This window comes from Lampris incognitus, chromosome 18 (assembly GCF_029633865.1).
Source record: "Lampris incognitus isolate fLamInc1 chromosome 18, fLamInc1.hap2, whole genome shotgun sequence".
NCBI lineage: Eukaryota > Metazoa > Chordata > Actinopteri > Lampriformes > Lampridae > Lampris > Lampris incognitus.
Genome location: NC_079228.1, coordinates 26,108,771 through 26,161,019, shown reverse-complemented (window position 1 = coordinate 26,161,019; position 52,249 = coordinate 26,108,771). Strand labels below are relative to the sequence as shown.

General features: G+C 46.3%; 2 protein-coding genes across 2 annotated transcripts; both read right to left on the bottom strand.

Moving 5' to 3' along the window:
- Nucleotides 1-9,390: 9,390 nt before the first annotated feature.
- On the bottom strand, nt 9,391-16,068 carry LOC130128386 (uncharacterized). Its single transcript, XM_056298005.1, has 4 exons — nt 15,989-16,068; nt 15,364-15,414; nt 10,583-10,745; nt 9,391-9,717 (listed from the first exon to the last, which is right to left on the bottom strand). Exons 1-4 carry the CDS (start codon nt 16,066-16,068, stop codon nt 9,391-9,393), a joined length of 621 nt encoding a protein of 206 aa, XP_056153980.1.
- Nucleotides 16,069-23,544: 7,476 nt separating this feature from the next.
- Nucleotides 23,545-34,926, bottom strand: tmem170b (transmembrane protein 170B). Its single transcript, XM_056298955.1, has 3 exons — nt 34,755-34,926; nt 25,822-25,992; nt 23,545-23,675 (listed from the first exon to the last, which is right to left on the bottom strand). Exons 1-3 carry the CDS (start codon nt 34,924-34,926, stop codon nt 23,545-23,547), a joined length of 474 nt encoding a protein of 157 aa, XP_056154930.1.
- Nucleotides 34,927-52,249: the final 17,323 nt, after the last annotated feature.

The following is a 52,249-nucleotide window of genomic DNA, read 5'->3' as shown; positions in this document are numbered from 1 at the left end:
CATCTTGACTGCCCACTGACATCTGTAAGGATCCTGTTTGTGGACTTCAGCTCGGCATTCAACACCATCATTCCAGAAGTCCTCTCTTCCAAACTCTCCCAGCTCACTGTATCCCCTGCCAACTGTCAGTAGATCACCAGCTTCCTGACAGGCAGGAAACAGCAGGTGTGGCTGGGGGAAGTCACTTCTGGTATAACGGACAGTCAGCACTGGTGCCCCCCAGGGATATGTCCTCTCCCCACTGCTCTTCTTCCTCTATACCAACGACTGCACCTCCAAGGACCCAGCTGTTGAACTACTGAAGTTTGCAGATGACATTACAGTCATCGGACTCATCCAGGATGATGATGAGTCGGCATATCGGCAGGAGATTGAGCAGCTGGTGCTTTAGTGTAGTCAGAACAACTTGGAGCTGAACATGCTTAAGACTGTGGAGATGAAAGCGGACTTTAGGAGACAACTGCTCCCCCTCACAATATCCAACAGCCCTGTGTCAACCGTGGAGACCTTCAAGTTTCTGGGAACTACCATTTCCAAAGACCTGAATTGGGAGACCAACATCAACTCCATCCTCAAAAAGGCCCAGCAGCGGATGTTCTTTCTGTGGCAGTTGAGGAAATTTGGTCTGCCACAGGAGCTGTTGAGCCAGTTCTACACCACAGTCATTGAATCTGTCCTGTGTACATCCATCATGGTCTGGTTCGGAGTGGCAACAAAACAGGATAGGAATAGACTGCAGAGAACAGTAAAGTCAGGAGAAGAAAAAAAATCATTGGTGCTCCCCTGCCCACCCTACAGGACTTGTACACCTCTAGAGAATGGAAACAGGCAGGCAGAATCAGTAGACCCCCCCCCCACACACACACACACACACACACACAGGACACAGTCTGTTTGAACTCCTACCCTTTGGCAAGCACTACAGAGCAATATGCACCAAAACCACCAGACATAAGAACAGTTGTTTTCCCACAGGCCATCCCTCTCATGAACACTTAACAGTATGGTGCAGGAATAGACACTTATTATGTAAATATGACACTTTGTAAATAGCCCCCTCTGATCAAAATGTCTCACCTACATATCTATGATGTGCACTACCTCTTTAAACCAGATGTGCAATAAAAGTATTTGTGCAATACAAATGTACAATTGTAAACACACTGGTTACAATGATTGCTGTTATTGTTGTGGTTGTAACATAGGTATATAATATAGTTGTGAGGTGGATGGTCGGTGAATATATAGTGTATACTTCTGGTACATAAGCTAATATAGTGTAATATAGTGGGAATATATAGCATTGTATATGGGTATGTTGGGTTGTGGAGTGGTGGTATGGTATATGGCATAGTGTATGGGCAATATAGTATATATAAGCAATGTTGCATAATATATGGACGTAGGTTATTGATTACTCAACCATAAGTAGACTCTGTATAGTAGCAGCATACCTGTTGTGCATACATGCTTGCCTCCAATGTCCTGTTGTTGTTCCATTTATTTCCTCTGTTTTGTTTTTTGTTTTTTTTTTGTTTTTTGTTGTTGTTTTTTATTTGTTTCTTTTTTTGTTTCTTTTTCTGTGTGAGTGATGTCTGCCAGTGCTAGAAGCTGCTGTGAAACGGAGTCAAATTCCTCCTCCGTGGCCAATAAAGTTGATTCTGATTCTGAATTATGAGGCTGTAATGCCCGCTGCAGTTTGCCATCAAAGGACAGCCTTTTATCATGAGTGCAACAATGGTCTACAAAGACGGGCTGCTGTTTTAATTGCGACTGTGTCATTTGAACAAAACGTTTGCGCTGTTTCCATATACGCTCTACAGCGTTGAAAGGAGGGAGGGCAGCAAGGGAGGTTTGTTTACACCACACCGTATGATGTTACATAACTGAGACTGTCTACCCAGCAACACTCCGACTCCACGTCCGGCCCGCTCAGACAGGAGGACAGTGTTTGGCCACATGGCCGGACAGCTTGATGTAATGCCCACCGATATATGTTGTTAATGAGATGATTTCCCTCTGGTGTCTGTTAGCGTCATTCCTGGAGCATGCTTCAGTAATGGTGCAACAAGGAGAAATGTCTATGTTGTGATGGCTCACATCTCATTATATAGGGCTACCAAACCTGACACGTGGGTGCACCTTGTAAATACCACTCTGCGTTATCACGGAGAAAAAAGAGCGACGAGTATGCTGAGGGCTCTTGCAATGCAATGCAATGTCACACCGTAAAACTCTTGTCAATCCCTGAATGGCAATGGTATCAGCCTATTTTCATGACTTGGTATGAGCGGTCCCATCCTCGAGATGAATTAAGGTCAGACAGGCATTCCTGTCAGTGCTGAGTCACTCGGTAACAACACCAGGCATTCAGGGGTGCAGCAACAAGTGTACCCTCAGCTTTCAACGCTGTCTCTGAGCTCCATCCTTAAGCCGTGTGACCGTCTATCCAACCCATCTGCTAGCCCGGGCACAAATAAAACCCACTGTGTTTTCAATAGCCAAGCTTTCTCTGTCGGCCTATCAGTCAATGGAATAATCAATTAAAAGCCTTTTTACCCGGGCAATTTTTCTCCCATCTCGAGTTTCAAAGAGAGCAATCAGCTGTTCACTCGGGGAAAAATATTCAGCCTGTGCTCCACTTAATCGTCGCTGGAAAATATAACAACGTCGCCATTCTCTGGCTACTTTGTCAAACTGTCTTTATCATACCACAAATTTATAGTAACCGTAACCCGAGCCCTGACCCCAACCCACACACACATAATGATACTCGATAGGACAGCTCAAAAGGTTGGATGAAATGTTAGCACGCTAACAGGTTGGCTGCCGCAAATCAGTTAATGCAAAAAGAAAAAAGAAACGTACAGGGTTGAGATTAAACTTGGTGAAAGACAACTCTTTTATTTCCTAATCTGGCCTCCGCTTCTACGGTTGCTTATTCATGTGCATTTACTTCAACAGATTAGTTTGCTAGTGCTCCTGAACGTATTGGCTGAATAGAAGAAGCTCATGATCGTACCTCTGAATAATGTGTCATGTGCAAAAAAACACACACTTGCATAATGAGGTTTTTTCCCCCCTCTGTGGGTTGTATTGCATTGCCATCTGCAATGCCATCGATTCTTGAGGGATTTTTTTTTTTGAATGGCAGCAAGGCTGTGTGTGCCACAAACCAAGTCTTCCAGGCCCAGATCCAATGACTGTTTACAAGAGGAGACAGGAGAAGATGGCGTGTGAAGGCCTGACTCCTGGCCAGTTTATTTCCAACGCGCCTCTGCACAAGGTCCAACACGGTTGTGAAGACTATCTTACACATAGCTGTGCATTAAAATACATGCTAACAGGTCAGTTAGGAATGCGTGCCTCCGATCATTCTCCCACCCTTCCTCTCTTATTAGCTATAGGTTCATATTCTGAGGGGCTTTTCCAGAGCTCATCTAGTCAATGCAACAGCCCATCTCCATCAACCATTCAGTCACACTGAAGCTAGCTGAGGGGGCGTCCGGGTAGCGTAGTGGTCTATTCCGTTGCCTGTCAAGGCAATTTTATCTGCGTAGCCCAATATACGAACATGGGGATCGCTGGTTCGAATCCTCGTGTTACCTCCGGCTTGGTCGGACACCCCTACAGACACAATTAGCGTGTCTGCGGGTGGGAAGCCGGATGTGGGTATGTGTCCTGGTCGCTGCACTAGCCCCTCCTCTGGTCGGTCAGGGCGCCTGTTCGGGGGGGAGGTACGTCCCCCTGGTGAAACTCCTCACTGTCAGGTGAAAAGAAGTGGCTGGCGACTCCACAATGTATCGAAGGAGGAGGCATGTGGTAGTCTGCAGCCCTCCCCGGATCGACAGAGGGGGTGGAGCAGCGACCGGGGCAGCTTGGAAGAGTGGGGTAATTACCCAGATACAACTGGGGAGAAAAAGGGGTAAGGGGGCTAACAGGTCAGTTAGGAATATGTGCCTCTGACCACTCTCCCACTCTTTCTCTCTCATTATCTTATCATGATCTTATTATTCATTGTCTGGGGGGGGGGGGGGGGGTTTGTCTGCGTGCTGTTAAGGAGAGTGGTTTTTCTGTAGCTCATCTAGTCAATGCAACAGCCTGTCTCCATCAACCAATTAGACATCCAGTCAAAGTGAAGATAGCTTTAGGAGCTACCTCTGTGTAAGGTTAACCCTAGTTTTAATCAGTGTGCTATATCCCACATGCAAAGAAATCATCAATTCTTGTGCCCTGGTATGGGTAATGAGAAACTCACGTTGCCCAGCGTCAGCTCTAAACGCGGCTTTTCTGGGAAAATAAAGCCATGGTAAATTGTGCGTCGGTGCCCTGTTCAACCCCAGCAGCCCATCCAAGTCCCAATATCCCATAAAATTAGCCTTTGGGGAAAATAAATCTTTTTCCCTGTCCCCATATGACCCACATATAGTCAGAAAAAAAACATCAAGAGGGGGGAAAGGAATTTTTAAAAGCAACCCTTTTGAGTGTGGCCAGCTTTTTAAGGAATTGCCCTACTTCTCTCTAGGATGCCGTCCCCTCACCATAAAGAGTCAGCGACACAGACGTGCTGCCAGTGGATTTATTATATTCATTATTTTATCCATATCCATGCCTCCGTCCACTTGCCTGTGTCCCGCTGTAGCGCAGGCAGACCAGGGTATGATACCGAACTGAGGCCATGATGATACCCAAACCTGCTGAGAAGAATATGGGATCAAGGGGAGATTATCGCTCAGCAGGGCCGGCCCTAGCCTTTTAGGAACCCCAGGGAGAATTTGATTTGCCCCCCCCCCCTGAGGGCAGAGAGAGGAAGCTGAAATCCTAAATGCTCAAGTTGTGTGCTTCAGACAAAAAGGCCGATGATGTGTTAATATTTCCACTGACAAAGACAATATTAAACGTACTTCTAAATGGAGCAGTTTATACTTTGTTGTTGTTTGTTTGTTTGTTTGTGTGTGTGGGTGTGGGGGGGTTTAATAAAGGGGGATTTTCCATCCTAATAAGCGAAAATAGGCCAACCTACCTGCTATGGAGAGAGGTTATTTCCAATTAACCTCCTATAGAGAAACTAGGAAAGGTGCTGAATGAAGAGGCGATAACGACAATAACAGCTTGTAACGAGCATCATTATATCGTTACAGTCGCCATATGTCTGCATTCTTCACATTATCCACACCTACCGTCCCCTTGGCTGTTGATGAGAAATGACTGCATTCGCATTAGAGACATAGGTGAGTACAGTTTGCACTTTATCGCCTCTTATTTCACCTGTATAAAGTTGATCCATGTGTATATATCTGAAGATTGGTGTGTTGTAGTGTTGTTATTCTACGTTAAGTACACCGAGAGAGCCACGAAACCGGAGTCAAAGTCCATGTGTGTGCAAACCTACATGGCCAATAAACATGATTCTGATTCTGATTCTGATTCTGATACAGGTGCTTTATAGATTCATAGAGTCAAGCACGTCCAATGTCAGGTTGGATAACAAACTACGAATATGGTTAAACCTTATTTTTGTTAAGTGTTATTTGTGAAATATAAGCACATGTGCACTTGTCACTAAATCCATCCCTTGTCACTGACAGCTACAAATTTGGAGTCCCACTAAGTACACGGTTGTTGTTGCTTTTGGGGTTTTTTTGTTTAAATGAACGTTGTTATTGTTTGTAACCGGATATTTGGATGATCTTCTCGTCGAGCTGCTTTGTGATCCTGCTCTGCACAGGAAGTGGTGGGAATTTTCCTGGTTTTCCGACAGCTTGGCTAAATAAAGACAAGAGGGGCGGGGGGGGAACACAGAGATACAGTCTTTTCTGACTGGGGGGGTGGTGGTGAACCGTGGTGTTTTGAAGGAAGACATGAAAGTTGACCAACACTTCTCATGAATGGCTTGTTATATAAAAATAAAACGCTGCCGCCTCACAGCGGACAACACTGTGAAGCGTTCTGGCGCCCTCTGTGGATGAATGAGGAAAATGATCCAATTCCAGAATCCGGAACAGGTGGGAAAAAAAGAAAAAGAAAAAGAGGTTTCTGCGATACTTGAGCAGATTATTTTCCCCTCAATTAAAAAGATTTAAAAGTGTACTTCTAAATTCTGCTTTAATCGGTTTTAAATTGACGTGTTAAAAAAAAATATTGATCCCCCCACGTGTCATTGACCTCCCCCCAACCACCCACCCACCCACATGTCAGTGGCCAAGATTTGATTTGAGATATTGACGTGGTGGGATAGCAATCTGACCTTTATAGCAAACCTGTCCGGGCTTTATCCGTCATCGAGCGTATAAAGAGCCTCTCAGTCTTTAGGGTTGAGAAAAATCCACCCGATCCTTTGCAAGGATGGCACATTTTACTGTGGGGTCCATTTTAGAACAACAGCCAAAATATTAAAGATTGTTATTCAGAAGCCAAATACAAGCCAAGTTACTTTTTAATGGGCAACTTACCTTTTTACGTGACTCCTCTCCGAGATAATCAGTCAGGAAATGAAATAAACCAGCATAGCGACAGCACAGTGATGCAGTTCGGCCTCCACCTTGGAGACCCCATGGCGGGGCAGTTTCTGTCTCAATGAATTCACCAACCACTGTTCTGCCGACAGGAGTATAGGGTATAGATTATGACTAACTGATGACTTAGTTGATTATGACTAATGACTGTTGCAAACTGTTCTCTTCTCTCACATGTCTTTTCTCTCTCTCTCTCTGAATGACGTCTTTTCCTTTCTCTTTGGCTGCGTGTGAACGGTGTCATGTGAGTCTCCCTGGTGTGTAATTTGTCGGTCCTCCTCCCAGGTCTCTGTGGTGACGGTGGTCGCCACTTGGACGCTGCTTGGCATTCCCCCTCATCACATTTTCTTTTTATATATCTTACACATATCTTTTTTATACAGTGATGCTGGTCATGGGGTCCTGGGCTGGGTCCTGGGCTGGGTCCTGGGCTGGGTCTTCATACATTTTATAAGCCCATTATAATTCTGTTATCCTCTTTCAATGTTGTATTGTGTAAATTGTGTGAACACAACATCCACTGCATGTTGTCCATCTTGGGAGAGAGATCCCTCCTCTGTTGCTCTCCCTGAGGTTTCTCCCTGTTTTTTCTCCCCGTTAAAGGGATTTTTTAGGAAGTTGTTCCTTATCGGATGCGAGGGTCTACGGACAGGATGTTGTGCTGCTGTAAAGCCGACTGGGGCAAATTTGTAATTTGTGATATTGGGCTACACAAATAAAATTGACTTGACTTGACCTTTTGTTATATTCATATGTTGTTGATGGCTCAGTAGGATGTGTCTGCACCATATTTTCGTTTACAATTGATACAAATAGTAAACTATAAGACAGACAAGATGGCGAGGTACACATATATCATCCATCAGTAGGATATATATATATATATATATATATATATATATATATATATATATACACTACCGTTCAAAAGTTTGGGATCACCCAAACAATTTTGTGTTTTCCATGAAAAGTCACACTTATTCACCACCATATGTTGTGAAATGAATAGAAAATAGAGTCAAGACATTGACAAGGTTAGAAATAATGATTTGTATTTGAAATAAGATTTTTTTTACATCAAACTTTGCTTTCGTCAAAGAATCCTCCATTTGCAGCAATTACAGCATTGCAGACCTTTGGCATTCTAGCTGTTAATTTGTTGAGGTAATCTGGAGAAATTGCACCCCACGCTTCCAGAAGCAGCTCCCACAAGTTGGATTGGTTGGATGGGCACTTCTTTGAGCAGATTGAGTTTCTGGAGCATCACATTTGTGGGGTCAATTAAACGCTCAAAATGGCCAGAAAAAGAGAACTTTCATCTGAAACTCGACAGTCTATTCTTGTTCTTAGAAATGAAGGCTATTCCATGCAAGAAATTGCTAAGAAATTGAAGATTTCCTACACCGGTGTGTACTACTCCCTTCAGAGGACAGCACAAACAGGCTCTAACCAGAGTAGAAAAAGAAGTGGGAGGCCGCGTTGCACAACTGAGCAAGAAGATAAGTACATTAGAGTCTCTAGTTTGAGAAACAGACGCCTCACAGGTCCCCAACTGGCATCTTCATTAAATAGTACCTGTTAGAGCCTGTTTGTGCTGTCCTCTGAAGGGAGTAGTACACACCGGTGTAGGAAATCTTCAATTTCTTAGCAGTTTCTCGCATGGAATAGCCTTCATTTCTAAGAACAAGAATAGACTGTCGAGTTTCAGATGAAAGTTCTCTTTTTCTGGCCATTTTGAGCGTTTAATTGACCCCACAAATGTGATGCTCCAGAAACTCAATCTGCTCAAAGAAGTGCCCATCCAACCAATCCAACTTGTGGGAGCTGCTTCTGGAAGCGTGGGGTGCAATTTCTCCAGATTACCTCAACAAATTAACAGCTAGAATGCCAAAGGTCTGCAATGCTGTAATTGCTGCAAATGGAGGATTCTTTGACGAAAGCAAAGTTTGATGTAAAAAAAATCTTATTTCAAATACAAATCATTATTTCTAACCTTGTCAATGTCTTGACTCTATTTTCTATTCATTTCACAACATATGGTGGTGAATAAGTATGACTTTTCATGGAAAACACAAAATTGTTTGGGTGATCCCAAACTTTTGAACGGTAGTGTATATATATATATATATATATATATATATATATATATATATATATATATATATATATATATATATATATAATACCTGCCATTACTGTTACAGTACATAAAGTGTGATAGAGGAGTATGTTTCCATCAGATCATTGATCCAAATGGGGATGTGTTGGGGGTTTGGGTGGGGCTTGGTAGGGGGGCTCTCGCCTTCTCATGGATGGAGCTCCTCAATTCTATCCCACACTGATGAATTATACATGCCTCGCATCACGCCTCCCACGCCTCGGCTTACGTAATGTCAGCCACGCGTGGAAAAGCGTGTGTGTGTGTGTGTGTGTGTGTGTTTGTGTGTGTGTGTGTGTTGTATTTATACCCGGACTGGGATTGAGAGAACGGTGACTCACTCTCTTTGCTCTTTATTTTTACCCACCCAATCCATCCACCTACCCTTTACTTCTGAGAGAGAAAAATGGCGAATTATTAGTTTAGACATTTCCCAAATGTACAATGTCGTCATAACGTAACATCTATCTTTAGCTTGGCGAGATACTGTAGTATCCAAATTTCATTTGAGAAAGGTTGATGGAGGCCGAAAATTGAATCGCATAAGGTTGTTTGGCTTCAAGCACAAACAGTCTTGCACCCTCAACAAGTGATTACCCCCCAAAAAAAAAAAACACACACACACACACACACACATACCCCCCAGAAGGCCTGGTGATCATCACACACATGGTGAATGGTTTACAGTGAATGGGTATATTGATCATGTTGTGAACTTCAGACCTCCAGCTGCCACTTGGCTGGAGGGCTGGAGGGCTGGAGGGTCGGAGGATTGGAGGGTCGGAGGGTCGGAGGGTTGGAGGTTTGGAGGGCTGGAGGGTCGGAGGGTTGGAGGGCCGAAGGGTCGGAGGGTTGGAGCGCTGGAGGGTCGGAGGGTCGGAGGGTCGGAGGGTCGGAGCGCTGGAGGGTCGGAGGGTTGGAGGGCCGAAGGGTCGGAGGGTTGGAGCGCTGGAGGGTCGGAGGGTTGGAGGGTTGGAGGGCCGAAGGGTTGGAGGGTTGGAGCGCTGGAGGGTCGGAGGGTTGGAGAGCTGGAGGGTCGGAGAGCTAGAGGGTTGGAGGGCTGGAGGGCTGGAGGGCTGGAGGGTTGGAGGGTTGGTGTTCAGCCATGTGCTGTCAAGCAAACATCATTCAAGCAAACAATGACACCAACTGCGTTTCCTTTCTAGCTGACTTTTAAGCAGGGGCAGACATTTATTTGGTCAAATCAGCTATTTTAGTGTGCGAGTTCACCGAAAACCTTGATATGCATGTCACTCAACGGTGTGTCTCTAAAGCCCGCAGACTCACACAAGCGGCCACCGCGTGGCCATTTGGGTCGTGCCCTTTGATGCTGATGACTGACCGCGTGTCATCAAGACTCAGGCGTGTGCAGGTTTCCGCTCCAAGACACACAACACCGGTTGATTTAGTTAGTGAAGTCGTCTGCTGGAGTGTTTGGCTGGGACATGGCTCTCGGGAGCACATAGTTGGACGCCACTCCTGTGTAATGTCTCATAGCGGAGAATAATAATGGCTGGCCCACAGTACCCGGGTCTTAACCAGGATTTGGAAATAATCATCAGAATGATTGCATGGTAACTATTCGAAGAGACTGCAGTCAGGTCAATTTAGCATTTCGTATTATTACATAATACTACACCTGGCTGCAAAGCTCTGCTCCGGTGTACAGCAACCTGCTGGCTCAGCTCGCAGCCGCCAGCCACTGCCCCCTCACATTCCAGCTAGGCACAACAATGCTAATTGGCATTTACTTCTCAACAAGCAGCGGTGGAAAGGTCAGCGTCCCAGCTAGTGGACTGAGAGTAATGCTCGAGATAGAAGTGGCCTCCCCTTTTTTTTTTTTTGTGAAAGTCACAGGACGGCAGCCGCGGCCGAAATCAGCTGTGGCATCACAGCGGTGGCTTGTTACCAAGGCCCCGGAGCGCTCCATCAAAATGTCAGGGCCCGGGTCGGGCAGGAAACCAGGGGGCCAGGTGAGCAGGTCTGGGGGGACCTGATAGGGATCCTCGATTGTCGCACAATCTTTCAGAAGGCCATCTTGCCCGGCTGTGGCATTTATTTCCCTACCAGCACTGAGTTATATAACCGACCAAGTAGGACACAGGGGTAGACGGGGGTGATTCTGAAGAACAGGGAAGGCAAACTTGTTCGTGGTGGGCATCCATTATTGATGAGGGCGATGCATGTTTACAGCACAACTCCTTTGGATGAAGAAGCCACTAGACACTTTTTTCTATTATGTGAGCTGTGATTGGATTACATAATGGAGCACTGAAGCGGATGAAAGCAGGAAATCCTTTGGTCTGGTGTTTAAAAAAAGCATTCAGCACTCGTCACAGCTTGATGCTATCTCAGCTGTGAGACATGTCTTGTCTTATCGCGCTGTGTAAAGCGGATGTCTCCGTGATCCCAAAGGACCCGGATCCCAGCTAATACAGATTCTTATCGTGGTGTGAAATAACTTCTGTCGAACCGAAAAGAAGGGAACATTTACAGTGCAGGGGATTAAGTGCACCCAATAGATTGATAGTCTGCACTGTGCCTTACACACTCATGGACTCAATATCATTTCATCCATTTATGGGGTGGAATGGTCTAGTGCAGGCATAGGCAACCATGTGCCAAGAGTATTCAGGCTCTCTCGTTTGAGTAAATCCCTACACCTTCAGCCAAAGATGACGGACTAGTCAGTGAAATCATTTGGTGTGGCGCCTGATTAGAACAACAACAAAAAAAACCCTGCATGCCACATGGTTACCCATATGTGGCCTAGAGCTTAGAGAGGAGGACATTCATGACCAGAAAGTAGAAGATTTGAATACCTGGACCTACTGGGGCACTTTTAATGAGGGAAATAATGAGAAGAAAGTGAAGCCCTGAACATGCACAGAGAACACACACACACACACACACACACACACACAATGCCACTGAGCAAGGTGTACAGAGTAGCTCCACCCTGAATTTATCATCATCATCGGCGGTCATTCGGGGTCGAGTATGACCATCCTCCCTCTGGGCCCCTCTGGGTGTTCAGGTGGGCGTAGAGGCCGACCCTGGAGCCGCATAATGGGAGGACGCCTGCAGGTGACAGCGTTTTACGTGGAGAGGCTGATGCGACCGCACCCACCACATGGTCCTTGGCAGGGGGTGGCAAGGCCAGAGTCCAACGGCATGGAGAACCAAGACGATTGGGGACCACCCTCTGTTGCAGCCTTCATCCGCCTTCACTGCCTTTGTGACCTGGAGACATCTTCTGCCAGTTCCGCTGTTGAGGTCTTTGTTGGATCGCGCTTCGTCTGGAACCTCCCCTTTGACCTATCCACCTTGGGTGACCCTCCCAGGAGCCAAGCTCCGGACAGCATAGCTCTTGGGATCATTGGTATATGCAAGCTTCTCCACCATGGCAATGTGGTGATCCGGGAGAAGGCCACCCTGAACTACTGGTGATGGAGCTGCCCATTGTCTTAGAGGCCATTAGTTGTGGTTATGGATATAGTTGACAGTCCTGAGGTGTGTGGGAATTTGAACCGTGACATTTCTGAACGAAGCATGTATGCTTTATCCTTAGATAAAGGTTAAAAAATTGTAACCACTGTGCCATCAGTAGTCAGTTCTACCATTTATTTTCACCATAACTCCACCAGTTTATTGTACACACTGTGTGTGCATGAGAGGGGTGCGCTGGAGGAGCCCAGGGGTCGGGACAGTCCATCATCCCCACCGTGTGCATGTCACAGGTGAATATGGTGCTAATGCTTCAACTCACACCAGATCATCACTGTGTGGATTGGCTATCGACTGAGTGAATGAGTGATGGACTGCTTTGTCTCGGTCATCAGTCCCCATGGCTCTCAAGATGAATCACTATGGCAATCCCGCTGGATCGCTACTGGCGAACCAAGAACCATAAAATGAGCAGAGCGATGCTGCCCCCTTGTGGTTTATTTTTAAAGAACAGCAGTTGGCTCGCCAACGTCAAGTTTGTTGGGTGGCAGACATGGACCGTAAAGCGTTGTCGTAATTTACATCTGATTCATCATTTTATGAGCGTTTTTGGCTTATTTTCTATAATGAATCCCAGTATGACGCTGGCAAGTTACAGTCTAGTAACTAGATAGAGCAGTGGTTCTTAATCTGGTCCTCGAAGACCCCCTGCTCTGCAAGATTTTCATTGTAGCCCTGCATAGGTCTGCTTGTACCAATCATATTATGGCCCTTGATAATGTCAGATCTGGCCCACCTGACATAATTAAGTGCCTTAATGTGGTTGGTTGGGTAACTTATAAGCAGGACTATGCAGGGTTGCAATGAAAATCTACAGGACAGGGGGGCCCTTGAGGTCAGGATTGGGAAACACCGATGCAGCTGATTTTATCACCGTTACATTCTGACATGTGTCTTTGTCGGCTGACCGTATTGTAACCCATGCTGACTGATAACACATCTGGCTGGTTACCCTGATAACACATCTGGCTGGTTACCCTGATAACACATCTGGCTGGTTACCCTGACCGAACGGTGCGCCCATCGCCCTGTCTGCAGTTGGAGCCCGGGCCTGGATCGAGGGTGTTGGCCCGGCGTCTGCTTCACTGTCCCTTGCACGCGACTGCTGCTGGTTCAGACAATAGTCGCTCATTATCAACAAAGAAAGGACCCCCCCTTCCCCCCCCTCCCTAGAGGAGGAAGCTTTGCAAGGGCCAGAATCCCTCATTGTTTTTACCCAGAGAGAGACGCGGAGGAGCAGAGGAGAGAGGCCAAAAACAACAGACGGCTGAAGGGAGGCCATTTGTCATACCCACTATTAATAGGACAACAAGACAGACCCTGTCAGGCTGTCCCAGGGTCAGGACTGAGAAGGCCGCATTCAACCAGAAGTCCTCAAAGTACAAGAACATCAAGTGAAACATTTTAATCACCCTGTACAGACAGAGCTCGTTTACAATTGACTTATTTTGCCTGACAAAACTCAACGACGAGAAAGTGAAGCCGGCAGTTTATGTTGCACGGCGTTTTATCTGCAAGAGTTTATAAACCCTTACTTCCAGATGTGCAGGATGAGCCTATTTGCACAATCAAAATAAATTACATTTTAAAGAAGCATGAGGAGTAGTTTTGCTTTCCTTGTACATTTGGTGGGTTTTTATTAACCAGACCGAGGTCCGGATATTGATTGATTGATTGATTGATTGATTGATTGATTGATTGATTGATTGATTGATTGATTGATTCGGTCGGTCGGTCGGTCGGTCGGTTGGTTGATTGATTTTTTTTATTTACATATATGAAAAAGTAAAAAAAGATACACTGTATAATTGGAAACAGAATGTGAACTGCCTAAAAACCCTCAAGGGGCTTGAAAAGCGGCGTTTTCCAGGCAGCAAACGACAGGAAACAATTCTGGCGATGCAGTTTGTATGTATCTATCAATAATTCCAGATATAGCAGAAGACGGAGACACAGCTCATACGGTTCCTTTGTAAACACACCAACAAAGCTAATAACATCACTTGTTCCGAGTTAATCATAAAAAACTGCGTCAAAGCTCTGCATTTGTATTCCATTGTATTCAGTGTGATGCGATCTCATCACTGCACGCCCTACCTTTCCCCGGTCAGAGGGCTTGATCCGTACAGGATGCTGAAGCAGAGGAGGCCGGGGAGGATCTGTCTGCAGCTACAGCCAGTCCGACATCCCAGCTCGGCCCCGCCCAAGGTGACACATGCAGCCGGCAGACGCTGGGATGACAGGCGGCCCGGTGGAGACGCTGCCTTCATGGACTGACAGTCTGCCGTCTGCAGCTTATACAGTACATTATGAACCACTGCGGTGGAACACGCAGGCAAGGTCAATAATGTGAAGCAATCCACCGGGGCTGCAAAAGACTTGGTCGGACTCCAGCTATTGTTGGATGGGTGTTTTTTTTTTTCAAAGCAAGTATGCAATCCCCTTCGTCTGCACCCGTGCTCACCCCCTGAGTATTTCCTGAGGGGGAGACAATAAGACAATAGCAGCGGGCGGCTCGGTGGTCAGCGTGAAGACAAGGCTGCACAAAAGGAGCCGGGAACCTTTGCTTTTAATAAGACCAGCACTGTTCGGATCAGCGAGAGCTGTGTGCCGCATGTCAGGGCTGAGCGGGACCTTGGAGATATTGGGAAGCGGTGATACCCAGAGCACCGGGGGGAGCCTCGTGTTTAGACAGCCGCGTTATGTAATCATAACTGTATTTGGACAACACACTGTGAAAATGAAAGACTGACGGTGCTCCGCAGTCAACACAAACAAAAAGACCCAAGAGACACATCTGAATATGAGAAGGAAAACAGAAACCGCAGGACTGCGGGTATGTGTTGGGGATACCAACCCAACCCTGGTACAGGTGATGGGCTTGTATGAGGGGACTTGCAGGTGAGAACGTTTTCCATCGTGTGTGTGTGTGTGTGGGGGGGGGGGGGTAATGTCTGTGTGTGTGTGTGTGTGTGTGTGTGTGTGTGTGTGCTACATCTATGAACACGGTCCTGCCGAGCGAGCTGGTCGATAACATTGAGGGGAATGAACAAAATGTGCGTTTTGTGAAACACAAGCTGCCTGTTTTTCCAAGTGAATCACAGAGGGAAAGAGCCACAACTCCGGATCAAACATGGCGTCCCTCGTCACAAACTGATAAAGGGTGTTGAGACTCTAACTTACGAGAAATGCTGAAATACAAAGGCTCGTTCCAGAGTCAGCAACTCGTCAGATCTAAAAGATATAACGAGAGGAATTGCATAAAGACAAACTCACACAGACACACACAGACACTCACACACACGTCACCCTATACTTGTGGGGACCCCTAATTGACTACATTCATTCCCTTGCCCTTAACCCTAACCTTAACCATCACAATTTACATGCCTAACCGTAACCCTTACCTTAACCTTAACCCTTACCCTAACCTTAACCCTTACCCTTACCCTAACCTTAACCCTTACCCTAACCTTAACCCAATCCTGATTCTAACCTTAACCTTAAACCCAAGCCCTAACCCCAAAATGAACCATTTTCCTCATGGGGACCCCTAAAATGTCCCCACAGGGTAGGTGGTTTCAGGTGTTTCTATCCTAATGAGGACATTTGGTCCTCATTAAGAAAGAAAAACCTGGCACACACACACACACACACACACACACACACACACACACACTATGAGTGCCACAGTCTCTGGGCTCTTATGAAACACTTCCTGCCTGCGGCGCTCCAGTTAAAGCCCACACCAGCTGCTGGCATCTTATCAGCTCTGCTCAGCCACTGTCTTACTGTCTTACTGTCTTACTGGTTACAGAACCGCCGCTCACGCAGGCAGACCCTCGCTGGAAACCAGTGGCCCGCAGTCGGCACGTCGGCCTCAGCCATTAAGGATAAAATAACAAAAAACACACCAGAACACTGTGATAACAGCTTGAGACCTTTGCCGTTTTCATTTCACAAACACCTGATTAAATTCCATTGTTGTGAGATCATAGTACCCCCCCACACGTACAGACACACACACACACACACACGTATACACACACACACACACGTACACACACACACACACACACACACACACGTACACACACAGGCTGTAATCTCCTGGCGCTTCCCATCATTAGATGACTCTGGACATACTGTAATGAAGTATGGAAACGTGTCTGCAGCCTCTTGAAACTCGGCCGGTCACCGGGTCCTCCCACGGCACGGCACGGGGAGAGGCACGCCGCACGGCTCAAAACAGCAGCCAAATGTCAAACCCGGGAGTATGAATACCCAATTGTGTCTAAATCTGAGCTGTCTTTTGTGTTGTCCTGGGCATTATCTGAAAACGTTAAGAATGCCCCGGCCGGGGGCATTACGGCGATGAAACACCCCGTACAGAATGCCCTTCCTGGACATTACACCACCTTATCAACACGCTCCCCTTCCTAGCAACCCATACTTAGACACAGCCCGCCTTTCGATTCTTTAAAACCTGCAGGAACGCACATATTCAGGCAGGTTTTTTGTACTTTTTTTTTCCATCCCAAATTTAGTGCAATGAATGGCTCGCTGCTGTGCCCACTATTATGAAGCCTCCACAGAGAAACCCCCACCCACCCACCCAGAGCTTAGGGTGCAGCAGCAGGGCTCATTCTGTCCATGTGCAGGAGACCAGCCTTGAATGGAGATGACAGATCTGACCCTGACGACAAGGCCACGGACACAGAGGATAATGGTGGACAAAGGCTCCGCGGGCCAGACCGGTGCTGCCTGTCCACGGGCAGAGACTGCAGGCGGCCTTCCCAAAAATAGAAAGCAGCCACACAAGACTCCGATAGTTTTTACCCGCTTTTCAACGTGAGTTAATATATCGGTAACGAGCTCGGGCTTTGGGAACACAGTTGAACTGGACCTCACCTCTCATTCTGATCTTTACTCAACTCACGTCGGTTTTATTTATGTAACCCAAATATCACAAATCACACGTTTGCCTCAGGGGGGCTTTACAGCAACACAAGATCCTGTCCTTAGACCCTCGCATCGGATAAGCAACAACTCCCTAAAAAAGACAACCTTTAACGGGGAGAAAAAAGAGGAAGAAAGCTCAGGGAGAGCAACGGAGGAGGGCTCTCTCTCCCAAGATGGACAACACGCAATGGATGTTGTGTGTACACAACTTACAGAACACAACATTGAAAGAGGATAACACAATTATAATGGACTTATAAAATATATGAAGAATATGATGAGGAGGATGCCAAGCAGTGTCCAGATGCCACCAGAACAGCCCAGCACCTGAGCCACCCGACCGCCGTCACCATGGACACCTGACAGGAGGACAGACTACACACGCACACAGGGGACACCCACATCACACCATTCACATACACAGAAGAAAACATATTAGTCACACATCGGGGAGAGAGAAGGATGCAACACTGGAACAGCATAACAAAATGATCTGGATTTACAAGCTATATTATACAATTGACGAGGGGGATGCCAAGCAGTGTCCAGGTGGCGACCACCATCACCATGGAGACCTGGGAGGAGGACAGACAACACAGGGGAGACTCACGTCACGCCATTCACATACACGGAGGGAGACAGGGAAAGATATTCACACAGGAGCGAGAGAAAGACGTGAGAGAGAACAGCAACTAATTGTAGGTTTAAGGAGAGAAAAAAAAGAGTTTTAAGTTTGGGTTTAAAGGACTCAACAGACTCTGGTGATCTGACGGCAGCAGGCAGGTTGTTCCACAAGTACAGGGCCCGATGGGAAAAGACCCTGTCACCGAGCCCTGTATTTTGAGAGTGGAGAGCTCGAGGTGGAATACATGGTTTAAGGAGATCAGACGGGTAGGATGGGGTAAGCCCATTCAGGACTTTGTAAGTCAGCAGAAGCACCCTGAAGTCTGATCTAACATGGATAGGGAGCCAGTGAAGGGAGGCAAGAATCGGTGTAACATGGTCAGATTTTCTAGCTTAGCTGCAGCATTCTGAACCACCTGAAGACTTTTAGCGCTAGCATGTGGCAGACCTGACAACAGAATATTACAGTAATCAAGTCTGGATGAAACAAATCCATGTGTTGAGTCTCTCCGTCAGCCATGGACAGGAAAGACCGAGTTTTAGTTATGTTAGTCCATCCATCCATCCATTAGCTGAACCGCTTATCCTACTCTCAGGGATGCTGGAGCCTATTCCAGCAGTCATTGGGCGGCAGGTGGGGAGACACCCTGGACAGGCCGCCAGGCCACCACAAAGCGGAGACACACACACACACACACACACACACACACACACACACACACACACACACACACACACACACACACACACACACACACACACACACACACACACACACACACACAAACATTCATACCTAGGGACAATTTAGTTTGGCTGATTCACCCTGACCTACATGTCTTTGGACTGTGGGAGGGAACCCATGCAGACACGGGGAGAACATGCAAACTCCACACAGAGGATGACCCGGGACAACCCACCAAGGTTGGACTACCCGGGGCTCGGACCCAGGACCTTCTTGCTGTGAGACACCACCGTGCCGCCCTAGTTATGTTAGTAAGTGGGAAAAAAACAACAGTTTTGTAAAACTGAACAAATGAGCATATAAGCAGAAGAACGAAAAGGGAATCCTTTTCTAATTCTGGCATTCATAATAAAACATGAATAATCCCCCCCGCCCCTCCTTTACTCCCCAATTGTACTTGGCCAACTACCCCGCTCTTCCCGAGCCATCCCAGTCGCTGCTCCACCTCCTCTGCTGATCCGGGGAGGGCCGCAGACTACCACATGCCTCCTCCGATATATGTGGAGTTGCCAGCCACTTCTTTTACCCCGACAGTGAGGAGTTTCGCCAGGGGGATGTGGTGCGTGGGAGGACCACACTCTTCCCCCCAGTTCCCCCTCCCCCCTGAACAGGCGCCCTGACCCACCAGAGGAGGCGCTAGTACAGCGATCAGGTCACATACCCACATCTGGCTTCCCACCCGCAGACACAGTCAATTGTATCTGTAGGGACGCCCGACCAAGCCGGAGGTAACACGGGGATTCGAACCAGCGATTCCCCCGTGTTAGTAGCCAACAGAATAGACTGCCATGACCACCCGGACGCCCCATAAATAAAATTGTTTGTAAGAAATAAAAACAACACCAACACAGGGATTGCCGGTTTGAATCCCAGTGTTACCTCCGGCGTGGTCAGGACGGCTCGGAAGAGTGGGGTAATTGGCCGGATACAATTGGGGTGAAAGGGGGGGGTGCACAAAAAAAGAAAATAAAAACTGTATAACAGGTTTGCATAGGAGTCATTCTGTATAGTACGTCAGCGGGGTGTGGCTGCACCTGAGTAGCTTTTTGCAGGCAGGCAAGTACTCTGACTTCATCTTTCCCGAGGCACGAGTAATAATCATGCGTTGGAACCGGGAAAGAGGAAATGGGAAGACAGGGAGAAGATTGGAAGAAGAGTGATGGTGGTGGCAGGTAGACAGTAGATGGATGGGGGAGAGCGAGGACGGGGGGGGGGGGGGGATAAATCACTGCAGACTGGATGGACCTCAGCGGCACAGGGTCAAGACTGCTCCCTGCGAATGACTGATGCAGGAAGTGGGGAGACGGCAACGCTTCTCCAAAGATTAAGGCGATTGATGGAGGCCGTAAAAGAAGACGTTCAACACAGCCCGGGCAAATAGAAACAGCACCCCTGAGAGTTTATACTGCAAAACGGTTTTATTTCAACTGACAGTCGAATATGTACACGAGAGCACTTTGTACATAAATAGGCAATAGTTATATAAACAACAGCTGTTGAGCTGGTAGAAAATTAAAAAAGGAGCATATTTTACATTATATACAGGAGCCACTTTGGGGTTTTGTACATCATTGTCTCTTGTTGGATTGTCCCTAATCCATTCACGCGTTTGTCCGAGCTGCGCCGCACATGCAACCACAGGGGGCCTACGGAGGATGGGGGATGCGTCCACGGAGGATATGGGGCATTTGTACAACGGCGGACCGAGGGGGGCAGCATTGGAGCGACATCTACAAGAGACGGGGTCATGAAACGAGGGGGTCTCGCCGCTATGCAGCGACGTCTTAAAAGTCCGGGGGGGATAGTAGCGGTGGATGCTGGGTGTCTCTTTAGGTCCGGCAGAAAACCTCCTGTCACTCATCCCACGTAGTACGCTTCACCGGTCATGGCACAGGCGGCTGATATCCCAAGGCGCGGTCGCCACACCGCGGAGATAAATGCATGTGTGTGAATAGCAAAACACCGTCCAAAAGTTAGCGCGCGTGGGCTGGGGGCTACATTTCAACGTGGTAGGGCGAGGACGCGCTAACCTGAGCAACACGAACCCGTTCGCAGCGATCATTCACTCTTCCGGTGCTTGGCGTTGGCAGAAATGCAGCTCTCAACACCGTGTTACAGGAGATAGAAAGGGGTTTTGTTTTTTGTTTTTTTCTCAATACGCTAATGTAAGACATCGCTCAGTGAGCCGCCGTGTCCGCTTCCCCGCACACGCGGCGGGGGGACAGGGTCACTTCCTTATCATTATTAGGTCCTTGAAACTTTTCGGTCCGCGCTAAAGGAACGCACCTTCATTTGGTCTGCAACGGTCTCATTTCAAACCCTCAAGGAAAGAAAAATAAATTAATAAAAAGGTTATTCCGAGCGGCACTCACATGCACAACCACACAGACGTACGAGTACACCGAATACAGCAACACGACACTCGGATGTCGCGTCTCCTATCAACATATATACGCAGCAGCTGTCCCGACACAGTCTCACACAGATATCAATGCTATGAGAGCAGGTGAGTCATCAGCAGTAGCTCACATTTGGTCCCTGAAATTGATCAAAACATTCACATGGCTAGTACGTCTTCTGTGCAGACAATTCAGTGGGGATAAGAGCTTTCCGATGTCTGATTTCAAGATAAGGATGTCTCTTTTGCTATTATTATTATTATTATTATTATTAACCATAGAGGGGGGTTTGGAAGGCCAACAGTCCCATGAGCAAACAATAATATTAAATAGAAAATATCATGTATCAAAACTCTGTAGTATTTTCAGCATTTTCCCCACAATCATCCTCTTTCCATTTAGGCTACTCACGCTAACTCGTTTCTGTGCAACATCGCCCTCCTGTGTGCTGAGCTGGTACTGAAGGTGAGCGGCGTCAGTTACATAACTCATAAAAAATCCATGGCAGGGTTTTTGCACTAACGTTTTGAAAGCACACACGTAGCTCAAGAATATTGTATTGATCCTCTGCAAACTGCAGAGCCACTACAGTATCATCGGTACGTACCACGGTACTGGGGGACAATTTGACGCGTATGTCCTTGTGCAAAACAATATTTTTCCAAACTGAAGTGACGAAGCTAATTCTCGACGATGATTACAATCAAAACGATCAATGGGTTGAAAAAAAAGAGAAAATAAAGCTTATGAGAGATACTTTGGCATTATACCCCAACACCCTCATCCCTTTCTCTGGATCCGGTGCAGTGGACTGGTTCATTATAATAAATCCTAATCGGCCAGCCAGAGAAAGTGTTACGCCGTTGAGAACATTTGCAGGCCGCCTGGCAGGGTAGTTAACGTTTCAAATAAATAAAAGATAAAGGTTAAAAGAATCAGTGTGCCTTGCTATTCTATAGCTCGGGAGTTCACAACTCAAACTAATGTACCAGCTAGATAATTCCTATGTACAGTAGCTTGTTAATAAAGTAGGTTCAGACTGAAAACATTCATCGTGGAAGATTGCATACAGTATGCTTGACTCAGTGACACTGGCAATGCAGTCTTTTGAAACCCAAAACCCCCCATAAAGCCACGTATACAGGATTTATAACGGGGCACACGGGAACAGTATCATCACCTGTCGTGCTAAAACAAGGCAGGTCAGTTTTCAGTGCAAAATGCAAAGCTAGATTTAAGGAACATGTGCTAAACTAACGGGGGGGAAGAGATGGCTCTCCATGGGGGGGATTACAGCAGTGTGTACGATGTTAACAACACTCTGGCACACCGGAGAGGGGTGGATCTCAAACCCTATGCGGTAAATCTGCACTAGAAGACAGAATGAAGTCAGATCTATCTCTAACGCAGGGGACCGGATCCCTTTTTGTTGCAGTCGGCATCGACGCCCCCTTCTGTAAACCTGAACATGGGAGATGTGAATTTGACCCAACACTGACCAGACCTGAATGAAACTGCTTGAGGTAAATCCGACCAGGTGTAAAAAATGTCCCATGTTTGCAGTGCTACAGGCTTCTTAACTGTGTTTTGGCCTTCCCCTGTCGTATTCAGGTCTGTGGTGAGAGCAGTTCTTGGCACAAACTCATAGAATATTACAATGATGCAAAAAAAACACAAAGAGGGTGCTGGCTATTGAGTCCATAACTTTTAAATATCTACTGATTTTTACCACTTAGGCCTTAATTTTTTATCTACTCAGGGTTGCTTCCAACGTTGAAAAAGTGCAAATTCAAAGCCACACATCGCAATGAAGTAGGTTCGTGTAGTTGGACTGCGGCAGAGTCCAAACAACTCGAGGGAAAGTAATCATCGCAATTATCCGTCATCGACAGTTGAGAGGACCTGGTCGGCGAGGTTAACCTTAATACTGAAAATGTACTTATGCTGATGACCGCTAATGGATGGTCACACTTGTGAACCTTCAACACTCAACTTTTGTTCAAACATCGGCACCTAAAGTGCATTTTGATAATCTCAGGACCATGAGATTATCATAAATAATTACAGGTCATCACTTTTGTTTCACTTTTGCTTTAAAAAAAAAAGGCTTCCCTGCAAGTGCAGTGGAAAGCCTTCAAGAGTCAGTGGAGGAGGCCACAAAGGCATCTGGATGTCCCAGAGAGGGCCGTTGGCACAATGACAGAGAACTGACAGGACTCTGGAGACATCCACAACATGGCTTTCAGTCCAGGATGTGGCATTAATGGACAAAGGCTGAGGATGTTGCCTTCTCGCGCAACTAGCGCTGCTCCGTGTCATGGCGAGGAGAGGCCTGCCTCAAGTTCCCTCTGAACTGCAGTGAGGGGCTCTAGTGATTGTAGCAGTAACAGTGCAGAAACACTAGGGGGCTTCATCTTTCATCCAGCTCCCAAAAGTCCAGAGTGTTTCCTTTTTTATTTTTATTTTTTTCCAGCCCACACATCAGACCAAGACTTTGATGCTCTTGAACATGAGCAACCGCAAGTCCTTCGCTGGCTCCATCCGTTCCCTGTCCTCACATTTTCCTCTCTCTTCTTCTTTATCTGTCTGGTGATTCGTCAGCAAGTCAGTCCATGTGGTCGACCTGTGCGTGCCTCACAGAGTGGCCAGGACGCGTGAGAAGGATATGATGACGGCGAGGGTGGTCTGGCCCACGCCAAACACCAGAGCCTGCAGGGGGGCCATGTCCTTCCCCGCCACACGGTACACCCCTGCCACAGCTGCGCCTGCGGGGTGGACACACATCACAGCATGAACAAACACCAAGTAGACAGATGGGTGCACACGCAAATATGCCAGTATGTCAAGGACTCATCACACCATGGATGAACACTATTGGTTTATAATGAGAGCACCAATACCCTTTACCCTCCCTCCTTTCATCAGTGCAGCTGCTACCAAGTATTCTGGACAAAAGTGAATCTGGTATGTTTGTCATGAGGAGTCCATCCATCCATCCATCCATTATCCATCCATCCATTATCCAAACCGCTTATCCTTCTCTCAGGGTCATGGGAATGCTGGAGCCTATCCCAGCAGTCATTGGGCAGCAGGCAGGGAGACACACTGGACAGGCCACCAGTCCATCGCAGGGCCCATACCCATACACACACACACACACACACACACACACACACACACACACACACACACACACACACACACCTAGGGACAATTTAGTATGGTTGATTCACCTGACCTACATGTCTTTGGACTGTGGGAGGAAACCAGAGCACCTGGAGGAAACCCACACACACACAGGGAGAACATGCAAACTCCACACAGAGGACGACCCGGGATGACCCCCAAGGTTGGACTACCCCGGGGCTCGAACCCAGGACCACACTAACCACTGCACCACCGTGCCGCCATGAGGAGTCTTCATGTAAAAATTGCAAATTTCGACGCTGAAAGAGAGTGGCCCAGTGTTGGTTTAACAAATAACAATTATGTTAGGTTGAAATGTTAATTCGCAGACACAGAATGACTTCTTCCCTTTTAGCCTAACCTGAAACATGGCCGTCGCCCTGCAGAGCCCATCTCGTGCACACGCGGGGCATGCACACAGTCAATAGTCTGCTCTATCTGCTTGCTACACATTAATAATAAAGTGCCTCTCTATTTTGGGACCGGCTTGCATCTGTGATTGAGAGTGATTCATTCAGCTGTGCCCTAAAGAGCTTCAGCCCTACGCTCAGAGAGATTTAGGACTATTTACACACCCGACGACCCCGCTGTCACAGTGGCTGAACTGTTATTAAAGACAACGTCGGGCCGAGTGTCTTGAGAATGTGTCAGCGCAAAATAATGGAGTTGGGGTGAGACAAATGGATGGATACGTCCGGATCAATAAAGGAAGGAGTCCAGACAGAGAGGCTGCCGAACAGGCCAGCATGTGTCTGACTACAGACACAGGTAGGCATGGACACAGGCACAGGAAAGGCCGACCCAAGTTCCCCTGCTGCAAAAGCAGAAACTGTTCAAGTAGCAGGAAAAGCCTCATGCTTTTCATTCTTTTTTCTTTCTTTTTTTCCCCTGCTCTCTTTCTCTCTCAGCCTCTCTCTCTAAGTTCACTCCTGTCTTGCTGTAACATCACATGGTGGTAAATGTGGTGACGTTGGCCAACAAAGAAGAAAAAGTGTGGCATAGGGTCAGGTGGAGTTGAGGATGTTGTGGTGTTTGAGATTGTGTGTGTGTGTGTGTGTGTGTGTGTGTGTGTGTGTGTGTGTGTGTGTGTGTGTGTGTGTATACCAGGCTTTTCTATCCTAATGGGGGGACATTCAAAAACCTGAAACCACCTACCTTGTGGGGACATTTTATGGGTTCCCATAAGGAAAAGGGTCTATTTTAGGGTTAGGGCTTGGGTTTAGGGTTAAAGTTAGAATTAGGGTTAGGTTAAGGTAAAGGTTAGGGTAAGGGTTACGTTTAGGCTGGTGTTGACCTGGGAGGACACAGCAACCAACAGGGAGACCTGGAGGAAACTTGTCCGGGAAGGAGCTGCACTATATAATAATGATCTCCGCCGTGCTACGGAAGACAAGCGCACACTCGGAAGGAGGGAGTTTCCACCAAAAAGGCCCAAACCAATCCCACGACTACCACTGCCCACCCCTGCCCACACTGCACCAAAATATGCGGCTCCAGGATCGGCCTCTTCACCCACCTGAAGACCCACAAGGACCAAGAAGGACAGTCATACTTGATCCCGAGTGACCACCGATGATGATGATGATGATGATGATGATGATGATGATGATGATGATAAGTTTAGGCATGTAAGTTATGATGGTTAAGGTTAGGGAATGAATGTAGTCAGTGAGGGGTCCCCACAAGTATAGGGTGACAATGTGGGGCGTGTGTGTGTGTGCTTACTTGTGACCACTGCTCCGGAGAGGGAGGCCAGGAATCCCACGCTGACCAGCACCAGGGTGATGAGACGGCCCCTCCTGTGGCGCTGCAGCATCACTAGCATGAGCAGCCCAACCGCCCCGTGGACAAAGAGCGAGGAAAAGAGACACCACAGGAACACCCAGTACCACATCTCTGACGGGGAGAGAGGAAGCACAGGACAGACGAGCGGGTCGGTGAGATACGGCCTGCGGTGAGCAAATGAAGCTACACAGCATCTTTATGCATGCTCAGTAATCCTGGTAAGAAAATCAGAGAGGTAAATCGGTTCATCTGGACACAGTGTTTATTGAGAGAAACGTTTCATCACTCATCTAAGTGACCTCTTCAGTCTCAACTGACTGCAGGTATCCCCACCCTTATACACAATACAGTGGCATAACAACCAAATGATAGGTTTCATATGCAAATTGTCATGTCCCTTAACTAGAGTTACAATGGCCATGTGTGCTATTCACCGAGGATTGGTGAATAGTTGCAATCACAGCATTGTAAGATGGCAACAGATGTACTCTTACCCCCCCCCCTCCCCTCAGTTCAAGGATGGTCGTTCCCTCTTCACAGATGGCCTCTTTGACTCTGACTGAAGAGGTCACTTAGATGAATGACGACGCGTTCCTCTCTCAATAAACCTTGTGTCCCGATGAACTGATTCAACTTTCTGTGAAGTTATACGGCGTCAACGTTTTTCAAGAGTTTCTGACTAAACAGACGGTTGATCCGTCAGCTCAGATTCCAGAGGCCCTGAGAGATGCAGCGCACAGTGAGAAGTGTGCACGCATCACATACTGGAAGGTGGTCACTGGTCAGGCTTGGCTTCAAACCAGTAACCTTGGTCGGGATAGGATGAAACAAAATTCACTGAGCCACGAGACATTGGGTCATTGCTTCAGCAAAGAATAAGATGCAGACGGCAAAGCAATGAAATCTATACAAAAACATACATATACATATATATATATATATATATATATATATATATATATATATATATATATACAACATTCATGTCATGCCAGTGCAGAGTTCCCATTTTTCGGAGAAAATTCCCGCTGAGCTGATGACTGACAGATGAGATGTTTGCAGTTTACAAAGAAAGACACTGTGGTTCAAAAAGATAAGTGATAACAGATCTGCAGGCAGAAATTGCAATCATAAATGTCCGTGTGGGGGGAAAGGTTTCAACCTACAACAACTATAATTTCTGTGAAAGGCTCATCAAAAAGGCAGCTGAGCATGAATCATGAGGTGAATAGCCGATAATACAACTCAGATTTTGGTCCGCAGTGAGACTACAGCAGAGAGGAGCAATTGTGAGCCAGAGATCAGAGTAGCATAAAATTAATGCGTATATTTTCTGAAAGAATACCTAGCATGAGCATTTCTTTAGGATTATACAGCATTTAAAATAATAAAATTGACCTGCTGGGCCCGGGGGGGGGGGGGGGCTAGGGACAATCCATTGCTGAACCACCAAAATGTACTAACCACACTCTCATCTTTTGATTACCACTGCTGAAACAAAACAAAAAAATGCTGATGTTGCATCAACAAAACCCAAATCCCCAATAATTGCTCGATTGTATGATGATCTCCAACAAAAAGCATTTGTTATCGCTGAAAAAACACACCAGAGAGACCCCAATTCAAGTTGTCTCCTTGTCTTCATTCCTCTCCCCCTCCCCCTTTTTCGCTGGGCTGCAGGCTCTCAGAGACGGGCTTTGCATAAAGAGCCCTGTCCTCATCACACTTAGCCAGCGAGGGGCCTTACTTGGCACCGCTGGCACAGCCAAGAAGGGAAAGCCAGTTGGCCAGGAGAATATCCTAGATGAACAAAGACACAGTGTCATAGATGTGAAGCACAACTGTTGTGTGTCTTTGTTGTGAGCAGAACTATACAGGATCACTGTCCTCAGTTTGCAAATGGAAGTTGGTCCAGTATGGACCGTGCATTTTGCATGGAGTAGCTGACGTTACATATTATTTACATCATACCCTGATTATTGGATGCTTAACGCTGACATTATAGAATAGATGCTTTTGCACCGGTTCAACGGAGCTACAGTTAGCGCATCTGAATCATGGTTTTAGCTAACCAACAACCCCGAAAATCAAAGGATCCAAGGATCCATGCATCCAATATCCAAGCCGCCTATCCGAATTTGGGTCGTGAGATGCTGGAGCCTATCCCAGCAGTCACTGGGGGGCAGGCGGGGAGACACCCTGGACAGGCCACCAGTCCATCACGGGGCCGACACAGTCACACCTAGGGACAATTTAGTATGGCTGATTCACCTGACCTACATGTCTTTGGACTGTGGGAGCAAACCAGAGCACCCGGAGGAAACCCACGCAGACACGGGGAGAACATACAAATTCCACACAGAGGATGACCTGGGATGACCCCAAGGTTGGACAACCCGTGAGGCGACCGCGCTAACCACTGCACCACTGTGCCGCCCTGGATCCAAGGATTGATTATCAAGAATGATTTATTTGAACATGTTAAAGATAAAAGAGAACACCTTACTTGCATCTCTGTTGACGGTGTTTCTGTGAAATCCTACCTTGAATGAAATTGCATGGATAATACCAAGTGACAGAATGTGAGGGAGTGGCAAAGACTGAATGATGGTGGGGGTGCAGAGAAAATTTATTTTGCCAATTGTATTACCAATGCTGATTATAATGTGAATAAAAAAAACACAACATCTTTGACAGCATACATTTTTTTGAAGCTCTACCAAACATTTTTGCAAGGGTCACCACCCTCACACCCCTCCGGATCTATGCAGTTGGTACAACTAACAGGAGACTCGTCAGTCTGTGAGTGAGATTGAAGCCAGATTGATGAAGCTGTTCACATCTGAAAAAAAAGCAAGGTTGACCCCGGACGGCACTGGGGGGCTAAGAACGACCATCAAGCAGAATGTCAGGTAGAAGACCAAGGGATTTGTAGCACAGTCCTTGGACACCGACAAGAAATGTGACACCAGTCTGCAAATAAAATATTTGCCAGAGTTGTGAAAGACAGATAGGCCCCACTCAGTTCCAGAGTACTTTTCAATATGAACTTGGCCTCGAAGCAACTCTTTAACATATCTATTTATCCCTGTTGGTCCACAATCCGCTCAATGCCTGCCTCCAGTATTGATCCGGCCATCAGCTGTCAAGCCAGGCTGACAGAGATGTGACAGCACAGCAACACAACGGCTCTTTGTTCACAGTGAGTTCCCCTATCCATTCACCACCATCTTCCTCTCACCCCCACCCGTCTAGGAGAGCGAAGAGAGCAGAGCAATATACAGGATGGGATGACGAACAGGGGGCAGGCAGAGACCGAAACGGAAAACAGCTGGTCACAAGAAAAGGAATGACGGACTGCAGGGCTGGATGATATTGGAAAAAATTGACTGCAATATCTTTGGGGTGTTTTTTGTGATAAATATTGTGATATTAAAGTGGAATAGGAGTTAATCTGACCAGCTATGTGGCTTTAAACTCCAATCACTCCATTTGGAAAGAAGTTGTAAGGCAGTTGTTCAACTCTGGTTGACTCAATATGACACCTTTGCAATCAGTTAATACTGACCCATCACTCAGGGCTAGTTCATAATAAACACATTATCTATTATGCCATTTTGTGACAGGGAGCTCGTCAGTGAATCGGCGACAGCCGGATGGAGTCCAGAAAGGCTTCAGGAGATTATTGCAGGCGTCATCGCTGTCCTCCAATTCACAATGTAACGTTACACTTGAGGTTGCAAACATCGAAATTACAAACATCTTCTGAACAGCCAAAATTAGAAAAGTAATGAGCAGCAGTTATACGTCGGTCTCCTGAGTGTATTTTAGTAAATAAATAAAATAACTAGAACCACAAACCTCTTTTCAATGGCCTTGCTCATGTTCTTTTTCTACCAAGCGGTAAAAATGTGTTGTAACTTGGCGTGACTGATGAGCTGAAACTGCCTTACATTCTGTCCATCCCTTCCCAATGTGACTACTGTACATGTTTGTGTGTGTGCATTGTGATGTCGACGCTGAAAAGATGTGTTGTCCAGCCCTAACAAGCAGAAAGACAGAGCAACGCTGAGACGGGGTCAAAGTCAGGTAAACACAGAGAGAGAGAGAGAGAGAGAGAGAGAGAGAGAGAGAGAGAGAGAGAGAGAGATGGAGAGAGAGAGAGAGAGAGAGAGAGAGAGAGAGAGAGAGAGAGAGAGAGAGAGAGAGAGAGAGAGAGAGAGACAGAGAGACAGAGAGACAGAGAGACAGACAGACAGACAGACAGACAGACAGACAGACAGACAGACAGACAGACAGACAGGGAGACGTAGGCAGGGACAGTTATGATACATGACGGGGAGACGGATGCGGAGACAGTCAGGACGACAGCCAATAGACAAACAGGCAGAAATAAGTAAACAGTTGAGACAGGCGAGACAAAAGATGCACATAGAGACAGAGACAGGGGGGACAGGGAGACAGGGAGTAAACAGCATTCTAGCCAACTCTTTATGGATGCAACCCAGGCTCCGGGCTACACAGGCCGCCAAGCATAAGGCTGTATGGATTTACAGGACGCTCTGCACAGGAATAAATGGGTGCACAGGGGGACAAGTCCATCAAGACTTACCTCTGTCACATCCCATGAACAATGTGGGTGGCACCACTCCCTGAATGGGCCTGCTAACGGGACAGAGGACTGAAAGACTAGCATGCATATGTGTCTTCCTACACTGGTGTGTGTGCACGCCTGTGTGTGTGTTTGCATAAGGCAGATGAGGGCGGGTTAGTGACTGGCAAACAGGACGCAGCTAGAAGAGCTGTCTGTTGCTCAAGCACTGTGGCATGTTCAGAGATATTACCAAGTAGACGCCCACAGTCGGAGGACAGCATTAATTTCTACTAATCCCCGACTACGGTCCTAAATCTTTGTCAGCACAGCAGCTTTAGGGCTGGCGCATGAACACAAAGCATAAAAGAGGAGGGAATTATCTTCCCACAGCGCCGTGATAAGAGGTCAAAGTTTCCACGCAACCGGAGCCCTGATAAACCATTTGCAGAGGACAAACGGTCAAAGTAGCAAGGTTGTAGGGACCAGAGGCCCCACGCCAGAGAGGGAGATCAGCGGGTGGTGCAGAGCTTATGAGGCTACGACCTCACCCGTCCGCCAGGTTCAGGAGGCACACTGATAACTCTGTCTCCTGCATGGAGGAGAGAGGAAGAGAAAATAAAAGGGAGAAAGGATATTGGTGGCTGGAAGTGAAATACTCCAGATAATGAAAAAGGTCTGAGCGAGACCTCGTCCCTTAGCAAAGCTGAAAGTTGTTAGCTTGCTCCCAGTTTTCAACACAAGTGCGTTCGACACGCAACTTTTGAAGCGACAACTCGAACAGCAAAGCAAACCTGTGACGGTGATGAAGAGAAGAGATAAGAAAAGTAAAACAAAAGAGATGGCTGATAAATAAACGATATGGTAGTGAAAGGGGCCCAAAAGCAGACTATGCCAGATATCTGGTCAAAGTTCGGCGAGGCAGGGCAACCGGGTGGTGTGGCGGTCTATTCCGTTGTCTACCAACACGGGGATCGCCGCTTCAAATCCCCGTGTTACCACCAGCTTGGTCGGGCGTCCCTACAGACACAATTGGCCGTGTCTGCGGGTGGGAAGCCGGACGCGGGTGTGTCCTGGTCGCTGCACTAGCGCCTCCTCTCGTCGGTCGGGGCGCCTTTTCGGGGGGGAAGGGGAACTGGGGGGAGTAGTGTGATCCTCCCACGCACTACGTCCCCCTGGCGAAATTGTCAGGTGAAAAGACGCGGCTGGCGACTCCACATGTATCGGGAGTAGTCTGCAGCCCTCCCCGGATCGGCAGAAGGGGTGGAGCACCAACCGGGACGGCTCAGAAGAGTGGGGTTTGTTGGCCAAAAATACAATCGGGGAGAAAATAATAAAAACGAAAAACTTCGGCAAAGCACATTCTGTTAATTCTGACGTCTCCGTGTGTAAGATGTGTGACTAACATCATACAATGAGCGAGTTGCAGGATGTGATGTTGTGCATGGTGCGGTACAGTCGGTGCCTGGCTATCCTGTCATGTGTGTGAAGCAGAAAAGAAATGTATTTTAGGTTTGCAGAAGAACTTGAAGTGAAACTGCTGCTCGAGCATGAAATATAAACAGGAAACCCATTTGTTAACAGAGAGCTCTGGGGCATAAAAAGGAGTTCAAAGGTCATCCATAGCCAAAAATATACTATATTCTGCTTCATGAGTCTTGCTCTTGCTTGTCTGAGGCCAACATATCATCGAGTGACCTCGCTAAATGTTTGATGTGGTGCCCAGCCTCAAAATTATACAGGGTTTTATTCTAACCAAACATTAAACCAGCTAATTCATGTCATCTTCCACTCCAGAGGAGGGACTATCTAGTGAAATCTGGCTACGGTAGCGGAAACCTGCAAACTCCTGCACCTCCATGGCACTTAGTTGGGAACCTGGGCTTTCATAGGGCTATAGGAATCGGCAGGTACCTTTCAATCTGACATAACAGTATTTTTTTGGGGGGGGGGGGATTTCCCCCTTTTTCTCCCCAATTGTACCCGGCCAATTACCCCACTCTTCCGAGCTGTCCCAGTCGCTGCGCCACCCCCTCTGCCGATCCAGGGAGGGCTGCAGACTACCACATGCTTCCTCCAATACATATGGAATCGCCAGCCGCATCTTTTCACCTGATAGTGAGTTTCGCCGGGAGGACGTAGCGCGTGGGAGGATCACGCTATTCCCCCCAGTCCCCCCCCCCGAACAGGCGCCCCAACCGACCAGAGGAGGCGCTAGTGCAGCGACCAGGACACACACACACATCCGGCTTCCCACCCGCAGACACGGCCAATTGTGTCTGTAGGAACACCTGACCAAGCCGGGGATAACACGGGGATTCGAACCGGTGATCCCCGTGCTGGTAGGAACATAACAATATTTTAGTGCTGATTTGATACACGCTGCGATTTTTCTAATTTCAGGATGTTATAAATATCGGCGACTTGATATTACGATTTTTTTTCAGGCTCCGTTCTCTCTTACCTGCAGTAAAACAACAAAACCATCTAAAGCTAATGTGCAAAACATGCATAGCATCTAAGACACGTGTAATAAAGGCTTCACACATGAGCACTGTGTTTCCCAGAGCAAACATTTGCACATTCAAATTCAAACATGCAGAGATGTAGAAATGATTACGCCAATCCCCTCCACAGCATCCGTTCAGTGTGCTTCAACACCGCAATAAAGGGGAAACGCTGTGATATCGAACTCGCCACGCCTCAGTATCACAATCTTGCACCGAATGGACCCCCCACCACCGCTACTCTGTCCTAAGGGGCTGCTTCTAACCTGGTGGGGTAACTAAGCGGGCGAGGGGATCAGGTGCGAGTTTAATAGGCCGTGCCGACTCCTCGTGTACCCTTTTTGTGCCGTGCGCTATTAGATGTTGTAACTGTTTCCGTAAACTTCAACATGAGCATCAGCATCCTGTCGAGTCAGCAACATTCACAACCTCCTGCCTTGTTTTTTTCTCTTTTTTCTGCTCGGTGTATTCCCCAACACAGGATGCCGACTCAGTCTCATAAAACGACTTGTTGCCATGTCAGCTACGTCTGCTTTTCCTTTTCGCTCGTTCTGTGGGTTGAAATTCGAGATATGAGTGAAAACAGCTTATCTTGTGTTTATGTGACAAGACCAATTCCTGTTGCTCTTTTCCACAGTGCATTATTTCCCCCCCGAACTGACCTAATCCTTGCTGCATTTCTGCCTGAGAGCATGCAAATAATACAATATTTTCAGCACAGTGCTTTTTTTTTTAATGGTGGTCAGCAGTTTTGTTGTGTCATGGTGTAAATGTGAGAAAGGTATGGCCTGCATAGCAAGCACCTGGCCACTGTCTGTACCGGTAGTGAAAGCCAACCTTTGCTAGTTTCAACAGCAGTGAGCCTGGTTAGTTGAAGACTATTTCAGAAGATCACAAACGCAAACCAATACTTCTATAAAGGCTTGCTATACAATTAAAACTACAGTAATAAGGTCACGGATTGCCTTCATACCACGGTCATTACACTATCCTCTCTAGAATCATTCTCGTTATCCCCTCATCTCACCCCATAATCATCGTCCTCATCATCATCTGGATTCTAGACAAACCTCCGGTAGACACAAGACCAATTTGGTGTTGGAGATTCCTCCATGATTACACAGATTACTCGACTGCAAGACAAAATAAGGGGGGCCGGGACTGAATCTGAGATGACACCAGTTCATCGGCTGAGCCGAGCTAATTTGAGCAGCAGGAAAATTAATTAGTGTTGTAATGTCATTCATTTCATTAACTGGCTCCACACACATGGGCGGAGGAGTGGAACTGTTGTGGGCCAGCGTCACATCTTCATAGAGGTGTGGGGGACCGTGGTGGTAAAGATGCCTCTTGAAATAGGAGCCTGTCTGCTTTCATATCATGGATCACGCAAATTGACATTAGATCTTATCCATATCTGTTTATGCCATTTTAAACGTGTCATGCATGTTTGTATTGTAGTAAGTGGTAGCCTATACGTGTAACCGTTACCTGAGTGTATATGCATACATGTAAGTGTGTATGGAGATGAACTTGTGATTTGATGTTTGGAGGTGAAGTTGTATATTGATGAGGCTCTGTCTGTCTGTCTGTCTGTCTGTCTGTCTGTCTGTCTGTCTAAAACGGACCAGCAACCGTGCCCCGGTGATTGGCTCCAACTGTACAGTCGGTTAACACAGCTACTGTATGTCGATGACTTCTGGTTTAACCACACTGCACACACGCAACGCCAAACACAGAAAGAAAAAAAAAGCCCCGGTAGTAATTCTGCATACCTGTGAAGTGCTGCAGCGTCGTGCCTTGCACCCAGAGGCTCAGCACTTGCTGCACCGACAGATTAACAGAGTAATCCCTGTCCGTGCTCATGTTTCTGCTTCCGCCGCCGCCGCCGCCCGGGTTCTCGCCCCTCTTTAGCAAATGGCTGTACGTGGCCTTAGACGAAGACATGGAGGAGACCGGGGTGGCATGAGGCGGCTTTCCCCCGGCGCACCTCTCCTCTACCGGTGCCTCTGTTTGGGTTTGACGTCCGTTTCCGCTCGGGGAAGGGCAAGTCCGCCGGCCGCTCGGTTCATTCTCGCTGCTCGCTGCACGGAGGCCATGATGGGGACGGCGCACGCGCGCGCGCGCGCTCACACTCTCACTCTCTCTCTCGCTCTTACACACACACGCGCGCGCGCGCGCGCGGGTCGTCCTACATCGGCTCGCCTCGCTGCATAAACCCCTTAAAGGGACCGTCGCCTCTTGCTTCAGACCGGGACTTCACACAGAAACGATAATACGGCGACGAGTTTCCCCCCCCCCAACACCGAGGACGTTATGAATGGGGGGGGGGGGACAAAAGTCGAGACGGCGACGTGACGTTTTTTGTCTGCGCGGAAATGGCGCGTAATCGTCTCGGCTAAACTGTGCGCAGCATGTTGCCATCATCACCGGGTCGTCCATTAGCACCGCTCACATGGGCTCTCTCTAGTCTAGTTGATGCTTTTGTGATCAGGGTTAAAAAAAAGCGATGGTGAGGGCCATTCATACCCGTGGTCTACAATCAGGGCGTTGGCCGTGGCGGATGGACGGACGGATGGATGGACGGACGGACGGACGGATGGATGGATGTGGAGCTGTCTGTGGTGCTGATTCACCCTAAAATCTCCTGACGAGTCAAATGTGAATGTTAGGATTAACGGGCCGAGTTCATTTTCTGATGCTCACAAAGGAGTGATTACAGGGGCATTTGCTGCTATACTGGGCGAAAAAGAAAAGAAAAAAACAACTTTCAATCCAAATCGATCATTTCGATGCAACTGAGACGTCTTAACTTTGGCTTTAGGTAGTCTTATAATACATCCCTAAATCACAGAGTAACACTAACAGATCAGCAAAACTGTAAAAATGGAACAGATGTGATTTGACTGCCAGACTCACTGGATTTGGGTTCACAGAGTACATTAAGTCGTGTCAAGTTGAATTTCATTTGCACAGCCCCGATTCACAGTTCGGTCCTCGCAGGGCCATACAATCACATTGAACTCCTCAGACCCTCTATTTGAATAAAGACAAACTCAACAGAATCAATTTTCAGGAAGAGGAAAAAAAATGTGGGAGAAACCTCAGGAAGAGCATCAGAGGGAATCTAGGCCTACTTTAAATAGTGTAAAGTGCTTAGCCCGTGTCTCACTTTCAAGGCCCGACAGCTTGTTCACAGGTTGAGCGAAGGAGGGATGGAGGGAGGGAGGCTGAAGTGTTATGTAGCCCCTGAAGGATCTAGAAACGACACTCCACCCCCACCCCCACCCCCACGAGGAGAGCTGTATTTTAAGATGTGTCCCAGTTCACAGGTATGAATGAGGGGGTGAGAAAATGTCTGACGTTTGACATCTTTCAAGTGCACAGAATCTTCTCTTGCCTGCAGAAGTTGAGTTAGCATAGCGGGATTTAACAGACCGCAACGTTTCCTCTTACGAACTATGCACAATGGAAGATGGGTCACATCCATAGCAATGAAACTCGAACGCCACCTCAGCAAAAAAATGTATTTACAGCGATGTCAAAAGACAATGTAAAATCCAAAGTGTGCAGACAAAGATTTCTTGTATGTAAGATGTACTGACACACCCTGACTGCATTTATATGTACATGGAGAGGTTTTTATTTAGCTCTAGAGTGTTATCCCTGTGATGGCCTGGTGGCCTGTCCAGGGTGCCTCCCTGCCTGCCGCCCAATGACTGCTGCAATAGGCCCCAACATCCCCGCGACCCTGAGAGCAGGATAAGCGGTTCAGATAATGGATGGATGGATCTATAGTGTTACGTGCAACAGTACTTAAAACCACAGGTTACTACACTTACACATCTATTCACATTACAGTTTAGATGATTTGTATCCTTCTCTGCAAAAACGAACAGGTCAGGGCACTGAAATAGTTCAGACAGGTAAACAGATACAGACGAACTTAAGTTTCTAATGCAATGTCATTTGTTTTTAATACAATGCAATGCAATGCAATGCAATGCAATGCAGCGCAGCACAATGCGATATCTTACAGTATGTACCAATATGTTTTGCTTCTTTTACATTTTTAGTTTTGGCCATTTACTCAGAGTGGTTGAATGGTTCCATTTTGTTTTCTGCAAGCACTTTATTTATTTATTTTAAACATAACCACTTTCATCCCAAATGGTAGACCAAACCTAATCTCATGTGAGCATGAGAGGTTTTTCAAGTCATCATTTTGATTAAATGCCTAAAGATGGATCATTGTTGTTATGGCTCTTTTTTTGCTTTGTCATTGATACCAAGTGTGCGTGTGTTATTCTTCCCAGCCACATCAAACAGAGGATAAAAGTTGTGTTTCTCCGGTGGCCTTTCGGGGGAACAGACAGACCACTGTAAGGAACTGTTGGCTTGTAAATCAAACGTCAGCCCCTCCTCTATCTAAAAGCTTTGCACTTCAAACAAAACCCACACAGACACAGCTGCTCAGCATCATCACAGGCAAAATAAAACGCTCTGGTGCTGTGTGTGTCTGATGCAAAACATAAAGACCAGAAAAAAGAAACATCACAACATTCATCATGGATAGCATCCTTGAGTAACTAAATATGATCTAAAATTAAGCTAATTTGTACGAGATATGTCAGATGAGTACGATATCAGTGGTGAGTACACTGCTCCACAGCCTTTATAATGTAATATTTCTCCCCGATGAAGAGTAGGGAAGACCACCGGGTGTGTTATATTGTGTAATATTCTTCTTTCTCCCTTATGTCGACTGAGCCGCTGGGTCGCTTTGCAGTGAAGAAAAAGAAAAAGCAAGTCCCACGGTTACACTGGGAAGAGGGGTGGGGGGAGGGGTGCTTTGAATCCCCCCACCCCCAGCATGTTAGTTGCATATTTGAATTTATCTGTACTGCAAAAGTTTGCAAAAAGCGACTTTTGTATCCGACGACAAAGGCTAATCCACGACATATTATTTTGCACCATAGGTTTTCTGTGGTCAAGTGAAATTAGGAATCAGGAACACTCATTTCATTTCATGCACAAGCGCACATGAAATGAAACAAAACATCATTTTGCCCAGCCCACAGCAGTGCAACACAAAGACAAAAACACACATCCAAAAACTACAAGAACTACAAGAACACATATATCCCCAAACTCACACATATATCCAAACTAAACAAAAAAAAATCACTGTCCAGGAGAATGAACGCCAGCCAGGAACTGCCGGTCTGCATGGGCTAGCAGTTAGCTTAGCCTGCCCCACTTCCACATCCTGTCAGGCCGCCTTCGGTGTTTCCTCTTCGTGCGCAGCTCCGGGCAGGGCCGCGGTCCTTGGACCCACCAGACCAGGCTCCCTCAGCCGATCCAACGCCAGGTCTCCCAGTCAGACACCTTCGACACACATCCCCACATTCCACACGACGACACCCAAAACACAGTCAACGCTAGGCGAGGCCGCTGCCAGACCACCCTTGGTGTTATCATAACTGCCTGTCTGCATGGGCTAGCAGTTAGCTTAGCCTGCCCCGCTTCCGCATCTTGTCAGACCGCCCTCGGTGTTACTTCTTACGGCGCAGCTCCGCGCAGTGCCGTGGTCCCTGGGCCCACAGGGCACAGCAGATCAAGCTCTCCCAGCCGATCCAGCACTAGCTCTCCCAGCCATCAAATGAAGACAAACTTAGACGCAGACGAGAACAAAGACACTACATGGACGGCAAGGCTGGATTACGGACCGGGCATGCCGGGTGAGTGCCCCAGGGCCCCGGACTACAAGGGGTCCCAAAAGGTCAGGGGTAATGTGTTCGCATTGTAATCAAGCAATTCACATTATATTAGTGTCTTAACTTTGTGTAGTATCACCATAACATCATCATACTGTCACAGTCTGCAACATAGACAGTATAAGAAACCTGGAGCCGAAGCGGAAGCCTTTTTCGGTTGCTAGGGACTTATTTGAAGTAGAGCCATAGATATTACAAATATTACGTACTAAATATTTCAGGGGTGGTGTCTAAATATATCACAATGCCAGTTTGAAGAGTTTGCGCCTTATGTTCACATTGTAGCAATTAAGAGTACAACATGTGCCTTATGTTTACATTGTAGCGTTGAGAGTGCAACAAAGTCTGACATAGCGCAAACCCGGCGCTTATGATCAAATTCATTGTTTCATTGTGTATAGTTAAACAAATGTGCTAGCTAGAATGCCCATACTGAAAAATAATTAAACAGATAGTTATACTAAAATATGCCCACATTTCACTAAATTATTTGCTCTGAAACAAACATTTATCTCCTGTTGGTAAGTCGTTGTAAGTGGGAAGAAGGCTTCGCAATAGGTTTGTGATTCTGCGAGCTGCTATTCTCATCTCTCTTTGTTTTGTAATTCAAAATTGTGTTGTACTTTGTAGTCGGCATCTGAATCCCATGCAGATTGGCATAACATCGACTACCATGTTGGGTATTTGCATTAGTTTTACATTTAACAATGTTTAGTATTGTTTGTGTAGCCTATCTAACGGGGCGTGGGGGGGCCAATGGACATGCATGCCCTAGGGCCCCCTGGTAGGTTAATCCGGCCATGGTGGATAGTACTGGGTGAGGCCACCACAAACGTGAATTCGCGCCGCCATCTTCCCACACCGGTACTGGGTGAGGCCACTGCTGAAAGGTAAGTAAGTCAGATTGGAGACATTCAATATAACACGTTATCTAATTCCCGTAGGCGGTCCAGTTTTTGTTTATTGAAGGGGGCATTTTTAGTGTGTGGTAAACAAACACGTCATTAGCATATCAAATGTAGTCAGAGTATGGTTTGTAAATGTAATGAGCCACTGGTTGGATGATGGAAGAAATTAAAGGTCACACACGAACTGAGTCACACACATGATTAGTGAGCACTGCCGAATAGGGCAACTGACAGATTAAAATGTCACCACCTTCCTCGGTGAAGATGTACTAATGCTTGGTAAATCTCTGGCATCCCTAATTTGATATTTCCTACAGCCATAGACCAGCAGATGGCTTCCTTTCTCCACTTTTCTAGCATCTCCCTGCATGTAGGTTTCCACTGAGACAATGTCTTGGCCTTTCTTACTATCCTTGACTATATTTAAAAGAGAGACTTTATACTATCACACCATTTGTTAGTTACGTCCACTTAGTTTTATGACTAATTCTGATTGGTGACCCCTGACTAATCAATGATTCAGTTACTATTCCCCTGAAATCCTTGTTGTGGATGACACAGTCGCAGGGTTTTGCCGTGTCTATCTTTGGGTACTTTTAAACAGTCAGTCTCTGCTTTCAGAAAGCTGAGTTACGCAAAGCTGTGTGAGGGGCCCTGTGAGGGGCTTGGACAAATGTTTTTGCCTGAAATGGGGATTTTTTTTTTAGGGGGGAGAACATGAGAAGTCACTGTATCCTGGACCCATTCATGCTGGTATTGTACTCGCCCACAAAGTCAGCCTGAGGTTCTGTGTGGACCTGCAGCAGTTGGACCTGTCATCCAAAGCTTTTTTGATCTCCGCTATATTGAACCCATTGTCACTTTTTTTTTCTCAGTGTAATTCAATCTGTAAGGTGAGATATCACCCAAAAAGCTTTCACTCCCTTGAGCCTATTCATGTGTAGCTGATGTGGTCGCTCAGCTATTTTCGCCTCTCTCTCTCTCCTCTCTTTTTCTCTCTTTGTGTCTCTCTCCCCCTCTCTCTCTCTCCCCCATCCCCCCCCCCCTTTCTTCCCACTCTCTCTCTCCCTTCCAGCAAATGGCCTTGATACAGGTGAGTCACCCAGCAGGGCCCCCTTGTCTGGTTAACATCCCTGTCATAGGCGAGATTGTAACTGGGATGCTAGGCGATGAGTCAAGGGACTGCTGCCTTGCTATTACACCAACACATGCAAGCTTTTTTCAGCTGTTTTCCTTCACTTTCTTTGTCTTAACTTCCACGGAATTACGTCTTTTTGGCAGCGGAAGTATCTGTAAATAAAACTGATTTCATGGGCATGGCCCCATTTGAGAAAGCATAGTTAAACTCTGTGATTGTTTCATTGAACGAGGTTGAAAACAAAGGCATCAGAGCATAAAAAATAAGTCAAACAAAGTTCATCGAAGCAGTTATTCCTTGCTTTTGTAGGGAGAACAAGGGCTTCTCCCGGGATCACCGGCAGCATTACGGGGCTCACCTTTGATGGTTTTTCTAAAGGCAGGTGTCCACCAGTCCCTGGTGAAGGATCACACTGCAGAACACGTGTTTGTTTGATGTAGCACCGGTTCTACCGAGGGTGCAAACCGGGTTTGATCTCTCTTTGGAGAGATGAGTGCTTGATTGCAGCGGGCATCCACAGCTGCATCCGACAAAATCTGCCCTCAGGATTCACATGAATAAGCATCCATGTTGGCGCTCAGCCACTTATATAAATATGTCTCCGGGCCTAGTTTAATTTGCCTATAATCGTTTTTGTATATGGGTGTAGATTTAAATCTGTCAGGAGACTGTATGTCATTGGATCCATAAATAAAAATGTGACAAAATCTCTGCGTTTGATTACTACTGTCTGATGTGGAAAATGTTATTGTCACAATAATCATAAGGAGTTTTACATGATATTGATATACATCACAATATCTGCTTACATGTGTAAAAAATACCACATTTGAGAATCATAATCAGATGAATCACAATGTGAACTGTTTGGGAGTATAAAGTATAATATTTTAGGAAACATTTTAGGTAATAGATTCTCATTATCATTCACGTAGACAGCAAAATTGTGTAGTGCAGCCTAAGAATATATCCGAATTTCAGTCCCCAATACAATACCACTGAATAAACAATAGATGATCATATTGAGTTATTGCCCAACACTACTATTGATTATTAACGCTTTATGGGGCGAGGTATATGGAGGTGAGATGTGATTGGAGGGTTCCTGTTCCTTTGAAGGGTTACATCAAAAACTCACACCTGACCATCGACACCAGCGTTACACTGTGGGAAACCAGGACCGGCATGCAGCTCCAGGCAACATAGTTAGCAACCAGCGCCGATGAAAGGCGGCTAAGCCTCCGCTATACCGCCTGTAGTTGTTTTGCTGCAGCCGGAGACCGTGGCAGAGAGTGAGTCATCAGGGCACGGAGGGGGTCGGACCGTTTCATGTTGCTGCATGTGGGTGGATCTGCCCTTTCATTGAGGGAACAGTTCCTAAGGGCACAGCTTTTCCTCGCTTGGTCAATGTCAAACCAGGGAGTTAATCATTACTGGAGCGGTGTAATTTGCCTGTCCCTAATGATAACATTGCGCTTTGATGAATTTGATCCCAAACCAACAACTGCAAATTGTTGCGGTGGCATCGAGAGAAAGAAGCGCTTGAGCGTCAAGTTGAGAAACGTTGACCGGAAACATCAACTTTCCTACAGCAGATAGTTGGAAAGTTTGTACATCATGAGTACCAAGGGATGCGAGGTTCCTCATGTCAGACAGACACCGAGCCATTTTATTTCCTAAGCGCAGCAACTGTTTTGGCTCACAGAGCATTCTCCAATACATACAGTAAAATACCCCAAACTAGAGACATGACCTTAACGGAAACCACAGATGAGAAACCTATAGCCATATTACCGTCAAGAGACGGAGCTGGGGCCAAAGGTATGTGGGTAATTCTTGGCGGGCCCAAACTTAACGCTGTAATTTCCCGAATCATAAAAGTTCCAGGAGCATTTTGAGTCAATGTTCCCGCAAGCAGCCAAAATCCTCAAGTCCCAACAGGCCTATCGCTGTCTGGGATCTGGCCGCGGAGATCTGAGAGAAGGGGGCACATTGACCCACATAAAACTGCTAGCATGTTAAACGCACCCATGCTGACAAGTCCCTCGGCATTCTCGGCTTGCAGGGTGATCTACAGTACGAGAGGTGTTAAGGTCCTGGGAATCGTTGACCTGTGTCTCTGTTTAACACTCGGCGCAACCTGAACAGACAGCGCCCACACATTCGACACCCATCGTTTGTAACATAAAGGTCCTGAATTATCAGCTAAGACCTCCGCTGAGATAACAGCCCCCATGTTTACTGAAAGGCTGGCGGCTGCATACATGATATGGGAGCGATAAAAGATGCTGGCATACCTCAGCAGGACCCATATTGTCGTTTGAGAATGTGTCAGAGTCTATACAACAGGATAGACTCAAACACTAAATAAAGACATTCAGGGACAAGTGGCTTAATGCAAGGGCCTATTGTGAGTTGCGGGATGCTGTAGCTCACCCATCCTACCCTGCCACCTCACCATCCTCTACATAGGAAAAAAAAAAGTGCGTGGTGTGCCTCATTCAGGTTTATAGTATTAGAGTCCCTTTTCTCTGCATCATTTCTGCAGTGGCGTGTACAGCTTAGTTTTGAATTTGCTGTAAATGGTTCAAAGTGGTCTGAAATTGGCTTAAGCTCAAAAGTAATTTTTCCCCGTACAGACCATTAGTCACCGCCTCAGCTGAGCCCTTTGCTACCACGGCCTATTACAATGAGCCGCACTTGTAGTAGATTTAAGGAAAACAGAAACTAAGAGAAAAGCAAGGAGATCATCAGAACAGGGCAGGGGGGGAGAAGACTGGCAACTTGCTAAAAGCATCGAAAGTACACGAGCAATATATCCTTTTCACATAATTACTGTCATAACAGACATACTGGTACAGGATCATACTCGCTTATGCACACGTGCACATACGTGTAACAAAACAGAACGATAGATAGATAGATAGATAGATAGATAGATAGATAGATAGATAGATAGATAGATAGATAGATAGATAGATAGATAGATAGATAGATAGATAGATAGATAGATAGATAGATAGATAGATAGATAGATAGATAGATAGATAGATAGATAGATAGATAGATATACTTCATTGTGCTACGAGAGGATATTTGTTTCACTTTTTGTGCAGAGCCTCACATACAGTAAATACATGTACACATATTATACATACCACATACACAGACAACAATACATTAATTAACACAAGAGTATAATACACAATAATAGGCTCCCCTCAGCAATATATTACTGCTACCCTAGCATTAAGACTAGTCCACTATAAGGATTTAGGACTATTTAGGAGTATAAGGATATTATTAAGATTTGCTAACATTCCCCGAATAATTCAAGTAGTGGGTTTTTTTTGGCAGCACTAGCAGTGCTATTATATCTGTGTGCTACCCTGTACATTTGGCAGGTGCTGAAATACATAACAGTATTATGTAAGTGATTGATGATAATCTCTCTAGCACATTGCACGTTGCTATAAAATAATGCATTAAGAAGCACCAACATGGTTTTATTTACTGTGTTGTTTCATAGGCTACTGTTTAGTTCAATAAACTGGAATAAGTTCAGTATGAGGCCACCTTTTTGGCTGGGTGCTATTTAGTTTTGTGAATTCACTGCATCCAGCAAAACAGGCCACTGAACTAAACCGGGCCCCAAGGTTACCCTGCTTATCTCACATACTCAAGGTTGGGACACGATATTGGTATCTGTCCGGGGCACGGCGATGCCATCTTCCCTGATAAGATCTTGTGTGGTGGAAGACTGTACTGTGTTAGACAACTCCCATGTCTGGTGTGTTGGTCAATGGCCGTGTTTGTGTCAGCGGGTTTAATACAGACAGTGAGGTTGAAGCCTGCTTGCTCTATACCTCTGTTGGTATTGGTGACTCCATGCAAATATTCATACTTAGTTATACCCTTTCTGACTGAATATAGTGCACGAAACCCTGAATGAGTCATCTTTTAGGTCAGCAACACAGACTAAACAGAGTCTCTGTCATTAGGGACCCTAATGGGACACACTGAGGCCCATATGTTCCAGATCTCTCTCTCTCTCTCTCTCTCTCTCTCTCATATACAGCGTCATGTCATGCCTGCAACCCAGCACCTGACAAAGAGCATGCCTTGCCGACACCCCTCTGAACCCACTGACGCAGTTAAAACTTGCCCCAATCACACAATAATCAGAGAGAGCCCAGCTGCTCTCTGGCAGAGACCTGCCTGCCCGGTCCATTAACATCAACCTGTAAATGTCCCCAAAACACAATACCCTCCCCATTCAGAACAATTTTTTTCTGTGCTGTCAGTACCGAAAAGGAGGCTGGAAGCAACACAGTAAACTGAATGATTTCATATCCTTAACTCCTAACAGACCCTGATCGGCTTTCGTTTCATGCCCGGGAAGTTTTAATCAAACAGGAAGCCTGGAGCAGGTGCTGGTTTTTATTGTCGGTGAAACAAAGACTTGTTCAAACAATGGATGTCTTTGAAGATGCACAAGGAAATAATTAAAATTGTTTCGTTGATTGTTAAAGATAATCCAGGATAGCATAGACGAGCAGTAAATAGATGTTGGCAATAGTTTGTTGAAGGTATAATCATCTACATTTGGCTATCAGTGTCACTGGGTTAAATAAAAGAGAGTAAACACAATTTATCTCCAACTATTAATATCAAATGGAGAATATCAGGCTTGGGAACTTGACTTACAAAACACGTCAGTTGTGATTTTCAAAAGTACAAATAAAAGACACTTGTTAGAAGTACATAAATTCATGCAAAGATGCCATCAATCTTTCTTCCTTCTAATATAAATCATCTGACCCGCATACGACAGTAATGTTTTCCTCCCTGACGTATTTGGTGAGGTAGCAAAGGTCGCTGTAGTTTAAGAAATCTGTGCCCTCATGACGGAATTACCCCTGCGCATAAGTTTACATGCTGGGGTAACGAAACTTAACCATCACACCGGGATCACCAGCTACCCAGAGATAAGGTTAGCAATGCCAGGTTTCTTTCAAGCATTAATAGGCATGTACCAACTGGACAGGCACATATTTTCCAAGTTATCTCCATATAAGGTTCCCCAATTGCATAACAGATCCAACACCAGAAATGGATTGTGCTTGTGCATAGGGAAAAACAAACAAACCAAAAAAAAAAGTAGGAACCCATTTTGCTATTTTGGCAAAACCATGTTCAGAAAGTGAAAGCCCTAACTGTGCATTTGATTCACCCATGTACTAAATCAGCTGACTTCATTAACTAGTTCCCCCTACCTAACTGAAGACTGGTGTTGATTAGAATTAACTGGTTTCGTACATGGGTGGTACAAATACACGAGGGGTCCGGGCAGCATAGTGGTCTGTTCCATTGCCTACCAACACGGGGATCCCGGTTCAAATCTCCATGTTACCTCCAGCTTGGTCAGGCATCTCTAAAGACACAATTGGCCGTGTCTGCCAATTACTCGAGGTTACTCCCCAAAAATGCAATGAAAGCAATAAACCAGGTCAACTTTAATTATATCTGGAAAAGAAAAACACGCTACATTAGAAAAGGAATTATGGTTAAAGATTATGAGGAAGGAGGGCTAAAAGCCATTGACATTGACTGCATTAATGGTACTATCAAAATAAATTGGTTAAGATCCTTTGTGAAAAATGAAAACAGCTTATGGTTCCATATCCCAAGCCTAATTTGTATGAAGCTTGGAGGCATCAACCTTCTTTAGATATGATTATGACCTTAAAAACTCCCTACCAAATCATCCACGCTTCACCAACAGATATTATTATAATGGAAAATGATCTACAAGCATAATCTTAGTCCCCATACCACTCCATTGTGGGACTGCAGGTATGTGGTATTTAGAAATAAATCCTTGCCTATAAAAATTGGCTTGAGAAAGGAATATGGTCTGTAATGCACTTTGCAGAAAATAGAGGAAACGTGACATCTTATGAGAATTTTTGTTCAAAATTCAATTTAAATGACCGAAAACAATATGATACTGTTATCAAAGCAGTCCCACACTCTATAATAGAGAGGTCTTATAACTTGTGTCAAAGTAATGTAGATCCGCACCTTCCTAAACTTTTGGTGAGTGGACATGATCTCATCGGTCTAAAATTGCCCAACACCACAATCCGGTGAGTCTTTGTCAAAGAATTATATCCATTTTCTTTTTTCTTTTTTTTTCTGATTTTTCCCTTTTTTTCTCCCAATTTAGTGGCCAATTGATCCCTATTTTAATTCAACCACCCACCCTCGTATTGCATGCGTTCGCCAACTGCATCTCTCCGGCCGGCAGTCTCGAAGGAAAGCGCCTCCCCACTTTCGTGACAAGGCGAATCCAAGCCGAAGCACTGTTTTTCCGACACACACAGAGACGCATTCACATGACGAACACAAGCCGACTCCGCCCCCCTCCCGAAGACAGCGTTGCCAATGATTGCTGCTTCACCGAGTCCGGCCATAGTCGGATCTGACGAGACCGGGGCGCGAACCCCAGTCCCCAGTGGGCAACTGCATCGACACCAAGCCGATGCTTAGACCGCTACGCCACCGCGGACGGTTCCATTTTCATCAAACAGAAACTGAATTTTACAATATTTCTCCAAAGATGAGGCTGAAAAATTGAGAACAAAATTCCTTAAGTTTCCAATTGCACCAGAAGTAAAGGAAGTGCACTTTAACATTCTCAATGGAAAATATCCTTCTGGATAATTTTCAAGACAGTGATTTGCTTTAGACTGTAGCAACTGCTCGTTTTGCAATGAACACATTGAAACAACAGAACACGTGTTTTATGAACGTCAGTTTGCTGGTGCCTTGTGGGAAGATCTGCATTAGTGGTTGTTTCCTAAATTTGACAATTTCTCTGAACTAAAAATTTGATTTTTGGTATGCTTGTGAAAGATGCAACGCATGATTTGGCAATTAACACAACGACTATTCTTGGAAATTCTTGGAAAGTTATTTTTACATAACAACAGATTTCTGAAAACGCAGCCAAACTTCTGCGTATTTCCTGGGGAAGTGTGTCATTATTTCTCATCACTGAGGTTAATGGAGAAGAAGAATGTTATGGAGCTTTGACTTGGTAGAAGAACTTGAGCTTGCAGAGAACCCCTAGGACCCCCCTCCCTTTTATTTATGTATTTAATTTATTTAATTTTTTTTACTTTTATTACCCCCTCTTTCTTTTGTTTTATGTGTTTGTTGTATGTAGAATTTAAACGTGTCAATAAAAAAAAAAGCCAGATATGAGTGTGTGTCCTGGTCGCTGCACTAGCGCCTCCTCTGGTCGGTCGGGATGCCTGTTCGGGCGAGAGGGGGAACTGGGGGGGAATAACATGATCTTCCCATATGCTACGTCCTCCTGGCGAAACTCCTCGCTGTCAGGTGAAAAGAAGCGGCTGGCGACTCCACATGTATCGGAGGAGGCATGTGGTATAGTCTGCAGCCCTCCCCGGATCGGCAGAGGGGGTGGAGCTGCGACCGGGGCAGCTTGGAAGAGTGGGGTAATTCGCCGAATACAACTGGGGAGAAAAGGGGGGATATTAAAAAAAATAATAATAAAATAAAGACACGGTTAGGACTTTTACTTTCTGGGTATGGTTTTGCCACCTCTGCTATTTGGCACATTTTGTGCTTTTTGTTCCGTGAGCGAAAACAACTCGAGACATGAAATGGTGTGTTGAGGCATCCGTCTGCATGCCTTGTCAAATGACACAGCATTGGGCAAAAAAAGACCATTGTTCCTCCAAAGCTGACGTCATGAACACGAAGCGGTGCCAGTCTGTTCCGTCACTGCGCCGCAGCATGGCAGAAAATTACAGGGCCTCAGTTTGGCTAGCCAGCGCAGACAAACAACAACAGCAACAACCAAAACATCCCCTGTTGATCCATCACTACGCGACGGCGTTTGTTTATCCGCACCACTTTATCCCTGCATCTTCACTTCTAGGCCAAGGAGAACGAGCAGCACTGATTCATTCATTTTCTGCAAAACACAGCAGCTAATTAGCTGGCTTGCTAATTTGTTTGCTCCTATTGTTTGTTTTGAGGGGGGGAATGTTTTCACGAGCCCCCTCGGGATTTTCTTAATCTCGCCTGCCCAAATTAGAAATTTGCATTTCAGCTGTTTCTCCAACCCTCCTGAACGCTGTTTGCTTTTATCTCTTCTCGTCTGTTTTATTAGCGTACAAGCAGCCGAAAGATTCGAAATATCGCTGGCTCTGTGCCCCACGTGCACAACACGTTGGTCAGCATTAAGAGGAAATTGCAGTTGTTGCAGTTACACTTATTGCAAGGCAATTAGTACAAATGAGTGTAAAAGCAATTTTGTTTTTAAGATGACAGGGATCCATTTCTGTTAAACTTCTAATGGCCGCACTGATCTCCAGTCAGCTTATGACTCAGTTAATGTGGAAAACTGCTCCTCTGTATTTCTAAGATATTTGTGAAGTACTACCAATCCAATTTTTTTTTTTGTGCATGCGCTGGCTCAGGGCACCAATACCAGTGGTATAGTTATTCGATTTTTCTTAGCATAATGTTTTGTGAATCATTATAGCAAAGAACATCAAGTTTTTTGTTTTTTTGTTGTTGTTTTTTTATAGCTGAATCCACTGGAAAAGAATATAAAGCAGACATAAAGCAGATAAGCACTTCATTCCATTGCTCACAGAACATTTGTTATGTGTTTCCCTAAGCTGCACAACCACAATGCAATGATAAAATTGCACAAATGCACGAACGTTGTTCAGCCAAAATATCTTTCTCAAAAAGTAAGTCATTGTGATTCATTGCCTTCTCTCTCTCTCTCTCTCTCTCTCTCTCTCTCTCTCTCTCTCTCTCTCTCTCTCTCTCTCTCTCTCTCTCTCTCTCTCTCTCTCTCTCTCTCTCTCTCTCTCTCCCTCCCGTTTCATCCATTTTTCCATTTTCCTTTATAATACTTGGAGAGTTCTGTTGACAACTTTGCCAGTATTTTGTTCTACGTACATCTGTTGGTTGGTCTCGGTGGTGTCAGTGGTGTGTGTGTGTGTGTGTGTGTGTGTGTGTGTGTGTGCATATGGAAGGGGTGCATTTTGGCTTAGTGTCTTGATGAGACTTTGATGGGTGAGTGGTGCAGCTTCAAATGAGGGAGTGGAGAGGCCTGGTAAGGCTGCCTGTTCCTTCCATCTGCCTTTATCTGCGCCTCTGGGGCCCCAAAATGGTGACTGGTTATTACTTACAGCCCCTCAGTGTCTTTCACCAATGGCCATCAAGGAAGAACGCAAAATACCAACAGCCTCCTTCAACGGGGGCTCTATAACATAGTACATAACACAAAGGATGAGGCATGCCATCCCTCAACCGCCTGTGCCCTCCTGCTCTCCGTGGGCGAATGAGAAACATACAGGACTTCTGGATGGGCACAGCGGGCGGACTTATTTCAACAAAGGCAGAATACTGGAAGCTCAAACTGTATTGGAAAATGGTTTTTGTGAGTTGGAACAGAAGCATTCCAAGGCATAAAACATCCCCCCCCCCTTCACCATCTGATATGTTTAGCAGAGTGCCCTGCCTCAAAGCCCCCAGAATGCAGAGTATTCTCTTGATCTGGGCTGAGCTCAAGGGGAAGGCATGCAGGCCTGATCCCAGGGTCACCGGGCTTAGGGGGCTGTTTTGGAAGTTTGGCCACCCCCCCCCACCCCACATCCAAGTGTGCATGAAAACACTGTCATACACCGAGTGAGTGATGGACGGACAGACTGACTGAATGAATGACTGGTCCAGAATGTGTGCGTATGTGTGTTTGTATGCACAATCGCACCCACTTGTGTGATGCTACCATGCGTTTGTCTTCCTAGCTGCGATGTGTGAGTCAGAGGCCTTGGTATGTGAACACAGCCCGTGGCACCGGGCCATCCGTGAGTGACTCGGGTTTCTGAGGTGCGGGCCTGTCTTTATGCCTTCTCACAGTGCAAGATGTCATCTGGTTGGACATGGTCCATTACGTTCCCTGGAAATAACCGAGGCACTCATCTCTTCCTGTAATTGGCAAAGTGGCAGAACCGTCTTCTTTGTCAGTTGAGGAAAAGTGAGTCCAGAAGAAAGTTCCTGGGGAGCGAGTCACAGGCAGAGACAAGCCAGTCGAGGTATGTGTGTTTGTCTCTCCTGCAGAGTTCCCCTATGGGAGCATGTCAAAATTTAACATGCAAATAAGCTGACGTGACATTAACTGTATTAAGACCATTAATAAATTTGACCTTCTCTCTAATGTTGACCGCTTAAAGCGAATCGAGCCTGGGTTCACGCCGTTTATTTACATATGATTAATACCGTGCCAATACTGTAACCAGCACGCCAGATGCCAGTAATAGCAGGGTTCTCGTTGTAAATTTCCCCTTCGCGCAGTGGAGGAGAAATGCCAGCGCCTCACCAGCCAGGCAGCACATCTTAACTCCATGACACTTCTGAACCCCAGGCCACAGAGCTCTCACCACCAAACCCCCATGGAAAAATCAAACTGGACACCGTGAAGCAGCACAGCCCTGTGGTTGCGGCAGAGGGATATGATTGGATAAACATACGGCAGAGTCTCGAGCCCGTTTAATCAGGGCCCGGCGGTGATGTGACAGGAGGCAGGGAGCGAGGTTAAGCGGCCGGTGGCTGTTTTTTTTTTTCTTTCTTTCTTTCTTTCTTTTCGGGAGAGCTGCGGGGCACATTCTGTTCCCGTGTATGTCTGGGACTTTCAGAGAGCCAACGAGGCCCGAGAGCCTTTCCAGAGGTTGGAAAGGGATGTTTATCCATGTAGAGCACTGGGCCTGGCAGCAACTGACGACTTCGTTGGTGTTTATTAAAAGCAGGGTCGATCATCCAGCCCGCGCCGCATGCCTGGGCTATTTCCGACCACGTCGAGGGGGTCAACTTGTGTAAGAGCAGAGAGGGGCCGTGTGTTTTTAGGATGGGGGGGGGGGTCAATCACCTTGTGGCCTGGGTGTGTCCCCAGTGTCCTCGGTTTCATTTGGCACTCATTAGGTTGTGGTCAATCAGTACACATTAGCAGGAGAGTTCCTGTTTTAAATCACAGTGTTACTGACAACATCACGCACTGCTCACCGGTACCTGTGACCTTCAGCCAGCGATCTTCATTAGGCAACTGACTACCTACGTATTTTCCCAATGAAACACACTGTTATAACTTACATTATGTGTAGCATGCATATGAGCTATGATCATCATTCATAGCTTACACCGGTTTGATGCTGTTTACTGTGATGTTTACTATGAATTTATGTAATGAGAATTATGGATAATGGGGAAAAAAAGGTGGATCTGCAAATAAAAAAAGGTGGGTAATGCGTTTACTACACCACTGTATGTATGAAACTGAATAAATGGTAAATGGACGGCATTTATATGGCGCTTTTCTAGTCTACCGACCACTCAGAGCACTT

Coding starts and splice junctions, on each gene's coding strand:
- LOC130128386 (XM_056298005.1), bottom strand. CDS start 16,068: ATGGCTGAGGCCGACGTGCCGACTGCGGGCCACTGGTTTCCAGCGAGG. Junction 15,415..15,988: donor GAGCGGCGGTTCTGTAACCA/GTAAGACAGTAA, acceptor TATATCTTTTAG/ATCTGACGAGTTGCTGACTC. Junction 10,746..15,363: donor TTTGTATTTCAGCATTTCTC/GTAAGTTAGAGT, acceptor TATATAACTCAG/TGCTGGTAGGGAAATAAATG.
- tmem170b (XM_056298955.1), bottom strand. CDS start 34,926: ATGTCTTCGTCTAAGGCCACGTACAGCCATTTGCTAAAGAGGGGCGAG. Junction 25,993..34,754: donor GACGCTGCAGCACTTCACAG/GTATGCAGAATT, acceptor TCTCCCCGTCAG/AGATGTGGTACTGGGTGTTC. Junction 23,676..25,821: donor CTCCGGAGCAGTGGTCACAA/GTAAGCACACAC, acceptor TCCACCCCGCAG/GCGCAGCTGTGGCAGGGGTG.